This window comes from Rutidosis leptorrhynchoides, chromosome 4 (genome assembly GCF_046630445.1).
Source record: "Rutidosis leptorrhynchoides isolate AG116_Rl617_1_P2 chromosome 4, CSIRO_AGI_Rlap_v1, whole genome shotgun sequence".
Classification (NCBI taxonomy): domain Eukaryota; kingdom Viridiplantae; phylum Streptophyta; class Magnoliopsida; order Asterales; family Asteraceae; genus Rutidosis; species Rutidosis leptorrhynchoides.
In genome coordinates, this window is record NC_092336.1 from 366,650,839 (window position 1) to 366,722,927 (window position 72,089).

A 72,089-nucleotide genomic window follows, 5' to 3' on the forward strand; every position below is an offset into this window, starting at 1 on the left:
TTTATAATGTATATGAACGGGTCATTTCAGCTCTCACACACTTTTGCATTCAATAACTATTGAAACACATTTAGCTTTACGATCCACAGTAGCGGCCCAACAAATGAGCTACTGGACTATATTTGCAAATCGAAGGATTAAACTACGATGCTGTTAGCGCCTTACTTGATCCCTGTCCTAGTTAGATGTGCTGCTACTAAACCTCTTAGTGAAACCTCCACTCATCCATGTAGATTGTCAAAGGGCTGAAGAAGAGGGACTAAAATTATTGAGTAGAACAACACAGAAAATCCCAGCAACAAATCCAGAGCACATTAACCAACACCTCTCAGCCATATTATAAAAGGAGATACTACAGCTGCACCTCCTTGGTGCCAATTTACCAAGAACAATCCCAACATACCTCCAAGAAATATAAACACAAAATAAAAAACTCTTCAGGAACCATGACAAGCGATTCACCCCCTTAAACCTACGTTGGTATATACACCAAAATCTCCAAACTTAACCTACAGTTGGTGCTTTTTAGCACATTTAAAATCATAACCAATTTGTGAAATGATACACACCAGTTATATTTAACCGGAAACAAAGACCAACTCATCACCCCCTATTTTGCCCTACCCCACATGATTAAAACACTCTAGCCAAGGACAATGATTTGCAGGAAAATTATCAAAGACTCAAGACCAAGATCCTCTAAACATAGGGTAAGGGCCTCTCGTGTTCCAAGACACCACCCTCATTAGCGTTTTTTGTGTGGAGGTGTTGGTGGTTCACCATATTGGCGCATGCCACTAAAAAACTCGTTGTAATTTTTTAATTGAATGACATTTTTAGAAGGGTTAACAATCTTAGCAATGGGTTTAGAATGAACAGTTTGCTTACGAATAGCAATAGGGTCTGTGAACCGTCTTGCCCATCATCATCATCATACTCTGATTGTGTCACTAAATCGAATGGTTCTTTATCAAGGTTACCCGATTTAGCCTTCAATAAACTCTTTTTTTCACTTTTAGAGAGTTTTGTTTTTGAGAGGTTTAAAGAAGGAGTTTGTTCTTGAGCTTGAATTTCTTCAACTTTTTTGAAATTGTCGAGAAAGTTTGAGCCGGGAAGGTTACATTGTAAAGTTGAACAAGAATTGACAGTGGAGTTTTGATTGGCAAGTTGGTTAACATAATTTGAGGGATTAGAGTTGACATGGGGTACGTGAGAAGGAGTAGACGAATGGGACGTTTCATTAAACAGAGTATGTACTTTGGTACTTTTCGAAAAAGTAACCTCCACATTGTCTCCTATGGGGTTGGTTGATGGAACACTTTGGAGATTATTGAAAATTTGTAGTACGCTGTTATACATATTCTTAGAAAACTCCTCCTCATTAAATGAGGTAGGTAAAAAATCCTTTTTTTGTTTCCCCCTTTATCACAGTTACCCGGGTCAACCTGATGAGATTCAAAATTTGAATGTAAGTTACCGCCCTCCGGTAAGACTCTGCCGGATTCAAATCGGTCAGCAACTTCTGGAGAACTGATGGGAACAATGCTAGCAGCAGACAGTCTAATAACCTCAGCATTGAAACATTCTATGTCTAAATCTGAAAACATAGCATCGCAGACAGAATGTGCATTATCCTCTTTGACCCATACTTTATAAGTCTTTGAATTCTTAAAAATAGTAACTTGATACTCGTGAATGTGGTCTGGATCATTAATCTTTATGAAGACATATGAAAAACATGATTGTGTTTTCCTATGGGTTGATCGATCAACACATAACATGCTACCAAAGTTTTTGGCGATTGCAATGACATTATCAACCAATCCGCACTCATATGGAAGGCCCACTAATTTTAACCAAGTGAACCTTGAAAATGTTCCCTTTCTATCCTCCATTAATTGAACCGCCAAGAACTCGTCGTCACCCGAACCCGGACCCTGCATTTGTAGTGACCCGAACTTTTCCATGTTTATATATATTAATTGAGATTGATATTTACACGATTAAATGTTTCCAACATGTTAAGCAATCAAACTTGTTAAGACTTGATTAATTAAAATAGGTTTCATATAGACAATTGACCACCCAAGTTGACCGGTGATTCACGAACGTTAAAACTTGTAAAAAAACTATATGATGACATATATATGGTTATATATATAGTTAACATGATATTATGATAAGTAAACATATCATTAATTATATTAACAATGAACTACATATGTAAAAACAAGACTACTAACTTAATGATTTTGAAACGAGACATATATGTAACGTTTATCGTTGTAACGACATTTAATGTATATATATCATATTAAGAGATATTCGTACATCATAATATCATGATAATATAATAATTTAAAATCTCTTTTGATATTATAAACATTGGGTTAACAACATTTAACAAGATCGTTAACCTAAAGGTTTCAAAACAACACTTACATGTAACGACTAACGATGACTTAACGACTCAGTTAAAATGTATATACATGTAGTGTTTTAATATGTATTTATACACTTTTGAAAGACTTCAATACACTTATCAAAATACTTCTACTTAACAAAAATGCTTACAATTACATTCTCGTTCAGTTTCATCAACAATTCTACTCGTATGCACCCGTATTCGTACTCGTACAATACACAGCTTTTAGATGTATGTACTATTGGTATATACACTCCAATGATCAGCTCTTAGCAGCCCATGTGAGTCACCTAACACATGTGGGAACCATCATTTGGCAACTAGCATGAAATATCTCATAAGATTACAAAAATATGAGTAATCATTCATGACTTATTTACATGAAAACAAAATTACATATCCTTTATATCTAATCCATACACCAACGACCAAAAACACCTACAAACACTTTCATTCTTCAATTTTCTTCATCTAATTGAACTCTCTCAAGTTCTATCTTCAAGTTCTAAGTGTTCTTCATAAATTCCAAAAGTTCTAGTTTCATAAAATCAAGAATACTTTCAAGTTTGCTAGCTCACTTCCAATCTTGTAAGGTGATCATCCAACCTCAAGAAATCTTTGTTTCTTACAGTAGGTTATCATTCTAATACAAGGTAATAATCATATTCAAACTTTGGTTCAATTTCTATAACTATAACAATCTTATTTCAAGTGATGATCTTACTTGAACTTGTTTTCGTGTCATGATTTTGCTTCAAGAACTTTGAGCCATCCAAGGATCCATTGAAGCTAGATCCATTTTTCTCTTTTCCAGTAGGTTCATCCAAGGAACTTAAGGTAGTAATGATGTTCATAACATCATTCGATTCATACATATAAAGCTATCTTATTCGAAGGTTTAAACTTGTAATCACTAGAACATAGTTTAGTTAATTCTAAACTTGTTCGCAAACAAAAGTTAATCCTTCTAACTTGACTTTTAAAATCAACTAAACACATGTTCTATATCTATATGATATGCTAACTTAATGATTTAAAACCTGGAAACACGAAAAACACCGTAAAACCGGATTTACGCCGTCGTAGTAACACCGCGGGCTGTTTTGGGTTAGTTAATTAAAAACTATGATAAACTTTGATTTAAAAGTTGTTATTCTGAGAAAATGATTTTTATTATGAACATGAAACTATATCCAAAAATTATGGTTAAACTCAAAGTGGAAGTATGTTTTCTAAAATGGTCATCTAGACGTCGTTCTTTCGACTGAAATGACTACCTTTACAAAAACGACTTGTAACTTATTTTTCCGACTATAAACCTATACTTTTTCTATTTAGATTCATAAAATAGAGTTCAATATGAAACCATAGCAATTTGATTCACTCAAAACGGATTTAAAATGAAGAAGTTATGGGTAAAACAAGATTGGATAATTTTTCTCATTTTAGCTACGTGAAAATTGGTAACAAATCTATTCCAACCATAACTTAATCAACTTGTATTATATATTATGTAATCTTGAGATACCATAGACACGTATACAATGTTTCGACCTATCATGTCGACACATCTATATATATTTCGGAACAACCATAGACACTCTATATGTGAATGTTGGAGTTAGCTATACAGGGTTGAGGTTGATTCCAAAATATATATAGTTTGAGTTGTGATCAATACTGAGATACGTATACACTGGGTCGTGGATTGATTCAAGATAATATTTATCGATTTATTTCTGTACATCTAACTGTGGACAACTAGTTGTAGGTTACTAACGAGGACAGCTGACTTAATAAACTTAAAACATCAAAATATATTAAAAGTGTTGTAAATATATTTTGAACATACTTTGATATATATGTATATATTGTTATAGGTTCGTGAATCAACCAGTGGCCAAGTCTTACTTCCCGACGAAGTAAAAATCTGTGAAAGTGAGTTATAGTCCCACTTTTAAAATCTAATATTTTTGGGATGAGAATACATGCAGGTTTTATAAATGATTTACAAAATAGACGCAAGTACGTGAAATTACATTCTATGGTTGAATTATCAAAATCGAATATGCCCCTTTTTATTAAGTCTGGTAATCTAAGAATTAGGGAACAGACACCCTAATTGACGCGAATCCTAAAGATAGATCTATTGGGCCTAACAAACCCCATCCAAAGTACCGGATGCTTTAGTACTTCGAAATTTATATCATATCCGAAGGGTGTCCCGGAATGATGGGGATATTCTTATATATGCATCTTGTTATTGTCGGTTACCAGGTGTTCACCATATGAATGATTTTTATCTCTATGTATGGGATGTGTATTGAAATATGAAATCTTGTGGTCTATTGTTACGATTTGATATATATAGGTTAAACCTATAACTCACCAACATTTTTGTTGACGTTTTAAGCATGTTTATTCTCAGGTGATTATTAAGAGCTTCCGCTGTCGCATACTTAAATAAGGACAAGATTTGGAGTCCATGCTTGTATGATATTGTGTAAAAACTGCATTCAAGAAACTTATTTTGTTGTAACATATTTGTATTGTAAACCATTATGTAATGGTCGTGTGTAAACAGGATATTTTAGATTATCATTATTTGATAATCTACGTAAAGCTTTTTAAACCTTTATTGATGAAATAAAGGTTATGGTTTGTTTAAAAATGAATGCAGTCTTTGAAAAACGTCTCATATAGAGGTCAAAACCTCGCAACGAAATCAATTAATATGGAACGTTTTTAATCAATAAGAACGGGACATTTCAGTTGGTATCAGAGCGTTGGTCTTAGAGAACCAGAAAATTTGCATTAGTGTGTCTTATCGAGTTTGTTAGGATGCATTAGTGAGTCTGGACTTCGACCGTGTTTTCTTTAAAAATGATTACTTAACATTTTTGTTGGAAACTATATATTTTTAACATATGAATATTATGTGATATATTAATCTCTTAACGTGTTTGATATTATGTGATAGATGTCTACCTCTAGAACAAGTCCCATTGACTCACCTAATAATAATGAAGAGTCAAATGTAAATTGGAATGATTTGTGGACTGATTCATAAGTTCCCGAAGAGGAATCGGAAGAAGAGTCGGAACCGGAAGAAGAATCGGAACCGGATGAAGAAATAGAACCGGTGGGGGAAATAATAAAACGGTTAAGTAAAAGAAAATCCTCAACCAACCGACCAAAGTTAATTATGGTCAATGGTGTTTCCGCCAAGGAAGCAAAATATTGGGAGGATTACCAATTCTCCGATGAATCGGATTCCGACGAGAATTCCGATGATGTTATAGAAATTACCCCAACTGAATTTAAAAAGGCAAAAGAAAATAATAAGGGAAAGGGCATAAAAATAGAGAAATCTAATTCCAACCCCGATGAACTTTATATGTATCGTCAACCCCCGAAGTCCTTAAGTTGTAACAATGACCCGGGAACCTCTAAACCACCAGGTTTTTCTAAACCAATGTGGACAACGACGGTTCGTATTAGGGGAACATCATATATCCCTAGAAACTTGGCAAAACGAACCAAAACCGAAGAAGAAGAAACGAGCGAGTCGGAATAAGATAGTTGTATTCGTGTGGTGTAATATATGGAATATAGTGTTCTTATGCTTTATGATATATGTAAAAATTGCTTGTATTAATAAGTATTTTTTTTTTATGAATCTAACTCTTGTCTATTTTACAGTTTAAAAATACAAAATGGATAGACAACCCAATATTTTAAGAGACCTACCCGGAGACATGATTGATGAAATCTTGTCTAGAGTCGGCCAGAATTCTTCGGCACAACTATTTAAGGCGAGATCAGTTTGTAAGACATTCGAAGAACGTTCCAAGAATGTCTTGGTTTATAAGAGACTTTCGTTTGAAAGATGGGGGATATCACATTGGGAAACCCATAAGTTACGATGTGTTTACTTTGACGCATATATTGCGGGGAACCCAAATGCTATTTTACGCAACGGGTTAAGAAATTATTTTGACTCAATATATCCGAATATTGGACTTCGTGATTTAGAAAAAGCGGCTAACATGCAACATAAAGAAGCATGTTATGCTTACGGATTAGTAATGTTCGCTTCTCACCAAAGTGAGAACAAGAACATCGGGCTACAACTATTAAACAAAACGTTTCCACAAGTGACGGAGTCGGTAATTGGGGTAAGAAATGAGGTTTTTAGATTATTACGGGACTGTTGGACATTACGTAACCCTCGTCCCTTTGATGACGTTACAACACGCTGTCTTATCAACGGCCATAACGGTTATGTTGCACAAGACCAAGGATGGGAAGTAGTCCTAGTAAAACCAGAATGCATGACTTGTTTCTGGACGTATGAATTACGTGTATTTATTGCCTTTGCTGAACGACTTGTGTACTAGCTAGAATTGTCTTCACAACTATCTTGTATCAAAGTTATTGTGTGCTATATTTCATGCTTTATGTAAAATAAGCGGTATTGTAAGTTTGTAAAATATTGTATAAAAGTTTGAACGCGAAATATTATTATAATCAGTTTTTCATATAGAATTGTAGTAGTTGAATTGTATATTAGCTACTAAGTATGAACTTAACGGGTAGGTACTACCCGAATTTAAACTTATAAAACGCTAATATGAAGAAAAAGCTTTTATAAATGAGTTCATATTATGCTACGAAATACTATTAACTACTCTTAATATTCTGTATGATTAACTTGTTCCATTTAACTATTTTGAAGGAAATGGCACCGACTACTCGACACACCGTGAATATGAATGAAGAGGAATTCCGTACTTTTCTAGCTTCAAACATAGCCGCAGTACAGGCTGCGCTACATACCAACAATAACCTTGGATCTAGCAGTACAGGAAATCGTGTAGGATGCACCTACAAAGAATTCACTGCCTGCAAACCTTTGGAATTTGATGGAACCGAAGGACCGATCGGATTGAAACGGTGGACCGAGAAGGTCGAATCGGTGTTTGCCATAAGTAAGTGTACTGAAGAGGACAAAGTAAAGTACGCTACGCATACCTTCACAGGTTCTGCGTTAACATGGTGGAATACCTATCTAGAGCAAGTGGGACAAGACGATGCGTACGCACTACCGTGGTCAGCATTCAAGCACTTGATGAACGAGAAGTACCGTCCCAGAACCGAGGTCAATAAGCTCAAGACAGAACTTAGAGGGTTACGAACCCAAGGATTTGATATTACCACGTACGAAAGACGATTCACAGAATTGTGCCTATTGTGTCCGGGAGCATTCGAAGATGAGGAAGAGAAGATCGACGCGTTTGTGAAAGGATTACCGGAAAGAATCCAAGAAGATATAAGTTCACACGAGCCCGCCTCCATACAACAGGCATGTAGAATGGCTCACAAACTAGTGAACCAGATTGAAGAAAGAATTAAAGAACAGACTGCTGAAGAGGCCAATGTGAAGCAAGTCAAAAGAAAGTGGGAGGAAAACGGTGATAAGAATCACCAATACAACAACAACAGCAATTACAACAATAATCGCAGCAATTATCCCAATAATCGCAACATCAATCGCAACTACAACAAACGGCCCAACAACAACAACAACAACAACAACAACAACAGCAACTACAACAATCATCCCAACAACAATAATAACCGCAACAACAACAACAATCAGAAACAGCTATGCCAAAGGTGTGAAAAGAATCACTCGGGGTTCTGCACCAAATTTTGCAACAAGTGTAAAAGAAATGGTCATAGCGCGGCGAAGTGTGAGGTCTATGGACCAGGGGTTAATAGAACGAAAGGAACAAATGGTGTCGGAACGAGTAATGGCGGAGCAAGTAGTGTCGGAGCAAGTTATCCCAATGTAGTTTGTTATAAATGTGGAAAACCGGGCCACATTATTAGAAATTGCCCGAACCAGGAGAACACGAATGGACAAGGCCGTGGAAGAGTTTTCAATATTAATGCGGTAGAGGCACAGGAAGACCCGGAGCTTGTTACGGGTACGTTTCTTATTGACAATAAATCTGCTTACGTTTTATTTGATTCGGGTGCGGATAGAAGCTATATGAGTAGAGATTTTTGTGCTAAATTAAGTTGTCCATTGACGCCTTTGGATAGTAAATTTTTACTCGAATTAGCAAATGGTAAATTAATTTCAGCAGATAATATATGTCGGAATCGAGAAATTAAACTGGTTAGCGAAACATTTAAGATTGATTTGATACCAGTAGAGTTAGGGAGTTTTGATGTGATAATCGGTATGGACTGGTTGAAAGAAGTGAAAGCGGAGATCGTTTGTTACAAAAATGCAATTCGCATTATACGAGAAAAAGGAAAACCCTTAATGGTGTACGGAGAAAAGGGCAACACGAAGCTACATCTTATTAGTAATTTGAAGGCACAAAAACTAATAAGAAAAGGTTGCTATGCTGTTCTAGCACACGTTGAGAAAGTACAAACTGAAGAAAAGAGCATCAATGATGTTCCCATTGCAAAAGAATTTCCCGATGTATTTCCGAAAGAATTACCGGGATTACCCCCACATCGATCCGTTGAATTTCAAATAGATCTTGTACCAGGAGCTGCACCAATAGCTCGTGCTCCTTATAGACTCGCACCCAGCGAGATGAAAGAACTGCAAAGCCAATTACAAGAACTTTTAGAGCGTGGTTTCATTCGACCAAGCACATCACCGTGGGGAGCTCCTGTTTTGTTTGTCAAGAAGAAAGATGGTACATTCAGGTTGTGTATCGACTACCGAGAGTTGAACAAACTTACCATCAAGAACCGCTACCCACTACCGAGAATCGACGACTTATTTGATCAACTACAAGGCTCGTCTGTTTATTCAAAGATTGACTTACGTTCCGGGTATCATCAAATGCGGGTGAAAGAAGATGATATTCCAAAGACTGCTTTCAGAACACGTTACGGTCATTACGAGTTTATGGTCATGCCGTTTGGTTTAACTAATGCACCAGCTGTGTTCATGGACCTTATGAACCGAGTGTGTGGACCATACCTTGACAAGTTTGTCATTGTTTTCATTGATGACATACTTATTTACTCAAAGAATGACCAAGAACACGGTGAACATTTGAGAAAGGTGTTAGAAGTATTGAGGAAGGAAGAATTGTACGCTAAGTTTTCAAAGTGTGCATTTTGGTTGGAAGAAGTTCAATTCCTCGGTCACATAGTGAACAAAGAAGGTATTAAGGTGGATCCGGCAAAGATAGAAACTGTTGAAAAGTGGGAAACCCCGAAAACTCCGAAACACATACGCCAGTTTTTAGGACTAGCTGGTTACTACAGAAGGTTCATCCAAGACTTTTCCAGAATAGCAAAACCCTTGACTGCATTAACGCATAAAGGGAAGAAATTTGAATGGAATGATGAACAAGAGAAAGCGTTTCAGTTATTGAAGAAAAAGCTAACTACGGCACCTATATTGTCATTGCCTGAAGGGAATGATGATTTTGTGATTTATTGTGACGCATCAAAGCAAGGTCTCGGTTGTGTATTAATGCAACGAACGAAGGTGATTGCTTATGCGTCTAGACAATTGAAGATTCACGAACAAAATTATACGACGCATGATTTGGAATTAGGCGCGGTTGTTTTTGCATTAAAGACTTGGAGGCACTACTTATATGGGGTCAAAAGTATTATATATACCGACCACAAAAGTCTTCAACACATATTTAATCAGAAACAACTGAATATGAGGCAGCGTAGGTGGATTGAATTATTGAATGATTACGACTTTGAGATTCGTTACCACCCGGGGAAGGCAAATGTGGTAGCCGATGCCTTGAGCAGGAAGGACAGAGAACCCATTCGAGTAAAATCAATGAATATAATGATTCATAATAACATTACTACTCAAATAAAGGAGGCGCAACAAGGAGTTTTAAAAGAGGGAAAATTAAAGGATGAAATACCCAAAGGATCGGAGAAGCATCTTAATATTCGGGAAGACGGAACCCGGTATAGGGCTGAAAGGATTTGGGTACCAAAATTTGGAGATATGAGAGAAATGGTACTTAGAGAAGCTCATAAAACCAGATACTCAATACATCCTGGAACGGGGAAGATGTACAAGGATCTCAAGAAACATTTTTGGTGGCCGGGTATGAAAGCCGATGTTGCTAAATACGTAGGAGAATGTTTGACGTGTTCTAAGGTCAAAGCTGAGCATCAGAAACCATCAGGTCTACTTCAACAACCCGAAATCCCGGAGTGGAAATGGGAAAACATTACCATGGATTTCATCACTAAATTGCCAAGGACTGCAAGTGGTTTTGATACTATTTGGGTAATAGTTGATCGTCTCACCAAATCAGCACACTTCCTACCAATAAGAGAAGATGACAAGATGGAAAAGTTAGCACGACTGTATTTGAAGGAAGTCATCTCCAGACATGGAATACCAATCTCTATTATCTCTGATAGGGATGGCAGATTTATTTCAAGATTCTGGCAGACATTACAGCAAGCATTAGGAACTCGTCTAGACATGAGTACTGCCTATCATCCACAAACTGATGGGCAGAGCGAAAGGACGATACAAACGCTTGAAGACATGCTACGAGCATGTGTTATTGATTTCGGAAACAGTTGGGATCGACATCTACCGTTAGCAGAATTTTCCTACAACAACAGCTACCATTCAAGCATTGAGATGGCGCCGTTTGAAGCACTTTATGGTAGAAAGTGCAGGTCTCCGATTTGTTGGAGTGAAGTGGGGGATAGACAGATTACGGGTCCGGAGATTATACAAGAAACTACCGAGAAGATCATCCAAATTCAACAACGGTTGAAAACCGCCCAAAGTCGACAAAAGAGCTACGCTGACATTAAAAGAAAAGATATAGAATTTGAAATTGGAGAGATGGTCATGCTTAAAGTTGCACCTTGGAAAGGCGTTGTTCGATTTGGTAAACGAGGGAAATTAAATCCAAGGTATATTGGACCATTCAAGATTATTGATCGTGTCGGACCAGTAGCTTACCGACTTGAGTTACCTCAACAACTCGCGGCTGTACATAACACTTTCCACGTCTCGAATTTGAAGAAATGTTTTGCTAAAGAAGATCTCACTATTCCGTTAGATGAAATCCAAATCAACGAAAAACTTCAATTCATCGAAGAACCCGTCGAAATAATGGATCGTGAGGTTAAAAGACTTAAGCAAAACAAGATACCAATTGTTAAGGTTCGATGGAATGCTCGTAGAGGACCCGAGTTCACCTGGGAGCGTGAAGATCAGATGAAGAAGAAATACCCACATCTATTTCCAGAAGATTCGTCAACACCTTCAACAGCTTAAAATTTCGGGACGAAATTTATTTAACGGGTAGGTACTGTAGTGACCCGAACTTTTCCATGTTTATATATATTAATTGAGATTGATATTTACACGATTAAATGTTTCCAACATGTTAAGCAATCAAACTTGTTAAGACTTGATTAATTAAAATAGGTTTCATATAGACAATTGACCACCCAAGTTGACCGGTGATTCACGAACGTTAAAACTTGTAAAAAAACTATATGATGACATATATATGGTTATATATATAGTTAACATGATATTATGATAAGTAAACATATCATTAATTATATTAACAATGAACTACATATGTAAAAACAAGACTACTAACTTAATGATTTTGAAACGAGACATATATGTAACGTTTATCGTTGTAACGACATTTAATGTATATATATCATATTAAGAGATATTCGTACATCATAATATCATGATAATATAATAATTTAAAATCTCTTTTGATATTATAAACATTGGGTTAACAACATTTAACAAGATCGTTAACCTAAAGGTTTCAAAACAACACTTACATGTAACGACTAACGATGACTTAACGACTCAGTTAAAATGTATATACATGTAGTGTTTTAATATGTATTTATACACTTTTGAAAGACTTCAATACACTTATCAAAATACTTCTACTTAACAAAAATGCTTACAATTACATTCTCGTTCAGTTTCATCAACAATTCTACTCGTATGCACCCGTATTCGTACTCGTACAATACACAGCTTTTAGATGTATGTACTATTGGTATATACACTCCAATGATCAGCTCTTAGCAGCCCATGTGAGTCACCTAACACATGTGGGAACCATCATTTGGCAACTAGCATGAAATATCTCATAAGATTACAAAAATATGAGTAATCATTCATGACTTATTTACATGAAAACAAAATTACATATCCTTTATATCTAATCCATACACCAACGACCAAAAACACCTACAAACACTTTCATTCTTCAATTTTCTTCATCTAATTGAACTCTCTCAAGTTCTATCTTCAAGTTCTAAGTGTTCTTCATAAATTCCAAAAGTTCTAGTTTCATAAAATCAAGAATACTTTCAAGTTTGCTAGCTCACTTCCAATCTTGTAAGGTGATCATCCAACCTCAAGAAATCTTTGTTTCTTACAGTAGGTTATCATTCTAATACAAGGTAATAATCATATTCAAACTTTGGTTCAATTTCTATAACTATAACAATCTTATTTCAAGTGATGATCTTACTTGAACTTGTTTTCGTGTCATGATTTTGCTTCAAGAACTTTGAGCCATCCAAGGATCCATTGAAGCTAGATCCATTTTTCTCTTTTCCAGTAGGTTCATCCAAGGAACTTAAGGTAGTAATGATGTTCATAACATCATTCGATTCATACATATAAAGCTATCTTATTCGAAGGTTTAAACTTGTAATCACTAGAACATAGTTTAGTTAATTCTAAACTTGTTCGCAAACAAAAGTTAATCCTTCTAACTTGACTTTTAAAATCAACTAAACACATGTTCTATATCTATATGATATGCTAACTTAATGATTTAAAACCTGGAAACACGAAAAACACCGTAAAACCGGATTTACGCCGTCGTAGTAACACCGCGGGCTGTTTTGGGTTAGTTAATTAAAAACTATGATAAACTTTGATTTAAAAGTTGTTATTCTGAGAAAATGATTTTTATTATGAACATGAAACTATATCCAAAAATTATGGTTAAACTCAAAGTGGAAGTATGTTTTCTAAAATGGTCATCTAGACGTCGTTCTTTCGACTGAAATGACTACCTTTACAAAAACGACTTGTAACTTATTTTTCCGACTATAAACCTATACTTTTTCTATTTAGATTCATAAAATAGAGTTCAATATGAAACCATAGCAATTTGATTCACTCAAAACGGATTTAAAATGAAGAAGTTATGGGTAAAACAAGATTGGATAATTTTTCTCATTTTAGCTACGTGAAAATTGGTAACAAATCTATTCCAACCATAACTTAATCAACTTGTATTATATATTATGTAATCTTGAGATACCATAGACACGTATACAATGTTTCGACCTATCATGTCGACACATCTATATATATTTCGGAACAACCATAGACACTCTATATGTGAATGTTGGAGTTAGCTATACAGGGTTGAGGTTGATTCCAAAATATATATAGTTTGAGTTGTGATCAATACTGAGATACGTATACACTGGGTCGTGGATTGATTCAAGATAATATTTATCGATTTATTTCTGTACATCTAACTGTGGACAACTAGTTGTAGGTTACTAACGAGGACAGCTGACTTAATAAACTTAAAACATCAAAATATATTAAAAGTGTTGTAAATATATTTTGAACATACTTTGATATATATGTATATATTGTTATAGGTTCGTGAATCAACCAGTGGCCAAGTCTTACTTCCCGACGAAGTAAAAATCTGTGAAAGTGAGTTATAGTCCCACTTTTAAAATCTAATATTTTTGGGATGAGAATACATGCAGGTTTTATAAATGATTTACAAAATAGACGCAAGTACGTGAAATTACATTCTATGGTTGAATTATCAAAATCGAATATGCCCCTTTTTATTAAGTCTGGTAATCTAAGAATTAGGGAACAGACACCCTAATTGACGCGAATCCTAAAGATAGATCTATTGGGCCTAACAAACCCCATCCAAAGTACCGGATGCTTTAGTACTTCGAAATTTATATCATATCCGAAGGGTGTCCCGGAATGATGGGGATATTCTTATATATGCATCTTGTTATTGTCGGTTACCAGGTGTTCACCATATGAATGATTTTTATCTCTATGTATGGGATGTGTATTGAAATATGAAATCTTGTGGTCTATTGTTACGATTTGATATATATAGGTTAAACCTATAACTCACCAACATTTTTGTTGACGTTTTAAGCATGTTTATTCTCAGGTGATTATTAAGAGCTTCCGCTGTCGCATACTTAAATAAGGACAAGATTTGGAGTCCATGCTTGTATGATATTGTGTAAAAACTGCATTCAAGAAACTTATTTTGTTGTAACATATTTGTATTGTAAACCATTATGTAATGGTCGTGTGTAAACAGGATATTTTAGATTATCATTATTTGATAATCTACGTAAAGCTTTTTAAACCTTTATTGATGAAATAAAGGTTATGGTTTGTTTAAAAATGAATGCAGTCTTTGAAAAACGTCTCATATAGAGGTCAAAACCTCGCAACGAAATCAATTAATATGGAACGTTTTTAATCAATAAGAACGGGACATTTCAGCATTGCCCTTACAAAACCATTGGAATTGAGACATTGAGCAATACATCCATAAACGCCCCACATACTAATAGAGGTGATGAGGATGTTCCTATTCTTTAGCCAATGGAAAACCTTTTCTTTACATATGGGCTTTCGATCAATTAGCATTACAGAACACTTCAAATTTTGAACAAGTTCTTCATCAGGCTCAAAAACCCCAATCTGTTGTTGATTTGAAGCATTATCTTTCTTGTGCCTAAGACTAAAGCTATTTAACCTCATTTCAGTTTTTGCATACCCCACAACAATTCGATTACCGCAGAGTACACGACCGTGCATCTCTCTCTTAGCTTCAACTGCCTGAGACCGAAATCAGAACCTTATAAAAGTATAATTACGGTCCCTTAACCATGAAATACGTAGAATGGCCCCGAATTTGTGAAAAGACTTTGTCAACATAGAAGGGTTGAGTTGAGATGATAAACCGCCAACGTAAATAGTCACAATTTTAAAATTGAAATTAGGTTGAAAAAAAGGTAAGGGATTTGAAATTGGAGGGTCAGTCGATGCTGTGCGAGTGGGAATTGAGGAAAAAGGGGTAAGTGACGGTGGAGGAGGTGGTGGTGGTGGTGGTGGTGAAGGTAGTGGCGGTGGAGGAGGGGGAGGTGGAGAGGGATGAGGAATGTGAGGAGGGGTAGCGGAAAAGGTGGAGGGTTTATGGCAGGTCATCGGAGCCATCGGATCCGTAATTTATTTCATTCACTTATAAATACGCTTAATCACCTCTTTCTAACTTAATTAACCTATTTGGCAATGTATTAATGACTAATGATAACTGATAAGTACCCTTACCCATTTCCAAAAATTAAAGGGTATGTGGACATCCCACGTCATATTTTTCTCCAAAGAAAATTTAATAATACAAAAATTATGTTTGTGTTTACATTCAGATCTTACATGGCACTGCACTCTAGCAAATTTCAGGTTAACGTGGTGAAAAAGTTTGATTCGAAGACTAAGTTAAAGATGAAAGGTAAAAGTTAAGGATAAGAGCTTAAAAGGTGGAGGTTTTTGTTTGCATGATTCTAGCGACGAAGAGGATGTCAAGAAGAAAAAAGGCGATCATCCTTTCGTGAGTGTAAAAAGAACACGTATTGGTGTGGGTGTGGGTGAAGTGTCGGAGGGCATTGGGTTCTTTGACGAATTTAGGAATGAAGGTCTTAATTCGGACGAGATTGGATTCGAGTCTACATTCACTTTCAAGGCAAAAGAGGGCGGATCTTGATTTTTTTTAATGCTTGTTTTTGGTTTGGTTTAGTTTGTGTCATGCTTAGGTGGTGTTCTTTTCTTTGTTTTGGTTTTTCCCACGGTTACGCTCGATTTTAGTTAGTGTTTCGATTACGTTGTTTAATATCTTCGAGGCTTTCCTTGTGGCGTTCCCCTTTGTGTCTCGGTTTTCTTGTTTTCTTTTTGGAGACTAATTAAGTTGTTAATAAAGTTTTTGTTTTTTTGCCAAAAAGAAAGTGATAATCAGATCCATGTAGGTTGGAAACACTAAAAATTTGTAATAAATATAAATAGAGGTTTAAAATTAGACCACTCTTATCGGTACGTTCTTAGGGCTGTGGTTGGAACCGCCAACCATTGGCGCCGATATTAGCAATTGGTGGTTGATCCGCCGTTTAACCACCCACCAATGAAATTTTCGTTGTTCAGCAATTCTTATCACGCATGAAAGTAGCCGTTTGAATTTTAACGCTCGAAAAGTAGCCGTTTGAACAGCCACCTTTTTTTTCTCATCTTTAGTTTCTAATTCTATATATATATATATATATATATATATATATATATATATATATATATATATATACATACTCCACATCTAACAAATACACATTACACATTTATATTACAACATACTCCACATTATATTTACAACATACTCCACAATTCTTATTACACAAAATGAATAATATCGATTACGATTTCGAAGATATCGTACAAGTAGCTAGTGCGTACGATCCTAAACAACAACTCGAGCTTCTTGATTTTTTAGATGCCGAGGATGAAGAAAATCAATAACCTATTTCGAGAAATTAAAGAAGATTTTTCATAGAGATCGGGTTGGAAGGGCTACACTCTTGTTGTAACACTCTGATTTAAAAAAAAAAAATACAGCGAAAGTACATGTAATTACCACAATATCCTTAGTTAATATTTACATAACATTGTTTACAAACCAACTTTATACAACAATGGTGTTACGTGAAAACATCATTAAAATAGAAAACATCGTAGTAAGCTTATAGTCAAACATGTCTTATAACCCATCCACAACACCCGTCCTAAGCAGCAGTACCTAAACCTGCAATGGGTGGAAATGTTAGGGGAATTAGCACAACTGCTAAGTGAATTGACACTATCTAACAGACCAAGCATAAGCAACTGAACATGCAACGGTCACAGATATGCTAACGTCCTGAACTAGCATATAACAACAACTGACAATATGAGGATCGGCGGCTTTTACGAGCACACGACTTAGCTGATCAGGCTACAGTCTACTGATAGTTCGCTTTACTGAATCCAATGCATAACCGTCCAGATGCAACACATGCGTCCTTCTATGATATACTGAACAATTAGTAACATCGTGACTCGACCAGGCTACCACGGTCGACCTCACACAAACCCTACCTTGCCGCCTCGGTGGGTTCCCAACCTTGCCGTCTCGGTTGGTGTCCAACTAACAGTGCGCACATAAGATCACAGATAATCAGTCATGCAATCGTCCTAACTAGCATGGCAATATCTAACTACACATGGTATTCATACTGAGCATAAACATAATAGTAAAGAGTCTGAACAAGTAGCGTGTCAGCTACTTAATACTCTATTCGGAGATAGACCCACTCACCGAATACCATCAACTAGCTCTAAAAAACTATCACTGAGTTGCTTCCTTATCCTTATCACCTGAACATAAGTCAAATCAAGTTAGTTTCTGTCCGTCAGCGCAATACAGCAAATCAGTATCAAAAGCGCCACTAAAAGTCCACCTAACACTTATGCATTTTTAGAATTTACATTCTGATCATCATAAGTCACGCGGACAGCATGACGGCTAGAAAACATCCAAACTAAACAATATTGTAGTACTTATGTACATTCGTACGGTTGCACCTGCATCCGTATGGTTACAAGTACATCTGTACGATTACACCATGTATCCGTACGGTTGTACACTCACTGCCCGGTTGCACAACACCACTGCATTTGTGCGGTTACCCATGTACCTATACGGTTGCACAATGTACCTGTGCGGTTGCAGGCTGCAACCGTACGGTTGTGTTCTTCGTGCAGCAGCAGCAGAAACCGACGGGTTTTGAACCAAAATCACTCAATCTCGTTTCCAAACATTATTTTTTTTACCCAAAATCCATATACAACATGTTAGGAAAACATTTAGGGACTTAAACCCTATAGTTTTATGCATTAATAACACCAATTTAGCTAGATTTGACTCAAAATCCACTTTTGACAAAACCTAACTTAAAACCACCTAAATCCATCAATTTGGAACTGAAAATCACGAGTTGTTACCTTGAAATGATCACGAAATCAGTAGTAACAATCCTTATAACACAATCGTAAATCCAAAAATGAGATAAAGAAATAAGGGTTTTCAAGTGGTAAGATTTTAGGTACGGAGCAAATTAGAAGCTTCAAGAAAAATGAGAGAAAGAAGCTTGTATTTAGCTTATATACTAGTGTTAAACACAATACCCCATCAGACACGGGTATTTACCAGTTATTAGATATCTTTCGTACTTAATTTGACAACCCTAACGGAGTCCAAATTAAATAAACAAACCTGTTATGTGACCCTTGTCACAAACTGGTCTTAACCAAATAATAAAATAACACTAATCATTTAATTAAAATAAAGGCATAAATAATCACACAAATATGCCTAAGGGCAAAAAGGTCATCTTACATCTAAGCTTTATCTGAGGATGTTACACTTGTGGAATGATTACTTTTCCGACACACCAACCTTCCTCGAAGATAAATTTTGAAGAAAATTTTGAATGAGCAGTCGATTGTTTAACCGTATATCCGCAGGTATACTCAACTATTCTCAAGAACCTATTCCTTCATACTTTAAATATTTTCATCAAAGACGGGATGCAACCGGTTTACTCGGGTTTACTGTTTATCAAAAATCATATCCGCTATACGACAATTAGCATACGGATTTGCTTCCGATATTTTTTATGAGTATTTGCATGCTGGTGAAAGCACAACATATCGTTGTTTAGAAAATTATTGCAAAAGTGTTATACATTTATTTTTGAGCGAATATTTAAGAAAACCGAATGCCCATGAGGTTCAACGTTTAATTACACAACATGAGCAAATACATGGCTTTCCGGGCATGCTCGATAGTCTAGATTGTATGCAATGGGCTTGGAAAAAAATTTCAGTCACTTGGAAAGGTCAATACACACGAGGCGATCATGGTCACCCAACATTAATGTTGGAAGCGGTCGCCTCGTATGATTTGTGGATTTGACACGCTTACTTTGGACCAACTGGTTCAAATAATGATATCAATGTGTTAAACCAATCCGATTTATTTAAAGAGTTACTTGAAGATAGAGCTCCACCGTGTAACTATACGGTGAATGGGAAACATTTTACAAAAGGCTATTATTTAGCGAATGGAATTTATCCTGATTGGGCGACACTTGTGAAATCGTTCAAAAGTATGGTTGAACCAAAAACATCAAAATTCAAAAGGTACCAAGAGGCACCAAGAAAGGATATTGAGCGAGCTTTTGGTGTACTTCAAGGTCGTTTTGCAATCATTAAATGTCCTGCAAGGAAATTCTATATCAAGAAAATCTAAAGCATTATGTATACGTGTGTGATTTTACACAACATGCTAACTGAAGATAATGGTCGAGCTTTTTTATGGGTTAAAAGAGAATTATCAGCCAGTTCGACATGCATTAACAATACGAGAAAGATTTGATACGCATTTGTGAATGAACAAAGAATACGCGATTATACCATTCATCATTTTATATGAGACATGCTTATCGAACACATTTGGAGTTTACCACCTAATGCACGTATTAGATATAACCCACAAGCAGGACCTTCGGCAATTACCGAGCATGTCAATGACGATAACGATAACGAAGCAGGACCTTCGGCAATTCACCAAGATAAAGAGGAGGACGAAGACGAAGACGAGTGCGAGGAGTAGTTTATTTTTTTTATTTAATTATGTAATGTAATTTTAGATTTCGAATTTTTATTTGTATTTTTTAATTATGTAATTTTTAATCAATAAAAAATTTTAAGTTTTAATAAAATAATTTAATGAAGGTGCGTCATGGTGGTTAGCAGTTAGTGGTTGGTTAGTGATGAGAAAAAGATGCTGATGTGGCGGTGATGTGGCAATTAGTGATACAATGACATTATGTCATGGTTAAGAGTGGCCTTAGCCATGTTATAAAGTTTTGAGAGAGAGTGGTTCAGCCTAGGTTTCTACGAGACAAATGCTTTAGAGAACCAATTTGGTTTCATGCTCTTTAATTGAGGTGATTCACATTATTAGGAGTCTTATGGAGAATTATAGAGAATAACAAAAAACCTACATGTTTTTCTTAGAGTTGGAAAAGACTATGATTGTGTCGCTCAGAAGTTGATTTGGAAGACCCTTAATGTTAGAAATGTTTATAGTAAATATATTAAAGCTACTAGAGATACGTACGAAGAGCGAAGACATATGTACGAATGTCAATTGGTAACACAAAGTTTTTTCATGTAGAAGTAGGTTTACATCAGGGATGTGCTCTTTAGGACAATCCACTTCGCTTTGATCCTTGACGGGCTATCTAGAGGAATGCATGAGAACATACTATGGTGCTTGCTTATTAATCATAGCGTACTGGTTTTAAGTCCAAGGATAAGCCAAATAAAAAACTAAAGCAATTGAGGGGTGCCTTATAACAAAATGGTCTACAGGTTAGCAGATAAAAAACATAATAGCTGAAATGTCCCGTTCTTATTGATTAAAAACGTTCCATATTAATTGATTTCGTTGCGAGGTTTTGACCTCTATATGAGACATTTTTCAAAGACTGCATTCATTTTTAAAACAAACCATAACCTTTATTTCATAAATAAAGGTTTAAAAAGCTTTACGTAGATTATCAAATAATGATAATCTAAAATATCCTGTTTACACACGACCATTACATAATGGTTTACAATACAAATATGTTACATCGAAATCAGTTTCTTGAATGCAGTTTTTACACAATATCATACAAACATGGACTCCAAATCTTGTCCTTATTTTAGTATGCAACAGCGGAAGCTCTTAATATTCACCTGAGAATAAACATGCTTTAAACGTCAACAAAAATGTTGGTGAGTTATAGGTTTAACCTATATATATCAAATCGTAACAATAGACCACAAGATTTCATATTTCAATACACATCCCATACATAAAGATAAAAATCATTCATATGGTGAACACCTGGTAACCGACATTAACAAGATGCATATATAAGAATATCCCCATAATTTCGGGACACCCTTCGGATATGATATAAATTTTGAAGTACTAAAGCATCCGGTACTTTGGATGGGGTTTGTTAGGCCCAATAGATCTATGTTTAGGATTCGCGTCAATTAGGGTGTCTGTTCCCTAATTCTTAGATTACCAGACTTAATAAAAAGGGGCATATTCGATTTCGATAATTCAACCATAGAATGTAGTTTCACGTACTTGTGTCTATTTTGTAAATCATTTATAAAACCTGCATGTATTCTCATCCCAAAAATATTAGATTTTAAAAGTGGGACTATAACTCACTTTCACAGATTTTTACTTCGTCGGGAAGTAAGACTTGGCCACTGGTTGATTCACGAACCTATAACAATATATACATATATATCAAAGTATGTTCAAAATATATTTACAACACTTTTAATATATTTTGATGTTTTAAGTTTATTAAGTCAGCTGTCCTCGTTAGTAACCTACAACTAGTTGTCCACAGTTAGATGTACAGAAATAAATCGATAACTATTATCTTGAATCAATCCACGACCCAGTGTATACGTATCTCAGTATTGATCACAACTCAAACTATATATATTTTGGAATTAACCTCAACCCTGTATAGCTAACTCCAACATTCACATATAGAGTGTCTATGGTTGTTCCGAAATATATATAGATGTGTCGACATGATAGGTCGAAACATTGTATACGTGTCTATGGTATCTCAAGATTACATAATATACAATACAAGTTGATTAAGTTATGGTTGGAATAGATTTGTTACCAATTTTCACGTAGCTAAAATGAGAAAAATTATCCAATCTTGTTTTACCCATAACTTCTTCATTTTAAATCCGTTTTGAGTGAATCAAATTGCTATGGTTTCATATTGAACTCTATTTTATGAATCTAAACAGAAAAAGTATAGGTTTATAGTCAGAAAAATAAGTTACAAGTCATTTTTGTAAAGGTATTCATTTCAGTCGAAAGAACGACGTCTAGATGACCATTTTAGAAAACATACTTCCACTTTGAGTTTAACCATAATTTTTGGATATAGTTTCATGTTCATAATAAAAATCATTTTCTCAGAATAACAACTTTTAAATCAAAGTTTATCATAGTTTTTAATTAACTAACCCAAAACAGCCCGCGGTGTTACTACGACGGCGTAAATCCGGTTTTACGGTGTTTTTCGTGTTTCCAGGTTTTAAATCATTAAGTTAGCATATCATATAGATATAGAACATGTGTTTAGTTAATTTTAACAGTCAAGTTAGAAGGATTAACTTTTGTTTGCGAACAAGTTTAGAATTAACTAAACTATGTTCTAGTGATTACGAGTTTAAACCTTCGAATAAGATAGTTTTATATATATGAATCGAATGATGTTATGAACATCATTACTACCTCAAGTTTAGTAGGTAAACCTACTGGAAGTGACAAGAAATGATCTAGCTTCAAAGGATCTTGGATGGCTTGAAAGTTCTTGAAGTAGGATCATGACACAAAAACAAGTTCAAGTAAGATTTTTACTCGAATTAAGATAGTTTATAGTTATAGAAATTGAATCAAAGTTTGAATATGAATATTACCTTGAATAATAAAGATAACCTACTGTATATAACAAAGGTTTCTTGATCTTAGATGATTACTTGGAATGGATTAGAAAGCTTGGAAGTAAATTAGTAAACTTGAAGGGATTTTTGAAGTGTTCTTGAAGTGTTCTTCCTATGATAATTATAGCTTGATTCTTGAAGTGATTTTTGATGAAGATGATGATTAACTACTGGAAAAATACGTTTATAATAGTGTGTGTGTGTGTTGAGAGAGAATTAGAAAGAGAATTGAAGTGAAATGGAGTGAATGATGAGTGGTAATTGGTGAGTGGTGAGTGGGGTTAAAAGGAGTGCTAGTTAGTTGACTAGCTCATGGTAGAAGTTAAAATTAATTAGTCATACATGACATAATCAAGAGTGGAATCCCATGCTAGTTCCTATTGGTATATACCCATAGTAAGTACGTTTTGAAGCTGTGTATAATACGGGTAAGAATACGACTAGAATTCTTGATGAAAGAAAAGAATGGGAAAGTAACTGTAACCATTTTCGTTAAGTATGAGTGTTTTGATATATGTCTTGAAGTCTTCTAAAAGTATTTTAATACATCTAAATACACTACATGTATATACATTTTAACTGAGTCGTTAAGTCATCGTTAGTCGTTACATGTAAGTGTTGTTTTGAAACCTTTAAGTTAACGATCTCAATTAATGTTGTTAACCCATTGTTTATTATATCTAATGAGATGTTAAATTATTATATTATCATGATATTATGATATATTAATATATCTTAATATGATATATATACATTTAAATGTCGTTACAACGATAATCGTTACATATATGTCTCGTTTCGAAATCCTTAAGTTAGTAGTCTTGTTTATATGTATATAACTCATTGTTAATATACTTATGGAGATACTTACTTATCATAATCTCATGTTAACCATATGTATATCCATATATATATCGTCATGTCGTTTTTACAAGTTTTAACGTTCGTGAATCGCCGGTCAACTTGGGTGGTCAATTGTCTATATGAAACATATTTCAATTAATCAAGTCTTAAAAAGTTTGATTGCTTAACATGTTGGAAACATTTAATCATGTAAATATCAATCTCAATTAATATATATAAACATGGAAAAGTTCGGGTCACTACAGTACCTACCCGTTAAATAAATTTCGTCCCGAAATTTTAAGCTGTTGAAGGTGTTGACGAATCTTCTGGAAATAGATGCGGGTATTTCTTCTTCATCTGATCTTCATGCTCCCAGGTGAACTCGGGTCCTCTACGAGCATTCCATCGAACCTTAACAATTGGTATCTTATTTTGCTTAAGTCTTTTAACCTCACGATCCATTATTTCGACGGGTTCTTCGATGAATTGAAGTTTTTCGTTGATTTGGATTTCATTTAACAGAATAGTGAGATCTTCTTTAGCAAAACATTTCTTCAAATTCGAGACGTGGAAAGTGTTATGTACAGCCGCGAGTTGTTGAGGTAACTCAAGTCGGTAAGCTACTGGTCCGACACGATCAATAATCTTGAATGGTCCAATATACCTTGGATTTAATTTCCCTCGTTTACCAAATCGAACAACGCCTTTCTAAGGTGCAACTTTAAGCATGACCATCTCTCCAATTTCAAATTCTATATCTTTTCTTTTAATGTCAGCGTAGCTCTTTTGTCGACTTTGGGCGGTTTTCAACCGTTGTTGAATTTGGATGATCTTCTCGGTAGTTTCTTGTATAATCTCCGGACCCGTAATTTGTCTATCCCCCAATTCACTCCAACAAATCGGAGACCTGCACTTTCTACCATAAAGTGCTTCAAACGGCTCCATCTCAATGCTTGAATGGTAGCTGTTGTTGTAGGAAAATGCTGCTAACGGTAGATGTCGATCCCAACTGTTTCCGAAATCAATAACACATGCTCGTAGCATGTCTTCAAGCGTTTGTATCGTCCTTTCGCTCTGCCCATCAGTTTGTGGATGATAGGCAGTACTCATGTCTAGACGAGTTCCTAATGCTTGCTGTAATGTCTGCCAGAATCTTGAAATAAATCTACCATCCCTATCAGAGATAATAGAGATTGGTATTCCATGTCTGGAGACGACTTCCTTCAAATACAGTCGTGCTAACTTCTCCATCTTGTTATCTTCTCTTATTGGCAGGAAGTGTGCTGATTTGGTGAGACGATCAACTATTACCCAAATAGTATCAAAACCACTTGCAGTCCTTGGCAATTTAGTGATGAAATCCATGGTAATGTTTTCCCATTTCCATTCCGGGATTTCGGGTTGTTGAAGTAGACCTGATAGTTTCGGATGCTCAGCTTTGACCTTAGAACACGTCAAATATTCTCCTACATATTTAGCAACATCGGCTTTCATACCCGGCCACCAAAAATGTTTCTTGAGATCGTTGTACATCTTCCCCGTTCCAGGATGTATTGAGTATCTGGCTTTATGAGCTTTTCTAAGTACCATTTCTCTCATATCTCCAAATTTTGGTACCCAAATCCTTTCAGCCCTATACCGGGTTCCGTCTTCCCGAATATTAAGATGCTTCTCCGATCCCTTGGGTATTTCATCCTTTAAATTTCCCTCTTTTAAAACTCCTTGTTGCGCCTCCTTTATTTGAGTAGTAAGGTTATTATGAATCATTATATTCATAGATTTTACTCGAATGGGTTCTCTGTCCTTCCTGCTCAAGGCATCGGCTACCACATTTGCCTTTCCCGGGTGGTAACGAATCTCAAAGTCGTAATCATTCAACAATTCAATCCACCTACGCTGCCTCATATTCAGTTGTTTCTGATTAAATATGTGTTGAAGACTTTTGTGGTCGGTATATATAATACTTTTGACCCCATATAAGTAGTGCCTCCAAGTCTTTAATGCAAAAACAACCGCGCCTAATTCCAAATCATGCGTCGTATAATTTTGTTCGTGAATCTTCAATTGTCTAGACGCATAAGCAATCACCTTCGTTCGTTGCATTAATACACAACCGAGACCTTGCTTTGATGCGTCACAATAAATCACAAAATCATCATTCCCTTCAGGCAATGACAATATAGGTGCCGTAGTTAGCTTTTTCTTCAATAACTGAAACGCTTTCTCTTGTTCATCATTCCATTCAAATTTCTTCCCTTTATGCGTTAATGCAGTCAAGGGTTTTTCTATTCTGGAAAATTCTTGGATGAACCTTCTGTAGTAACCAGCTAGTCCTAAAAACTGGCATATGTGTTTCGGAGTTTTCGGGGTTTCCCACTTTTCAACAGTTTCTATCTTTGCCGGATCCACCTTAATACCTTCTTTGTTCACTATGTGACCGAGGAATTGAACTTCTTCCAACCAAAATGCACACTTTGAAAACTTAGCGTACAATTCTTCCTTCCTCAATACTTCTAACACCTTTCTCAAATGTTCACCGTGTTCTTGGTCATTCTTTGAGTAAATAAGTATGTCATCAATGAAAACAATGACAAACTTGTCAAGGTATGGTCCATACACTCGGTTCATGAGGTCCATGAACACAGCTGGTGCATTAGTTAAACCAAACGGCATGTCCATAAACTCGTAATGATCGTAACGTGTTCTGAAAGCAATCTTTGGAATATCATCTTCTTTCACCCGCATTTGATGATACCCGGAACGTAAGTCAATCTTTGAATAAACAGACGAGCCTTGTAGTTGATCAAATAAGTCGTCGATTCTCGGTAGTGGGTAGCGGTTCTTGATGGTAAGTTTGTTCAACTCTCGGTAGTCGATACACAACCTGAATGTACCATCTTTCTTCTTGACAAACAAAACAGGAGCTCCCCACGGTGATGTGCTTGGTTGAATGAAACCACGCTCTAAAAGTTCTTGTAATTGGCTTTGTAGTTCTTTCATCTCGCTGGGTGCGAGTCTGTAAGGAGCACGAGCTATTGGTGCAGCTCCTGGTACAAGATCTATTTGAAATTCAACGGATCGATGTGGGGGTAATCCCGGTAATTCTTTCGGAAATACATCGGGAAATTCTTTTGCAATGGGAACATCATTGACTCTCTTTTCTTCAGTTTGTACTTTCTCGACGTGTGCTAGAACAGCATAGCAACCTTTTCTTATTAGTTTTTGTGCCTTCAAATTACTAATAAGATGTAGCTTCGTGTTGCCCTTTTCTCCGTACACCATTAAGGGTTTTCCTTTTTCTCGTATAATGCGAATTGCATTTTTGTAACAAACGATCTCTGCTTTCACTTCTTTCAACCAGTCCATACCGATTATCACATCAAAACTCCCTAACTCTACTGGTATCAAATCAATCTTAAATGTTTCGCTAACCAGTTTAATTTCTCGATTCCGACATATATTATCTGCTGAAATTAATTTACCATTTGCTAATTCGAGTAAAAATTTACTATCCAAAGGCGTCAATGGACAACTTAATTTAGCACAAAAATCTCTACTCATATAGCTTCTATCCGCACCCGAATCAAATAAAACGTAAGCAGATTTATTGTCAATAAGAAACGTACCCGTAACAAGCTCCGGGTCTTCTTGTGCCTCTGCCGCATTAATATTGAAAACTCTTCCGCGGCCTTGTCCATTCGTGTTCTCCTGGTTCGGGCAATTTCTAATAATGTGGTCCGGTTTTCCACATTTATAATAAACTACATTGGCATAACTTGCTCCGACACTACTTGCTCCGCCATTACTCGTTCCGACACCATTTGTTCCTTTCGTTCTATTAACCCCTGGTCCGTAGACCTCACACTTCGCTGCGCTATGACCATTTCTTTTACACTTATTGCAAAATTTGGTGCAGAACCCCGAGTGATACTTTTCACACCTTTGGCATAGCTGCTTCTGATTGTTGTTGTTGTTGTGGTTATTATTGTTGTTGGGATGATTGTTGTAGTTGCTGTTGTTGTTGTTGTTGTTGTTGTTGTTGTTGGGCCGTTTGTTGTAGTTGCGATTGATGTTGCGATTGTTGGGATAATTGTTGCGATTATTGTTGTAATTGTTGTTGTTGTTGTATTGGTGATTCTTATCACCGTTTTCCTCCCACTTTCTTTTGACTTACTTCACATTGGCCTCTTCAGCAGTCTGTTCTTTAATTCTTTCTTCAATCTGGTTCACTAGTTTGTGAGCCATTCTACATGCCTGTTGTATGGAGGCGGGCTCGTGTGAACTTATATCTTCTTGGATTCTTTCCGGTAATCCTTTCACAAACGCGTCGATCTTCTCTTCCTCATCTTCAAATGCTCCCAGACACAATAGGCACAATTCTGTGAATCGTCTTTCGTACGTGGTAATATCAAATCCTTGGGTTCGTAACCCTCTAAGTTCTGTCTTGAGCTTATTGACCTCGGTTCTGGGACGGTACTTCTCGTTCATCAAGTGCTTGAATGCTGACCACGGTAGTGCGTACGCATCGTCTTGTCCCACTTGCTCTAGATAGGTATTCCACCATGTTAACGCAGAACCTGTGAAGGTATGCGTAGCGTACTTTACTTTGTCCTCTTCAGTACACTTACTTATGGCAAACACCGATTCGACCTTCTCGGTCCACCATTTTAATCCGATCGGTCCTTCAGTTTCATCAAATTCCAAAGGTTTGCAGGCAGTGAATTCTTTGTAGGTGCATCTTACACGATTTCCTGTACTGCTAGATCCAAGGTTATTGTTGGTATGTAGCGCAGCCTGTACTGCGGCTATGTTTGAAGCTAGAAAAGTACGGAATTCCTCTTCATTCATATTCACGGTGTGTCGAGTAGTCGGTGCCATTTCCTTCAAAATAGTCAAATGGGACAAGTTAATCATACAGAATATTAAGAGTAGTTAATAGTATTTCATAGCATAATATGAACTCATTTATAAAAGCTTTTTCTTCATATTAGCGTTTTATAAGTTTAAATTCGGGTAGTACCTACCCGTTAAGTTCATACTTAGTAGCTAATATACAATTCAACTACTACAATTCTATATGAAAAACTGATTATAATAATATTTCGCGTTCAAACTTTTATACAATATTTTACAAACTTACAATACCGCTTATTTTACATAAAGCATGAAATATAGCACACAATAACTTTGATACAAGATAGTTGTGAAGATAATTCTAGCTAGTACACAAGTCGTTCAGCAAAGGCAATAAAGAAACGTAATTCATACGTCCAGAAACAAGTCATGCATTCTGGTTTTACTAGGATTACTTCCCATCTTTGGTCTTGTGGAACATAACCGTTATGGCCGTTGATAAGACAGCGTGTTGTAACGTCGTCAAAGGGACGAGGGTTACGTAATGTCCAACAGTCCCGTAACAATCTAAAAACCTCATTTCTTACCCCAATTACCGACTCCGTCACTTGTGAGAACGTTTTGTTTAATAGTTGTAGGCCGATATTCTTGTTCTCACTTTGGTGAGAAGCGAACATTACTAATCCGTAAGCATAACATGCTTCTTTATGTTGCATGTTAGACGCTTTTTCTAAATCACGAAGTCCAATATTCGGATATATTGAGTCAAAATAATTTCTTAACCCATTGCGTAAAATAGCATTTGGGTTCCCCGCAATATATGCGTCAAAGTAAACACATCGTAACTTATGGATTTCCCAATGTGATATCCCCCATCTTTCGAACGAAAGCCTTTTATAAACCAAGGCATTCTTGGAACGTTCTTCGAATGTCTTACAAACTGATCTCGCCTTAAATAGTTGTGCCGAAGAATTCTGACCGACTCTAGACAAGATTTCATCAATCATGTCTCCGGGTAGGTCTCTTAAAATATTGGGTTGTCTATCCATTTTGTGTTTTTATACTGTAAAATAGACAAGAGTTAGATTCATAAAAAAAAATACTTATTAATACAAGCAATTTTTACTTATATCATAAAGCATAAGCACACTATATTACATATATTACACCACACGAATACAACTATCTTATTCCGACTCGCTTGTTTCTTCTTCTTCGGTTTTGGTTCGTTTTGCCAAGTTTCTAGGGATATATGATGTTCCCCTAATACGAGCCGTCGTTTTCCACATTGGTTTAGAAAAACCTGGTGGTTTAGAGGTTCCCGGGTCATTGTTACAACTTAAGGACTTCGGGGGTTGACGATACATATAAAGTTCATCGGTGTTGGAATTAGATTTCTCTATTTTTATGCCCTTTCCCTTATTATTTTCTTTTGCCTTTTTAAATTCAGTTGGGGTAATTTCTATAACATCATCGGAATTCTCGTCGGAATCCGATTCATCGGAGAATTGGTAATCCTCCCAATATTTTGCTTCCTTGGCGGAAACACCATTGACCATAATTAACCTTGGTCGGTTGGTTGAGGATTTTCTTTTACTTAACCGTTTTATTATTTCCCCCACCGGTTCTATTTCTTCATCCAGTTCCGATTCTTCTTCCGGTTCCGATTCTTCTTCCGGTTCCGATTCTTCTTCCGGTTCCGACTCTTCTTCCGGTTCCTCTTCGGGAACTTGTGAGTCCATGAATCATTCCAATTTATATTTGACTCTTCATTATTATTAGGTGAGTCAATGGGACTTGTTCTAGAGGTAGACATCTATCACATAATATCAAACGCGTTAAGAGATTAATATATCACATAATATTTACATGTTAAAAATATATAGTTTCCAACAAAATTTGTTAAGCAATCATTTTTCAAGTAAACACGGTCGAAGTCCAGACTCACTAATGCATCCTAACAAACTCGATAAGACACACTAATGCAAAATTCTGGTTCTCTAAGACCAACGCTCGGATACCAACTGAAATGTCCCGTTCTTATTGATTAAAAACGTTCCATATTAATTGATTTCGTTGCGAGGTTTTGACCTCTATATGAGACGTTTTTCAAAGACTGCATTCATTTTTAAAACAAACCATAACCTTTATTTCATAAATAAAGGTTTAAAAAGCTTTACGTAGATTATCAAATAATGATAATCTAAAATATCCTGTTTACACACGACCATTACATAATGGTTTACAATACAAATATGTTACATCGAAATCAGTTTCTTGAATGCAGTTTTTACACAATATCATACAAACATGGACTCCAAATCTTGTCCTTATTTTAGTATGCAACAGCGGAAGCTCTTAATATTCACCTGAGAATAAACATGCTTTAAACGTCAACAAAAATGTTGGTGAGTTATAGGTTTAACCTATATATATCAAATCGTAACAATAGACCACAAGATTTCATATTTCAATACACATCCCATACATAGAGATAAAAATCATTCATATGGTGAACACCTGGTAACCGACATTAACAAGATGCATATATAAGAATATCCCCATCATTCCGGACACCCTTCGGATATGATATAAATTTCGAAGTACTAAAGCATCCGGTACTTTGGATGGGGTTTGTTAGGCCCAATAGATCTATGTTTAGGATTCGTGTCAATTAGGGTGTCTGTTCCCTAATTCTTAGATTACCAGACTTAATAAAAAGGGGCATATTCGATTTCGATAATTCAACCATAGAATGTAGTTTCACGTACTTGTGTCTATTTTGTAAATCATTTATAAAACTGCATGTATTCTCATCCCAAAAATATTAGATTTTAAAAGTGGGACTATAACTCACTTTCACAGATTTTTACTTCGTCGGGAAGTAAGACTTGGCCACTGGTTGATTCACGAACCTATAACAATATATACATATATATCAAAGTATGTTCAAAATATATTTACAACACTTTTAATATATTTTGATGTTTTAAGTTTATTAAGTCAGCTGTCCTCGTTAGTAACCTATAACTAGTTGTCCACAGTTAGATGTACAGAAATAAATCGATAACTATTATCTTGAATCAATCCGTGACCCAGTGTATACGTATCTCAGTATTGATCACAACTCAAACTATATATATTTTGGAATCAACCTCAACCCTGTATAGCTAACTCCAACATTCACATATAGAGTGTCTATGGTTGTTCCGAAATATATATAGATGTGTCGACATGATAGGTCGAAACATTGTATACGTGTCTATGGTATCTCAAGATTACATAATATACAATACAAGTTGATTAAGTTATGGTTGGAATAGATTTGTTACCAATTTTCACGTAGCTAAAATGAGAAAAATTATCCAATCTTGTTTTACCCATAACTTCTTCATTTTAAATCCGTTTTGAGTGAATCAAATTGCTATGGTTTCATATTGAACTCTATTTTATGAATCTAAACAGAAAAAGTATAGGTTTATAGTCAGAAAAATAAGTTACAAGTCGTTTTTGTAAAGTTAGTCATTTCAGTCGAAAGAACGACGTCTAGATGACCATTTTAGAAAACATACTTCCACTTTGAGTTTAACCATAATTTTTGGATATAGTTTCATGTTCATAATAAAAATCATTTTCTCAGAATAACAACTTTTAAATCAAAGTTTATCATAGTTTTTAATTAACTAACCCAAAACAGCCCGCGGTGTTACTACGACGGCGTAAATCCGGTTTTACGGTGTTTTTCGTGATTCTAGGTTTTAAATCATTAAGTTAGCATATCATATAGATATAGAACATGTGTTTAGTTAATTTTAACAGTCAAGTTAGAAGGATTAACTTTTGTTTGCGAACAAGTTTAGAATTAACTAAACTATGTTCTAGTGATTACGAGTTTAAACCTTCGAATAAGATAGTTTTATATATATGAATCGAATGATGTTATGAACATCATTACTACCTCAAGTTTAGTAGGTAAACCTACTGGAAGTGACAAGAAATGATCTAGCTTCAAAGGATCTTGGATGGCTTGAAAGTTCTTGAAGTAGGATCATGACACAAAAACAAGTTCAAGTAAGATTTTTACTCGAATTAAGATAGTTTATAGTTATAGAAATTGAATCAAAGTTTGAATATGAATATTACCTTGAATAAGAAAGATAACCTACTGTATATAACAAAGGTTTCTTGATCTTAGATGATTACTTGGAATGGATTAGAAAGCTTGGAAGTAAATTAGTAAACTTGAAGGGATTTTTGAAGTGTTCTTGAAGTGTTCTTCCTATGATGATTATAGCTTGATTCTTGAAGTGATTTTTGATGAAGATGATGATTAAATACTGGAAAAATACGTTCATAATAGTGCGTGTGTGTTGAGAGAGAATTAGAAAGAGAATTGGAAGTGAAATGGAGTGAATGATGAGTGGTAATTGGTGAGTGGTGAGTGGGGTTAAAAGGAGTTCTAGTTAGTTGACTAGCTCATGGTAGAAGTTAAAATTGATTAGTCATACATGACATAATCAAGAGTGGAATCCCATGCTAGTTCCTATTGGTATATACCCATAGTAAGTACGTTTTGAAGCTGTGTATAATACAGGTAAAAATACGACTAGAATTCTTGATGAAAGAAAAGAATGGAAAAGTAACTGTAACCATTTTCGTTAAGTATGAGTGTTTTGATATATGTCTTGAAGTCTTCCAAAAGTATTTTAATACATCTAAATACACTACATGTATATACATTTTAACTGAGTCGTTAAGTCATCGTTAGTCGTTACATGTAAGTGTTGTTTTGAAACCTTTAAGTTAACGATCTCAATTAATGTTGTTAACCCATTGTTTATTATATCTAATGAGATGTTAAATTATTATATTATCATGATATTATGATATATTAATATATCTTAATATGATATATATACATTTAAATGTCGTTACAACGATAATCGTTACATATATGTCTCGTTTCGAAATCCTTAAGTTAGTAGTCTTGTTTATATGTATATAACTCATTGTTAATATACTTATGGAGATACTTACTTATCATAATCTCATGTTAACCATATGTATATCCATATATATATCGTCATGTCGTTTTTACAAGTTTTAACGTTCGTGATTCGCCGGTCAACTTGGGTGGTCAATTGTCTATATGAAACATATTTCAATTAATCAAGTCTTAAAAAGTTTGATTGCTTAACATGTTGGAAACATTTAATCATGTAAATATCAATCTCAATTAATATATATAAACATGGAAAAGTTCGGGTCACTACAATAGCATTGGTGTGATTTTGGTAAAAACGAAGGCGAACACAATGATGCGGTGAATTTATGTTTTGGGGACCACATATTACAACCTCAAGATTCTTTTCGATATCTAGGCTCGGTGCTCCACAAATAAAGAAGGGTAGATGAGGTTGTGACTCACCGTAAAGAAGTAAGATGATTGAAATAGAGAGCTGCAATTGGGTCATGTGCGACAAAAAAGTGTCGTTTACATTGAAACAGAAATTCTCCAAGGTGAAAATTAGACCATAAATATTGTACGGATAAGAGTGCTGGTCAATGATGAATGCACATGAGAGGAGGATGTATGAAGATAAGAGTATGTTTAGTTGCACGTGTGGTAAAATCGTGTTAGCTATGATACCAAATGAAGTTTTTAAAGAAAACCTGAAAGCTGGGGGCTTCACCAACAAACTAAGAGAACGATGACATAAATGGTATGGGCATGTAATAAGGCGAACACTTGTAGCACCCGTTAGGAGAGTAGAAAGATTCACGGTTGATGTCCTATGAAAAAGGGTAGACCTTGACGTAAGTTGGAGGGTAAAGTGAATATTGACATGAGCAAGTTTTTTTGACCGAAAACACAACTTTCGATAGGTCACTACAAATCAGAGATCAATTGGAATAATAGATTAAATCTATCAAATTCAAACATAATTTGTTTAATCCTCGATAAATCCTTAATTAGTCTTTGCAAAGATTACTTATTAAATACTAAGCAAGTTAACCAAATTTTCGAGGACTATTTGTCAATATTACATTGGTTAATATTTTTCACTTTATTTCTCTCTTTTAAATATTCACGATTACAATTACAACTCATTGTGTAAATAAAATTGGGTAAAATCATCTATCTTTTTTAAATATAAAACCTCAAACCCTCACCTGTCCTTATTGGCGGGAAACTCAGTACCAAATTGGCGGGAAATCAAATTAATAAAATCATCATTTCATTATAATCTGAGCTATTCAACTCCCTCAAAATCACATTCAATCTCATCCTCTCTTCTGCATCAATTAAACGGTTACGATCATCATGATGTTTTCTGAAAGTCAATTCGACGGAAGTTCTCAAATCGCCAGTTCTCCGGCGACCGCTGGGGTAAATAAACCCTAATTTTTTTTCAATCAAATTCGTCTTCGCTTTATTTTTTATATTATTATTATATTATTATATTATTATTATTTATCAATTATTAATGAATGTATTTGTTGTTTATTATTTTGTAGAATCGAGATACGTTTGGACTAGTACCGCTGACCGTTAAGCAAATCAGCGAAGCTCTACACTCCGGTGACGATAAATCTAATTTCAGCATCTCCGGTGCAGATGTTGTTAATGTACGCCTTCAAATCTTCATTCAAAATTACACATGTATCTGGATGTGTGTGTGTGTGTGTGTGTGTGTGTGTGTGTGTGTGTGTGTGTCTATTGGTGACTGTGATTTTACAATTTTAACATAATTATTGGTAATATAATGAGTGTTATTTTTATAGATTAATTTAATTTATTTTTTTAATTGTTTAATATAATTAATTTTATTCAGGTTACTGTGGTGGGAATGGTGTCAAACATAGTGGAAAGAAATAGTTATGTTACATTTACTATTGATGATGGAACTGGAAATTTGGAATGCAAAAGATGGTAAAAGCTATAACAAACAATTGTGTTTTTATTGATAGATTATGAATTGTATGTATTACTTAAGAATTTGATCTTCATGGGTTTGAACTATTTTTATATTTTTATGTATAGGCTTAATCAACCATTTGATAAAATGCAAATTGAGGCAATTAGGTGAGTTACTTTGCTGGACTCATTTGTTGATTTTGTTATTATGGAATTATTAGTATTATGGTTATTGAATTATTTTGATGTTATTATGTATGTATGTATGTATATGTATGGCAGTGAAGGGATTTATGTCCATGTTGATGGACATCTGAAAAGTTTTAAAGGTGAAAGGCATGTTGATGTTTTCTCTGTTAGGTATGTTTTGCATACTGATCTTGTAAGTAAGAATGATTTTTATGCAATTTTCATTTTAATTGATGTTCAAAATTTCATGTGATCTATTCATATAACTTTCATGTAGAGTTTTATTCAAGACAACTGTTTTTATGTGTTTGTTGTCATTAATGTATTTGGTTGTGCCTGCATGCTCATGGACTTGAGTAAAAATTGTTGCTTTAAAGGTAATAAGTTTTAATTTTAATTAAAAAGGTATTTTTATTTTTGTTTCAATGTTCTTGAACTTTTAGGCCTGTGACGAATTTTGATGAGATCACCTTCCATTTCATTGCGTGCATACACAACCATCTGCGTACTACTAAAGATCAGGTATGTCTACATGGACACTAGAACTTGCATATAGATATGGTTGATTTGATTATAATACTAATATGAACAATCAACTACATGGCTTGTAGAAGACACAAGGGAATGGTACAAACTTTACTGGGAATCAAAGTTCAACCCCAAACACACCCATCCAAAATGGTACTAATGGCTCTAAGTCCACCCTTTCAAGTCAGGTATGTCAGCTTACATTTACTTGCATGATTAAATTAACAATTTTTTCACTTTTTTGATAGACATGATAAATTGTTCTTATTTTCAGTCATCTGTACCGTTCAATGTTGATGGACTAAAAGGCTTTGATCAAATGGTTCTTGCTTATCTCCAGTTTCCTGCTAACTAGTAAGTTTTGTTAGAGTAGTTATAATAATGGTTGTTTTAGGCATATAGGATGAGATGGTTAATGTTACAAATTTACTTTTATGGATTCTTTCTAGTTGTTAGAACAAAACCTTCATCCATATGCAATAAAATTTTGTACACATAGTCAAGCTAAAACTTTCGAAGTCTGATATTGTTCATTTCCAGGAGTAGTTATAAGTACTATCAAGTTGTCGTCTTTTGACTCACAATGGTGTGTACTTATCAGCTACCAAGCTACTAAAATATTTTTTTTTAACATTATGGCTCTAATTGGTGCATGTACCATATTGGTTTCTTGAGTTTTTTGAGACTGTATGGAAAATATGAAAGTATGTTTCTTGAGTTCATAATTTTGCGTTGCATTATACAAATTTACATATATTTTTGATTATTTTGTAGTGAAAAGGAGAAGGGCATCCATACAGATGAACTTGCACAGAAGCTCAAACTTCCTCATAACAAGATCATGTACGACTCTGTCTCCCTCTGTGTGTTTATGCACTCTCGTATATGCGTGTGTGATTGTCTCGTGCTCTGTCTCTCTCTCACACACTAACGTTGAAAGTTTTGTATTGTTGGTTGACAGGGAAACTATAAGAACGTTAGAAGAGGAAGGCATGATATACTCAACAATTGATGAAAGTCACTACAAAGCAACATGTAGCAGTTGATGCAGACCAACACTACTATTTTGCGATGATCCAGCTCTCTAAATCCATAACTCTAAGCTTAAATGGTTTCTTTTTGGTTGTAGGATTACGTTAATGTTATATAATGCATTATTATCAAAAACCTTACTTTATTAGCTATTAAGCGCCGTTCGTTATCAAATTTTTGTTTTAAAAAAAGTTTTGGGAGCCGAGTTGAGATATTTTTACTCGTAAGGAATGTGAGCGCTTTATTGGTGGTGTTTATCTTTCGGTTTGTGGTTGGTTTATTGATAAAAATATTTTGGTCATTGCTTTATGCTATGTTTTGCTATAGTTGTGGTCTTGCATATGTTTGAGTTGGTGTGTCGTTTGGCTTCTTTCTATTTGAAGCGGTGCCTTTTGTTTTTTTGTTCTTTCGGCGAATAAAAAAAATATATCAAGTCTTTGTTTTAGGATTAAACCATTGAGTGAGCAACAATCAATCAATATCAAGATAATATTGATTCACAAATGAAAATTTCATATAAGTCGTTTGCATTTAATACATACATCTCCCAATGGAAGACCGATTTCAACAATGAGAATCAGAAACAACAGGCGTGTAGATTCGAACCCGTTCTTCACATTGTGGATTTCTGGGGTTGGAAATTTAAAGGCACGTGTCCTTTTCGGGATGGGACTGGTGGTTCCCAAAGGCAAACACAGTTAAGGTATCCGTGCCAAATCACACGTATTGCGTCTGAAGATTTCAACAATGGGCAACCTAACTGTACGTACTAAATTAGTAAACGATAAAAAATTATTGAAGGTCAACCCTACTGTCACAATACGATCACAAAAGATGATACTTCAGCTGATTGATAAGATAATTATGCTAAAGAAAACAGTAGTGCATATCCAAAAGAATAGGTAATAGTTAAAATAAAATCTTGAAGCATAGATTTTTTTGGGAGCCATCTAACTTGATGGATTCACTTTAGAACAGTGTACGGTCGATAGTATTAGGATGACTGGATGAATATATAGTTTTTATAACATCTACTAATCTCATCTCTCTCTTGAGATCCTTTCATTCGCCACTAGGGGAGAATTGCAAGACCTGCTATCATGGCTTGGTACAAAATCACAACGAATACCACTTTGTAGCTTCCTGAATTTAAAATCTGTTAACATGGAAGTATGAAAATGTCAATGAATGTGAATTTTGAAGTGCAAACATAATCTTCATTTTTTCTCAAACACACGAATACACGATAGCTATATTTTTTAAGTTTTCAAAACAGCTATGCAATTTTCTTTGAACGTATTTAAAAACTCATGCACACGTCAAATTGTTTTTAAATATTATTATCAAGTCCAATTTGATTTTCAATTCAGCCGAGTTTTAAAGTTGAAAATCGAAAACCAAATATTGAATTCAGTTTAGTTGTAATCAATCTGGAAGCCATTTTTCATTTTCAGCTTAGTTTTAACTGAGTTCAGTATTCAGAACAACGGTTTCACACGAAATAGTTCACACCCCTAACCGAGTGGCTTGACTGGATGATCTAGGTTTGCCTTTTCGATCTTGCTACTTATATAGACTACACTGCTATACGCTAGCTTCCTCATATGTTGCAATACATACATAACATGATGTTTTGTCAATGACACAAAACTGCAACAATGCATCCCTTTTGATGTTCGTAAAATTTGCCCACAATTCTAAAATACATATAATTACATGTCCCGTTTCATCCAAAACAAACAATAATACTATAATACGCTGATTGAAAAGATTACAAAAGAATGACGACAACTGAACTTCTGAAAGGGGCACAAGATGTTCAAATTTTACAGACTAGTGGAAACAGGAAAGCAACAATGACGGTTTCTCCAAAATTGATGGAGACATTTGGCTTTATGAGCCAGGTATTGACTTTAAATGTATGGTTGAATTATTGTTGCTCCGAATATGTATGTATATATGTTTCATGTTTTAAACAGGAAGTAGCTTCTAATAATCTATAGACTTTATTGAGCCTGTAAAGTAGATCATGCAAGTAATAGTCAATACTTACGAACACAAAAGCGAACGACAAAAAAGGTAAATATCACATCAGTCAAAAAATTAATCAATATTTGAGTTTTAGCATCAAATGGTTGCTTTTCAACATCAAACATTACAAAAGGAGTATCTTTGACTCTACTACTTAGTAACAAGTACTACTATATAGTAAGGTGTAACATTATTCTTACATAAATTTAAATATGCAACTACACAGAAAATGAGTGAATGCACTACGTATATGGTCAAGGGTATTGTCTACTACATCAACAATCAACAATGATATTAAAAGATACTGCATATAAACAAATAAAGGACAACCGTCACAAGATAGCCGGGTCGTTGCATATAATCAACAATGACATCAAATAAAGGACCCTAACCATTAGGCTATCTTGGGATGGTTTAGGAATATTTATGCATTATAAATAGCGTTCTCCTTTTAGCTAATACTATTCTAACCCATTTGAGTGGTCTACATATAGGGTATGTTTGGCGCGAAGCTTTTTAGCTTTTATGAAAAAACAACTATTTAATAAAAAGACCCGTTTGGTTAAACGAGCTTAAAGCTTTTAGACAGAGGGAAAAAGCTAAAAGCTACTATAACTAGCATTTAACTTTTAGCTTCTAGCTTTTTGTCATTTTTCTCTTTATTTAACAGATTCAACTACTCTACCAAACACCAAAATATATCATAACAGCTACCCGCTATCATCTAAAAGCTACTAGGCTACTAGCCATCAGCTAAAAGCAGTACAAGCTAAAAACTACCAGCGAGTTTTGCCAAACATACCCATATAACAAAACCCAAATCAACCCATTCATAAGTAGATGGACCGCAATTACCACATTTAGAGCTACCATCAACACTACTACAACACATTCCCATGCAGCACTAGACACAAGAATGAAAATTTGGGAAGTCTGCAAATAAAATTATGAAAGGACTTAGATGTACTTACCAGCTATTGAGGAATGTGAACAACCATGAATGCAATGAGGTATAAACACCCAAAAATTGCTGCCCCAGCAAGAAAATTGTACAGCAGCTGACGATCATTTTTTGTGGGTATAAAAACTGATTTCAGTGTGTTTGTCAGTTCAAATAGCCTGCATGATATCTGCAGAACCGAGGAAAATAAATTCCAAAAGACAAAATTAGTAAACTTAAGAATTCACCGATTAGAAAGGTGGAAGGATATGTTACTCACCAAGACATATACTGCAGTTGTAAGCATGAAATTGAGCATTGGGTAATTTGGGATAAACGACAGAAGCCACTTTGGCTGCCCATTGGGAATATCCGATCTGTACCATTCATGCTGGTTAGTACTATGACGTTGTATCTTAACTGGCTTCAGATGTAATTTTTCAGAGGACATTAAGATATGGTAAACATAAAACAGATCATTGGGGAACTAATAATAAATTTATTGAAAAGATGAGGTTTGGGTTCACCTAAGCCAGATATGGAACTGAGAAATGTATGTCTCCAAAGTGATCTTGCCAAGCCACCTATAAGAATATTAAAATGAGTATACTTGAATAAGGAATTGTATCCTCATGGGCTTATATCTTTGAATGGAGAAGTTATAGAAAGCTTACGCAAAGAGAGTTAGCGAGTAATTCCGAAGATGTTGAGTGAAATTCCTCAAGCAAATGTAGACACTGAAAAAGAAATTTGTGTTCTAAATACAACACACATGTATACCAAAAAATCCATAGGTAATGGAGTTGAGATAAATAAAAGATAAACTAATTACATACGTTATAGGTATCCATGATGTGTAGGGGTGGTATCTGTTGTATGTAACCTTGTCCAGCTTGTATATGTACTCATACCACATGTAACCAGCCTGAAATGAATTTAAGATATGCCAACAAAAGCTTGAATATAGAAACCACGATAATGGGTTGAAACAAATCATTTTTAGTATTGAACTAGGGTGGGACCAGGTTGTGTTGACAACTTGCAAATACAGGTATCTTTTTCTAGGATTTAGGAACTCTATAAATAACGCTTTCTACATTTTCAAACATACATGAATGTACAAGTTTTATGCATTAAAAATTTGACTTCGGGTGAATATCAACCTGTTTCCCTTATAGCTCAATATTTTAAATAGACCCATTTGAGATATGACACAGAACCCATATCAACCAATTCATAAGTAAATCGGTCGAAACTGCCACTTATACATCCGAAAGAAAATAATGAAAACTAACCAGCACAGATACTGAAACTATGGACGCCTTTACGGTGCGTCTCCGTTTACTATCTGACTCTTCAAGTTTTTCCATCCATTTTTCAACCTGAGATATCATCATCAAACATAGTTTTAAAGATATCATATCTCATAAATACAGAAAAAAGTACTTCATAGACCTTACATTAGGATGAAGATATGCATAAATCATTCCAATAATCCATATATAACGATCAAGCCCAGATCTGAAATGCCACTCATGCAACCGGAGGAGATCTGGTTTAGCAGGATCACTGTAACCTGCAAGTAATATTTGTCAACACAATATGAAGCCATGGTCTTCTGATTACTCAAATTACGTTTAGTGCATTACATAAAATATAATATATAAAATGTACCTAACAGGAATGTAAGAGGGCTCCAAATTAGATCAAAAACTCCTGGAATTTCCCAGACCAAGATAACCACCAGAAAGCATGCAATGAGCTTCATAATCATCACTGACTTTATCTCATTATATTTGCTCCCGATAGCAAGGACACCGTATACCATTAGAGTAAAAAGAGTGTGCATAGGACAAATATAATAGAGCATATAGTCGTTGTTAAGAACTATACAACAAAACGCCACGAAAAAATTCAGCCTCCACATCATCTGCAGAAAGAAGATATAATATTAGGTGCATCCACATTTGATCACCAATTGTAAAATAAGTAACCCAAAACAGATTAGAAAGTTACATCTTTCTAAATACAGAACGTGCCTAACATTTGCATGTTTAATGTCTATAAAACAATAAACATTGCATGTGTCATCAGCAAGATCAACAATAAGAATTAAGATAACATATTAAAATACCTGAGAAAATCGAGCAATACTGAAATCTTTTCGGATGTAGTAGTAGGAGAAGTTACCAAAACCAGTCATCCAGACATACGCAGCAATAAAAACACGTATAGCGTTGTATATCTCAGTGGCAGCAAAGTAATGATACATCAAAAAGAGAACCTAACAACATACAGAGAAAATAAAAGAATTTTAAGCATATACGCCTTTGCACTCGTAGAAAATGATGTATCAACTTTCAAATAACATAGACATGTGAATATTAAATGTAGAACTGAACACAGAAATATATGAACAATCTGAGTTTATAAAGATGAAATCAATAGCAGATAAATGATAATGACAAAACTCTTGCCTGCATCCAGCCTTTCCACTCCTCAGTTTGATGCCGATTCAGGTAAAGTATCGATTTTCCTGAGAATGCTGACTTGTCAGTATGTTTCTTCAGAGAAGTCATTGCTGAAACAATGATGAGAAGAGCGTACAGAAAAAGGAAAAGATCACGATTGTAGTTCTGCACAAGGGAAAAATACAGTTACTACCATGATAAGAAAAACTTAAGGCTCGGATAAAAGAAAATGTTAATTATGAGGCATGAACCTTTGTTGATTCTGGAATTATGCTGGTGCGGTCACATAAGTAGAAATAGAATAATATTCCCCCAAACTCTGACCTACATAGGGTAGTAAAGTCAAATGTGATTGTTGAATCAGCTTAAAACAAAACAGACCCATCAAAATGATATTAATATAAAAAAAACATGACTCACATTCCTCTCAGAGTTGCTCGGTTTTCAAGTAAAAATGATTCCTCCATTGTCACAAATCTACAAATCAAGAGTTGTAGAATGTACTTAGTAGTTTCACTATGAAAATGACACAAAGAAATAAATAAAAAAAGGATATAAATATGAAGAAATTTAGTCAGATGTTAAGCCAACCTAATTAAGTTGGCTTTAATAGCAGCAGCAGGCTGCCTGACTGATGCTGACTTTGTGAGGCCTCCTTCAAGCAAAACAGCACGGTCGTCTTCCTTTACTGCCTCCATTTCCAATTCAACCAAACTATTATCTGAATGGCTGCTTCCGAAAGACAGATAAATCAACATTAGAAGATGCTGTGAGATTAAATGTATGCATATACCCATACAATGCTGAATGCAACAAATCAAATGATAATCTGACGTATGAACTGGTAATATAAGATTAAAAATATGCATGGCGATTGTTTAAACCGCATAGCATATGTAACTTATTCACTGATGACCAATGACCATAGAAAATTTAAGACAGAATATTCTAATAGGACAGAGCTGATTATGGTGCATAATAGAACTTACAGTTTGGATAGGGATGCATTTTTCTTGTATTCAAGCCATTCTGAATAAATCCAAGAAACAAATATAGGGATGATTCCAAGCAAAAAGGACACCTGCGAGATGATCAATGATGGAGTATAACATTTGTGATCACAAAGCTATGCAAGGAAAAGCAGAATGGCAATACTAGATAGAATACATGGCAGGTAAAATCTACCACCGGAATACATTTGGTCGTACCATTACCCGGTAAAAAATTATCATCAACCCTTTAAGTTCCAGGTTTTTACCTTTTGGTTGGTCTATTTGCATCAATTTACATAGTAAATGGACACAATTTCACATTTAAAAGAATCATTGAAGGATCTATTCAACTTCATTTTTGTTCTTTTTAGTTGTTCTCACACAGATATGTGCATAAAATTTACCTAACTCAAGTTCGACGTAGAAAAAACAGTACGCATAAACATGATATTTAAGTGAAGACGCATATTGTGTAAACGATAAACATTTACTTATTCGGAGAATGTCATTAAGCAATAACCATTATGGATGGATTACCAATTTACCAGAACTTTGTATTGAACTTATGCCTAAATAGAATGTGATCTAAAGCAAGTATAACCTATTATATGTATATTGTTTATCCCTCCACCAAAGATATTATTAAAATCTTGACAAATTAATGGAATAAGATCACATAATAATGTCCACATCTTGTAGGCATGGCATAATCTTACATTTTAAATACTTCAATGTGAACACAATGCGTACAAGATTTAAAAACTTTATACAGAATACTGAGATCTACAAATCAGCATTTACAAATCAACTAATAAACAGATCAGTAATCAAATTGACCTAATTAAGCAATTTAAAGTAAGGTTTAGTAGTTAATTTCTTTACCTGGCCAGGTGTTAGAGGTACAGAAACCACCATTGAGATCGAAAACAATCCAATTTCGCAATCGAAGCCGGTTATCAACCAATGCGAAGTTAAATCTATCGAATAGGTGATTTGATTTTGATATATTGAAACACAGAAGTAGGAAATATGTGTTTGAAGTGTGTAAATGTATAGATGCAGAGATAATGAAACCCTAAGTAGTAGAGATATAGAGATCTGACGCAATAACAACAACTGGTGGTTGACGACGTCGTTTGCTTCAAGATATGAAGATAGATCGGAGGAGATGTCGTTATCGTGTTGTATGTGGTGATTCAACTAACCGTTAAAATGGTGTTTTTTTTTTTTTTCCTTTCTAAAACAATTATGTACCAATGATGTATATAAGGGTGTGTATGTATATGTGTGAGTGTGTATGTAGAGGTAATCAGCTGCTGAACTATCATGAAAACAAAAATACACAAACAACCTTCTTCAACCGACAGTATTCGATCAAATCGGGTCGGATCGGGTCTAAAAAGATTTCGAAGCTTAATTTGGGAAATGTTGGATTAAAACAATTCTTCAACCGATCGTGTTCGATCAAAACTGGTCGGGTCTAAAAAGAATTCGAAGGTTAATTTGGAATTGTTTCTAAAAATTAATTATTGATTCACTTAAATTTTAGGGTTAACGCTACACTCTTATATTTTTATTTTTGTTTTAGTGTAACTTATATAATAGACAGAAAAATATCATCAGCATAGGTCATATATTTTAAAAAAATGTTCTAATGTAAGTTATTGGTAATCGGTTACTCGCGTGTGCAGTTCTTAAAGCTAACAGACGTTAACATTTAGTCATTTTTTAGGATACAATTTCTTAATAAAAGTTGATCTAATTTCATCACCTAACGCTCGTGAACTAAAATCAAGACCTGAAAAATCGAGAAACGGTCCAACTGAATTGTTGACCAAAATTTCATAAATTGTGACTTTTCGATCTGCTGTTCAGAGATGAATTTTAACACGATCTGATGCGACACGAAGCTTGAAGGAGTAATCAGCTTCCTGAAACTCTAATCATTTCAATCTATGAATGCTTCTTGTTAATGTCGGTTAGCCCTAGGGACTGCACACGCAGGTAAACGGTCACCAATAGCTACATTAGAACACTTTTTAAAAATATGTAACGTACACCGGTATATTGCTAGGTATATAACATACAATGGAACAAAAATCAAAGTATAAAGCTATTTTGTAGCCTTAACCCTAAATTTTATTGACGAAAGAATGATTCTTCTTATTTTTTTTTTTTTGCCAAAAAACTTAAAACTTACTCATATATAATTAAAGGAAAGTTTCATTAAAGATGAAATCTCTAGAAACATACAAATCAAATACAACAAATGAGCTTGAGAAAGCAACAAACGAACCAAGAGCTTACAACAAGGACCAAGGCAACTACTAACACAACATGAAAACAAGACGGCAAACTCACAACACCTAAAACAACCCTACACAACCAAAAGAGGTTGGTCAATCTAACCAAGTAAAACCTATGAGAAAAAATTAAAACCATTTAAACATAACAATACAACTACACACAACCAACTAAAACTAAATATCTTTAGAATTTTTCTAATAGCAACACTAGAGTTGTCAATGAAGAATTATATCAATGCAAAAAAGTGTAGTACATGGGGTAGTTATTTTCATAAAAAAAATTGACTGTTGTTAATGTAGAAGTATATATAGCATGTTCAAATCTCTTAATGACAATTCTAAGGGTTGTCATTAGAAAAATTCATATCTTTAATAAAAATGGAGAAGCTCTCCATTTCTTCATCATGAGTCGGTCATCTTTTCTTTTGCTTCTTGCCTTTAAACGGAGCTTTAGAAGGCGCGTTCGAACCAACACGGGTACCCTCAGCCTTCTTGGCCCCATTTTGCTCCACCGTCTCAACACAAGATGCGAAACGACTAGTCTAGATCGAAGAGGAACCTAAATTACTTTTGTCATTGGAATTTGTTTGCTCAAGACCAGAGCATTAGAATGTTTTTATTGAAATTTATTTGTTCGATTCAATTAATTGTGTATTTAAGATTGATTCTTAATGAAATTTGATTGTTCCATTCAGTTGATTGTGTATTTGTTATATAAGGCGAGCGTCAATTAATTTAATACGTTAGTATAAAACTGTTAATCTAGGTTAATAATTGTTTGACTGGAGACGGTAAGAACTGAATTCAACCTGCTAGTTAATATAGGGGTAAATCATGCGCAACGATAGCTGATATGATTGTTGATAGGGGTAAATCTAAAATACATTAACATCCTTAAGTTTGTGAATTGTCTAGTCATAATCGAGAGGTTTTCGGTGGAATACTTGTGTCTTTCAATTAGGAGTTTGCATAGGAAATTTCAGGTGAACCTTCTAAGTAATTCACGTACGCTGGCAATCAATTCAGTCTTGATTTAAATATGTCCAACACTAAAATCAATCTAGGTGAACATATTTTCTCATTTCTGATATTAGTACTATCTTAATTGTGTTATTTGTCTTCACATAGTTTAACTAAATCTAAAATACATTAACATCATTACTTTGATGGTTGGTCCGTAAACGAAAAAATCTAAATCTATTTGTTTGTTTTATTTCATTATCAGTTAATTACAAGACATTTTAGTTTTACATTTTTGAGTTGCATTCATCTGTCATGTGGTGATCCCGAACTTTATCATTTATATGCTACTACGTGACTAGGTAGACTTGCCTATTTAGAAGTACATATAGTTGTAATATATATTTGAAATAATTAAAAGAAAGGAAAAAGTTATATTTTTTTGTTGCTAAAATGTGCCCCTTGGCACATGGTAATAAGATTTTTTTTACAAAAATAACAAAAACTCATATAGTAACGAGACCTTTTCAAAAGGAAAACGAACTCAACCAAAGAATACAACAATTGATCAAAGATGCTAGAACTTAGAAAGCGATAACACGCTTTAACTATCTAACACTGAGTTTCAACTACACCAAAAAATAAACAGCGGAACGAACTAAATACAAACTAAAAAACCAAACATACACCCCTTCAATAGAAATCAAAACGCGAAAAACTAAACTTAATAAAAAAATCGAACTAAAACAATAAACCAATGATACAAATGACCATCCGCCCTACGAAACGGGCTTCTTCAATTTCTCGTCAATCGTCTTGCGATCAATTCTTTTCCCGACCCGATTGACTATCTTCTATGTCAAAAGTTAGAGCAGCTGTCACCAACCAAAATTTCCTCATAGGAAGCAATAATAAGCATTTATGAGAGTGAATATATCCATACAACAACATCAACAACAATAAAACTCAATCCAACATGAGTATGGTATGAGGGAGGTAAGATGTACACAATCATTCCTCTATCCTAGAATAAAGAGAAATAATTTCTTCACCTAGAGTAAAACACCTCAAGAGTAGAGAAAATTCTCCCTCTCAATGTTCTATGGATAGAGAAATTACTTCCGAATGGACCTCCGGCCAATAAGTATGTTAAAAAAGTGCGAGACGCCATGAAAATGGTAGAATTAAATTTTCATGGATTTTAGTTCAATCTAGGCTCTAAGCGACAGTCAACTCGTCAATAAATCGACGCTTACTGTTGACTCGATTAATAGAGCCAATGAATAAAATTGAAAGTTTCTAAGTTAAATAAGGTAACTAATGTAATTACCCCTTTATCTAAGGGTTATGATTAGTAACTGATGTTTCGCGAGGTGTATATAAAATAGCTTATATTTTTACAGGAAATACTATTAAATACGATACAATTTTACACAAGATATTTATTTATTTATTGAATGGATATACTTACACCTTGCTACAACACTTATAGGCAGTGTACCTAATCGTACAGTAGTGTAGTTTTTAGTAAGTCCGGTTCGTTCCACAGGGAGACGGTTACACTATATTTTTATATAATTACATTTGTTATATATATATATATATATATATATATATATATATATATATATATATATATATATATATATATATATATATATATATATATATATATATATATATATATATAATATAATAATATATAAAAGGGGGGTTTTTACCGTTTAATGACCGGTTTGTCGATTTTATATTTTAAGTCACAATTAAAACCTAATGAACAATATAAATGACGATAATTTAAGTGCGATAATTAAAAGTGCAATAAATAAAATGATAGTAAATAAAAATGTGAAAATTAAAAGTGCAATTAAATATGAAATAAAGGAATTATGCTTATTTAAACTTCCATAATCATGATGTTTAACGTGTTGATTTTAGTTTTTTCCCATGGGTTAATTGTCCTTTGTCCTGAATTATTTAATATGTCCGTCTGGTTTTTGTCCATAACAGTCCATCAGTCATAAATATAAAGTGCGAGTATCCTCGTCAAATTATCCTTATACCCGAAGTCAAATATTTCAACTAATTAGGGACTTAAACTGTAACAAGATTTTAATACTTTGTTTAATGATTACACCAGGTTATCGACTGCGTGTAACCCAAGGTTTTAATACTTTGTTATCAATTATGCCAAGTGTCCTTGTACATAATTTCACCCCTGTTTTAATAATTCTAGTGACTATTAATCCATTCCCGTGTCCGGTTAAATGAACGATTATTCGTACGTATAAATATCCCGCCCATCGTGTCCGATCGAGTGTATATGGTTATTTATAGGGACGTCTAATTGTAAATCTTTATATTAAAATTAACAAACTATCATTTAGTTAAACAAATATAAAGCCCATTAATAGCCCATAGTCTAATTTCCACAAGTGTCGTTTTTTGTCCAAACTCCAATTATGGTACAAAGCCCAATTACCCAATTTTAGTATTTTAACCCAACATCTTGATTACTTCATCTTAAATAAGCATAATAATAACTTAAGTACGAGACATTAATTTAAAAAGGAGAACATAGCTTACATTGATTATTTATCGCGTAGTGTTACACGGACAGAGCTTCGACTTTAAAACCCGTAAAATAACCTTTGCATAACCCAAAACTAATCTAATATAAAACTACACTATACTATTTATATAATATATATATATATATATATATATATATATATATATATATATATATATTATTACAGAGGAGTATTATTATTATTATTATATTTATGGCCAAAACTCGTTGCCTTTTATAGATGTGGTCTGATCCTGAGGCCCATGCGATCGCATGGGTTCTCAGTGTTAATCTCATGCGATCGCATGGCCAGTCTGGCCATGCCCAATTGCTTTGTTTTCTAGATTGTCGACGTTATATTTAATTATATAATATAATATATATAATTTTATATAATTATATATATATTATATTATATTCTTGTGCATAGTAGACTCATAATTTTTGGTCCGTTGCGTCGGGCGTTGATAGTTGGCTCAGGTCCCGGTTTCGGATTTTTGAACGTCCTTTCGTATAATTTAATATCTTGTACTTTGCGTTCCGCAACTTGTACTTTTGTCATTTTTAGACGTTTCTCATCAATAAATTGAACCACTTGGATTGTATCTTGTACATTTGAGCTTTTTGATCATTTGCGTCTTCAAATCGTCGTTTTCGCCTTTTGTCTTCGTACTTATTTAATATAAACGATTACAACTTAAAATAGGACAATTACAACTAAATAATTTACATATTGGGAGGATATTTCTACTAAATATATGTTCATTTGGAGCACTATCAAATATCCCCACACTTGAATGTTGCTTGTCCTCAAGCAATACATAACTTGAAATAATATAATACATCACACGAATCACTTCTTTATTCTTCACACTTTATACATCAGTGATTTTGAGATGGCGGTATAAACAATGATAGTAACGATAGAACCATGGTTAAAGGTGGGTGTGTCATCCACAGTTGCCTCGGGTTTAGGTCAACGACACTTGCAATCAAATAGCCGATTTACTTTCGGTTTCCAAAGCAAAGTGCACATTTGAAAGGCGGTTTACAGTCCCACATGACTATGAAAATGTAGATCCATTAAGGAAATTGGATCTTTATGAAAACATTTGATCTTTTGAAAATTAAATCTAGCTTTTACCCTAGATAAGTTTTCCGGAATAACCCTTCACTGGTGTTTGCAAAATATTTTTGTGGGTTGTGTGGGTTTCAGATTTGAAAATTTTAGCTTAACACTTGTGGTTTTGTGTTACCCACTTGCTAACCTTGTATTAGGAAAGCAACACGTCCAGTTCACTTGTCCCGTATATTACCTTTCGATAAACTACCGTCCGGTTGTAAAGGAAAGCGATGAACAAGCAACTGTTAAGGCAATGTCTCGTGACTTGCTTTTGATTATGGTCTATAAACGTGTCGGATGCTAGTACTATCCTTTGTAGGAGCAATAGTAAAGATCATCCTATGATTTTTCGGTCTGGCACAAGGTCCTATCTTCGACCATGCTATGCAACCACCGTTCTTACGGTTGACACCCGATTTGGTTCAGGTGACCTAATGAATTCCAGGTGAATTCCTAGGATTTTACGTTCAATGGTAATGAACGCATTAAAAATGAGTTTTTAGAAAACAAATCGGTTTTAATTTGATCAAAATATTTTCTCGTTCAAGCTCGAGTTTAGATATCATCGAATTCCATGAGTTTGTAATTCTCAATCTTTAAGGTCAATCTCTAGGATTGAGTAATATCAGTCTTAAAAGCTGATTTTTAATCTTTAAGGAGATTATCCTTTCTGGGGATCTGATTCATTAGTCTTATCAAGCTAATTTGCATGGCGCCCTCCCCATTTTACGAGACAGATCCTCTCATGGTTAGGATAAGTCTGACCACTTGGCGACCCTGTTTGATGCTGAGGTCCGTGGATTTCCTGCTGATTTTAGAGATGACTTTTCTAGATTTTTCGTCAACCTACAGCTGGTCTGGACGACAACTTCTTGACCTAAATCAAGAAGCGCGTGTTTTTTTCGGAAGACTTTACTTCCTTTTAATGATGGAATTGATTTATCGTGTAGATCCATCTTTTCTTTCAAATGTATTACAATAAACGGGTAAAACAATTAATTTAGTCCAAAATAGAAGTACCTGCAATAACTTTACAGAAACATGTGATAGATAGTTTTTTTTTTTTTTTTTTAATTATTGAATAACTTGGTACATTCTCCCCACACTTAATTTCTTTCTTTGCCTTTTTATTCTCCTTTATTCCATTTTAAATGAATTCAAGTGTTTTAGGGTGTTTCTCAATTTATGTCCTTTTCGAGGTAACGATAATTTCGGTATTAACACCTAGTTTTCATAGTTCATAAATATGTATAAACATGATTTTGAATTCATTTAGTTGAAAAATTTTTAAAATTTTCACAATATTTAGAAAATAAGCCAAGTATAAATCCGAGAGAATTTATAACCCTTCCCCACACTTTAGATCATGCAATGCCCTCATTTGCATGAAATCAGACTCTAATTATAAATTCATGAGGGTGATTAGTGTAGAAAAGTGATTGAAAATACCCAGTTTGTAATTACAAAACTCGTAGAATGATAGATGGCGCGCCTCATCGTTCATTCCTTCTTGTTTTATCACACATGTTTTTCTTCAAAAACGGTTGCTTTTCTGAACTGTTTGCTAATTTTTGAAAATGCGTCTTTTACCCTAATCGTACATTTTTATTAACAAGTTATGCACTAACCCGAACCCCGAATTTAACGTTAAGTGGGGTTAGACTTCCCCACACTTAGCTGACGACATGTGAATTCGGTAGAATAAGTTCCACGAATTAAAATAGTGAGCCAGTTATTTACATCTCGGGTGGTGTATAATATATCAATGGGTTTAAAGTTTAGACTCACCCGATCGTCACTACTTAATTCTTTTTTAAGTTTAGCTTTTAGTAAATAGATATGTATCTTTTTTGCTTCTTGGTCAAATGGATCGATATACACCGACATACATATTATAGGGTGGACAATTCCTAACATTTCCTTCCTTTTATTCTCGGGATTAAAGGTTTCACCTCTATTACCCAATTGGGTAAAATTCGAGGTGTCAATATCTATTACAGCTTGTAGTTCATCTTTGGTAGATGACTCGTCTATTGAGAATATTGGGTTGGAAGGTTGTGGAATGGTGAATTTCGGGATCAAAGCAAATTCTTCTTCATTAATCGGTCCCACCATTTTGGTCTTGGGGGTAAAATTTTCAACGTTATCGTTTTTCCAAGAGTACCAATTTGTCACCTTACTTTTTCTTCTTCATCCATTGATGGATCGTTGATTTCGTCGGTAGAGGCTAATGTGTCGATATGTTGTGAAATTGGTAAAGCTGAATAAAAAGTATCATCGGGATAATTGGTGATTTCGGAGCTCTCGAATTCATTAAAATTTGATGATATGAGATTTTCTTGCACAATACTCCTCAGATTAACAGGTTTGTAATCTGATAGAGTTTCAGCTTGCCGATTTACAAACTCTCTCATTTGTTCATTTTGAGCATCGAGTTCTTCGAGTTTGATTTTCATATTGTCTAAAAGATTTTCAGACACATAATTCTCCTCGTCTTCTGATTGTTGAGTTTGGATATATTCTTGGGAATAATCCCAATTTGAATTGTATTCTTCATAATCATTCCATTCAGGTTCCATGGGTGCATAATTTTGAAATGTCCCGTTCTTATTGATTAAAAACGTTCCATATTAGTTGATTTCGTTGCGAGGTTTTGACCTCTATATGAGACGTTTTTCAAAGACTGCATTCATTTTTAAACAAACCATAACCTTCATTTCATCAATAAAGGTTTAAAAAGCTTTACGTAGATTATCAAATAATGATAATCTAAAATATCCTGTTTACACGCGACCATTACATAATGGTTTACAATACAAATATGTTACAACAAAATAAGTTTCTTGAATGCAGTTTTTACACAATATCATACAAGCATGGACTCCAAATCTTGTCCTTATTTAAGTATGCGACAGCGGAAGCTCTTAATAATCACCTGAGAATAAACATGCTTAAAACGTCAACAAAAATGTTGGTGAGTTATAGGTTTAACCTATATATATCAAATCGTAACAATAGACCACAAGATTTCATATTTCAATACACATCCCATACATAGAGATAAAAATCATTCATATGGTGAACACCTGGTAACCGACAATAACAAGATGCATATATAAGAATATCTCCATCATTCCGGGACACCCTTCGGATATGATATAAATTTCGAAGTACTAAAGCATCCGGTACTTTGGATGGGGTTTGTTAGGCCCAATAGATCTATCTTTAGGATTCGCGTCAATTAGGGTGTCTGTTCCCTAATTCTTAGATTACCAGACTTAATAAAAAGGGGCATATTCGATTTCGATAATTCAACCATAGAATGTAGTTTCACGTACTTGTGTCTATTTTGTAAATCATTTATAAAACCTGCATGTATTCTCATCCCAAAAATATTAGATTTTAAAAGTGGGACTATAACTCACTTTCACAGATTTTTACTTCGTCGGGAAGTAAGACTTGGCCACTGGTTGATTCACGAACCTATAACAATATATACATATATATCAAAGTATGTTCAAAATATATTTACAACACTTTTAATATATTTTGATGTTTTAAGTTTATTAAGTCAGCTGTCCTCGTTAGTAACCTACAACTAGTTGTCCACAGTTAGATGTACAGAAATAAATCGATAAATATTATCTTGAATCAATCCACGACCCAGTGTATACGTATCTCAGTATTGATCACAACTCAAACTATATATATTTTGGAATCAACCTCAACCCTGTATAGCTAACTCCAACATTCACATATAGAGTGTCTATGGTTGTTCCGAAATATATATAGATGTGTCGACATGATAGGTCGAAACATTGTATACGTGTCTATGGTATCTCAAGATTACATAATATATAATACAAGTTGATTAAGTTATGGTTGGAATAGATTTGTTACCAATTTTCACGTAGCTAAAATGAGAAAAATTATCCAATCTTGTTTTACCCATAACTTCTTCATTTTAAATCCGTTTTGAGTGAATCAAATTGCTATGGTTTCATATTGAACTCTATTTTATGAATCTAAACAAAAAAAGTATAGGTTTCTAGTCGGAAAAATAAGTTACAAGTCGTTTTTGTAAAGGTAGTCATTTCAGTCGAAAGAACGACGTCTAGATGACCATTTTAGAAAACATACTTCCACTTTGAGTTTAACCATAATTTTTGGATATAGTTTCATGTTCATAATAAAAATCATTTTCTCAGAATAACAACTTTTAAATCAAAGTTTATCATAGTTTTTAATTAACTAACCCAAAACAGCCCGCGGTGTTACTACGACGGCGTAAATCCGGTTTTACGGTGTTTTTCGTGTTTCCAGGTTTTAAATCATTAAGTTAGCATATCATATAGATATAGAACATGTGTTTAGTTGATTTTAAAAGTCAAGTTAGAAGGATTAACTTTTGTTTGCGAACAAGTTTAGAATTAACTAAACTATGTTCTAGTGATTACAAGTTTAAACCTTCGAATAAGATAGCTTTATATGTATGAATTGAATGATGTTATGAACATCATTACTACCTTAAGTTCCTTGGATGAACCTACTGGAAAAGAGAAAAATGGATCTAGCTTCAATGGATCCTTGGATGGCTCAAAGTTCTTGAAGCAAAATCATGACACGAAAACAAGTTCAAGTAAGATCATCACTTGAAATAAGATTGTTATAGTTATAGAAATTGAACCAAAGTTTGAATATGATTATTACCTTGTATTAGAATGATAACCTACTGTAAGAAACAAAGATTTCTTGAGGTTGGATGATCACCTTACAAGATTGGAAGTGAGCTAGCAAACTTGAAAGTATTCTTGATTTTATGAAACTAGAACTTTTGGAATTTATGAAGAACACTTAGAACTTGAAGATAGAACTTGAGAGAGTTCAATTAGATGAAGAAAATTGAAGAATGAAAGTGTTTGTAGGTGTTTTTGGTCGTTGGTGTATGGATTAGATATAAAGGATATGTAATTTTGTTTTCATGTAAATAAGTCATGAATGATTACTCATATTTTTGTAATCTTATGAGATATTTCTTGCTAGTTGCCAAATGATGGTTCCCACATGTGTTAGGTGACTCACATGGGCTGCTAAGAGCTGATCATTGGAGTGTATATACCAATAGTACATACATCTAAAAGCTGTGTATTGTACGAGTACGAATACGGGTGCATACGAGTAGAATTGTTGATGAAACTGAACGAGAATGTAATTGTAAGCATTTTTGTTAAGTAGAAGTATTTTGATAAGTGTATTGAAGTCTTTCAAAAGTGTATAAATACATATTAAAACACTACATGTATATACATTTTAACTGAGTCGTTAAGTCATCGTTAGTCGTTACATGTAAGTGTTGTTTTGAAACCTTTAGGTTAACGATCTTGTTAAATGTTGTTAACCCAATGTTTATAATAACAAAAGAGATTTTAAATTATTATATTATCATGATATTATGATGTACGAATATCTCTTAATATGATATATATACATTAAATGTCGTTACAACGATAAACGTTACATATATGTCTCGTTTCAAAATCATTAAGTTAGTAGTCTTGTTTTTACATATGTAGTTCATTGTTAATATAATTAATGATATGTTTACTTATCATAATATCATGTTAACTATATATATAACCATATATATGTCATCATATAGTTTTTTACAAGTTTTAACGTTCGTGAATCACCGGTCAACTTGGGTAGTCAATTGTCTATATGAAACCTATTTCAATTAATCAAGTCTTAACAAGTTTGATTGCTTAACATGTTGGAAACATTTAATCATGTAAACATCAATCTCAATTAATATATATAAACATGGAAAAGTTCGGGTCACTACAGTACCTACCCGTTAAATAAATTTCGTCCCGAAATTTTAAGCTGTTGAAGGTGTTGACGAATCTTCTGGAAATAGATGCGGGTATTTCTTATTCATCTGATCTTCACGCTCCCAGGTGAACTCGGGTCCTCTACGAGCATTCCATCGAACCTTAACAATTGGTATCTTGTTTTGCTTAAGTCTTTTAACTTCACGATCCATTATTTCGACGGGTTCTTCGATGAATTGGAGTTTTTCGTTGATTTGGATTTCATCTAACGGAATAGTGAGATCTTCTTTAGCAAAACATTTCTTCAAATTCGAGACGTGGAAAGTGTTATGTACAGCCGCGAGTTGTTGAGGTAACTCAAGTCGGTAAGCTACTGGTCCGACACGATCAATAATCTTGAATGGTCCAATATACCTTGGATTTAATTTCCCTCGTTTACCAAATCGAACAACGCCTTTCCAAGGTGAAACTTTAAGCATGACCATCTCTCCAATTTCAAATTCTATATCTTTTCTTTTAATGTCAGCGTAGCTCTTTTGTCGACTTTGGGCGGTTTTCAACCGTTGTTGAATTTGGATGATCTTCTCGGTAGTTTCTTGTATAATCTCCGGACCCGTAATCTGTCTATCCCCCACCTCACTCCAACAAATCGGAGACCTGCACTTTCTACCATAAAGTGCTTCAAACGGCGCCATCTCAATGCTTGAATGATAGCTGTTGTTGTAGGAAAATTCTGCTAACGGTAGATGTCGATCCCAACTGTTTCCGAAATCAATAACACATGCTCGTAGCATGTCTTCAAGCGTTTGTATCGTCCTTTCGCTCTGCCCATCAGTTTGTGGATGATAGGCAGTACTCATGTCTAGTCGAGTTCCTAATGCTTGCTGTAATGTCTGCCAGAATCTTGAAATAAATCTGCCATCCCTATCAGAGATAATAGAGATTGGTATTCCATGTCTGGAGACGACTTCCTTCAAATACAGTCGTGCTAACTTCTCCATCTTGTCATCTTCTCTTATTGGTAGGAAGTGTGCTGATTTGGTGAGACGATCAACTATTACCCAAATAGTATCAAAACCACTTGCAGTCCTTGGCAATTTAGTGATGAAATCCATGGTAATGTTTTCCCATTTCCATTCCGGGATTTCGGGTTGTTGAAGTAGACCTGATGGTTTCTGATGCTCAGCTTTGACCTTAGAACACGTCAAACATTCTCCTACGTATTTAGCAACATCGGCTTTCATACCCGGCCACCAAAAATGTTTCTTGAGATCCTTGTACATCTTCCCCGTTCCAGGATGTATTGAGTATCTGGTTTTATGAGCTTCTCTAAGTACCATTTCTCTCATATCTCCAAATTTTGGTACCCAAATCCTTTCAGCCCTATACCGGGTTCCGTCTTCCCGAATATTAAGATGCTTCTCCGATCCTTTGGGTATTTCATCCTTTAAATTTCCCTCTTTTAAAACTCCTTGTTGCGCCTCCTTTATTTGAGTAGTAATGTTATTATGAATCATTATATTCATAGATTTTACTCGAATGGGTTCTCTATCCTTCCTGCTCAAGGCATCGGCTACCACATTTGCCTTCCCCGGGTGGTAACGAATCTCAAAATCGTAATCATTCAATAATTCAATCCACCTACGCTGCCTCATATTCAGTTGTTTCTGATTAAATATGTGTTGAAGACTTTTGTGGTCGGTATATATAATACTTTTGACCCCATATAAGTAGTGCCTCCAAGTCTTTAATGCAAAAACAACCGCGCCTAATTCCAAATCATGCGTCGTATAATTTTGTTCGTGAATCTTCAATTGTCTAGACGCATAAGCAATCACCTTCGTTCGTTGCATTAATACACAACCGAGACCTTGCTTTGATGCGTCACAATAAATCACAAAATCATCATTCCCTTCAGGCAATGACAATATAGGTGCCGTAGTTAGCTTTTTCTTCAATAACTGAAACGCTTTCTCTTGTTCATCATTCCATTCAAATTTCTTCCCTTTATGCGTTAATGCAGTCAAGGGTTTTGCTATTCTGGAAAAGTCTTGGATGAACCTTCTGTAGTAACCAGCTAGTCCTAAAAACTGGCGTATGTGTTTCGGAGTTTTCGGGGTTTCCCACTTTTCAACAGTTTCTATCTTTGCCGGATCCACCTTAATACCTTCTTTGTTCACTATGTGACCGAGGAATTGAACTTCTTCCAACCAAAATGCACACTTTGAAAACTTAGCGTACAATTCTTCCTTCCTCAATACTTCTAACACCTTTCTCAAATGTTCACCGTGTTCTTGGTCATTCTTTGAGTAAATAAGTATGTCATCAATGAAAACAATGACAAACTTGTCAAGGTATGGTCCACACACTCGGTTCATAAGGTCCATGAACACAGCTGGTGCATTAGTTAAACCAAACGGCATGACCATAAACTCGTAATGACCGTAACGTGTTCTGAAAGCAGTCTTTGGAATATCATCTTCTTTCACCCGCATTTGATGATACCCGGAACGTAAGTCAATCTTTGAATAAACAGACGAGCCTTGTAGTTGATCAAATAAGTCGTCGATTCTCGGTAGTGGGTAGCGGTTCTTGATGGTAAGTTTGTTCAACTCTCGGTAGTCGATACACAACCTGAATGTACCATCTTTCTTCTTGACAAACAAAACAGGAGCTCCCCACGGTGATGTGCTTGGTCGAATGAAACCACGCTCTAAAAGTTCTTGTAATTGGCTTTGCAATTCTTTCATCTCGCTGGGTGCGAGTCTGTAAGGAGCACGAGCTATTGGTGCAGCTCCTGGTACAAGATCTATTTGAAATTCAACGGATCGATGTGGGGGTAATCCCGGTAATTCTTTCGGAAATACATCGGGAAATTCTTTTGCAATGGGAACATCATTGATGCTCTTTTCTTCAGTTTGTACTTTCTCGACGTGTGCTAGAACAGCATAGCAACCTTTTCTTATTAGTTTTTGTGCCTTCAAATTACTAATAAGATGTAGCTTCGTGTTGCCCTTTTCTCCGTACACCATTAAGGGTTTTCCTTTTTCTCGTATAATGCGAATTGCATTTTTGTAACAAACGATCTCCGCTTTCACTTCTTTCAACCAGTCCATACCGATTATCACATCAAAACTCCCTAACTCTACTGGTATCAAATCAATCTTAAATGTTTCGCTAACCAGTTTAATTTCTCGATTCCGACATATATTATCTGCTGAAATTAATTTACCATTTGCTAATTCGAGTAAAAATTTACTATCCAAAGGCGTCAATGGACAACTTAATTTAGCACAAAAATCTCTACTCATATAGCTTCTATCCGCACCCGAATCAAATAAAACGTAAGCAGATTTATTGTCAATAAGAAACGTACCCGTAACAAGCTCCGGGTCTTCCTGTGCCTCTACCGCATTAATATTGAAAACTCTTCCACGGCCTTGTCCATTCGTGTTCTCCTGGTTCGGGCAATTTCTAATAATGTGGCCTGGTTTTCCACATTTATAACAAACTACATTGGCATAACTTGCTCCGACACTACTTGCTCCGCCATTACTCGTTCCGACACCATTTGTTCCTTTCGTTCTATTAACCCCTGGTCCGTAGACCTCACACTTCGCCGCGCTATGACCATTTCTTTTACACTTGTTGCAAAATTTGGTGCAGAACCCCGAGTGATTCTTTTCACACCTTTGGCATAGTTGCTTCTGATTGTTGTTGTTGTTGCGGTTATTATTGTTGTTGGGATGATTGTTGTAGTTGCTGTTGTTGTTGTTGTTGTTGTTGTTGTTGTTGTTGTTGGGCCGTTTGTTGTAGTTGCGATTGATGTTGCGATTGTTGGGATAATTGTTACGATTATTGTTGTAATTGCTGTTGTTGTTGTATTGGTGATTCTTATCACCGTTTTCCTCCCACTTTCTTTTGACTTGCTTCACATTGGCCTCTTCAGCAGTCTGTTCTTTAATTCTTTCTTCAATCTGGTTCACTAGTTTGTGAGCCATTCTACATGCCTGTTGTATTGAGGCGGGCTCGTGTGAACTTATATCTTCTTGGATTCTTTCCGGTAATCCTTTCACAAACGCGTCGATCTTCTCTTCCTCATCTTCGAATGCTCCCGGACACAATAGGCACAATTCTGTGAATCGTCTTTCGTACGTGGTAATATCAAATCCTTGGGTTCGTAACCCTCTAAGTTCTGTCTTGAGCTTATTGACCTCGGTTCTGGGACGGTACTTCTCGTTCATCAAGTGCTTGAATGCTGACCACGGTAGTGCGTACGCATCATCTTGTCCCACTTGCTCTAGATAGGTATTCCACCATGTTAACGCAGAACCTGTGAAGGTATGCGTAGCGTACTTCACTTTGTCCTCTTCAGTACACTTACTTATGGCAAACACCGATTCAACCTTCTCGGTCCACCGTTTCAATCCGATCGGTCCTTCGGTTCCATCAAATTCCAAAGGTTTGCAGGCAGTGAATTCTTTGTAGGTGCATCCTACACGATTTCCTGTACTGCTAGATCCAAGGTTATTGTTGGTATGTAGCGCAGCCTGTACTGCGGCTATGTTTGAAGCTAGAAAAGTACGGAATTCCTCTTCATTCATATTCACGGTGTGTCGAGTAGTCGGTGCCATTTCCTTCAAAATAGTTAAATGGAACAAGTTAATCATACAGAATATTAAGAGTAGTTAATAGTATTTCGTAGCATAATATGAACTCATTTATAAAAGCTTTTTCTTCATATTAGCGTTTTATAAGTTTAAATTCGGGTAGTACCTACCCGTTAAGTTCATACTTAGTAGCTAATATACAATTCAACTACTACAATTCTATATGAAAAACTGATTATAATAATATTTCGCGTTCAAAATTTTATACAATATTTTACAAACTTACAATACCGCTTATTTTACATAAAGCATGAAATATAGCACACAATAACTTTGATACAAGATAGTTGTGAAGACAATTCTAGCTAGTACACAAGTCGTTCAGCAAAGGCAATAAAGACACGTAATTCATACGTCCAGAAACAAGTCATGCATTCTGGTTTTACTAGGACTACTTCCCATCCTTGGTCTTGTGCAACATAACCGTTATGGCCGTTGATAAGACAGCGTGTTGTAACGTCATCAAAGGGACGAGGGTTACGTAATGTCCAACAGTCCCGTAATAATCTAAAAACCTCATTTCTTACCCCAATTACCGACTCCGTCACTTGTGGAAACGTTTTGTTTAATAATTGTAGCCCGATGTTCTTGTTCTCACTTTGGTGAGAAGCGAACATTACTAATCCGTAAGCATAACATGCTTCTTTATGTTGCATGTTAGCCGCTTTTTCTAAATCACGAAGTCCAATATTCGGATATATTGAGTCAAAATAATTTCTTAACCCGTTGCGTAAAATAGCATTTGGGTTCCCCGCAATATATGCGTCAAAGTAAACACATCGTAACTTATGGGTTTCCCAATGTGATATCCCCCATCTTTCAAACGAAAGTCTCTTATAAACCAAGACATTCTTGGAACGTTCTTCGAATGTCTTACAAACTGATCTCGCCTTAAATAGTTGTGCCGAAGAATTCTGGCCGACTCTAGACAAGATTTCATCAATCATGTCTCCGGGTAGGTCTCTTAAAATATTGGGTTGTCTATCCATTTTGTGTTTTTAAACTGTAAAATAGACAAGAGTTAGATTCATAAAAAAAATACTTATTAATACAAGCAATTTTTACATATATCATAAAGCATAAGAACACTATATTCCATATATTACACCACACGAATACAACTATCTTATTCCGACTCGCTCGTTTCTTCTTCTTCGGTTTTGGTTCGTTTTGCCAAGTTTCTAGGGATATATGATGTTCCCCTAATACAAGCCGTCGTTGTCCACATTGGTTTAGAAAAACATGGTGGTTTAGAGGTTCCCGGGTCATTGTTACAACTTAAGGACTTCGGGGGTTGACGATACATATAAAGTTCATCGGGGTTGGAATTAGATTTCTCTATTTTTATGCCCTTTCCCTTATTATTTTCTTTTGCCTTTTTAAATTCAGTTGGGGTAATTTCTATAACATCATCGGAATTCTCGTCGGAATCCGATTCATCGGAGAATTGGTAATCCTCCCAATATTTTGCTTCCTTGGCGGAAACACCATTGACCATAATTAACTTTGGTCGGTTGGTTGAGGATTTTCTTTTACTTAACCGTTTTATTATTTCCCCCACCGGTTCTATTTCTTCATCCGGTTCCGATTCTTCTTCCGGTTCCGACTCTTCTTCCGGTTCCGACTCTTCTTCCGGTTCCTCTTCGGGAACTTGTGAATCAGTCCACAAATCATTCCAATTTACATTTGACTCTTCATTATTATTAGGTGAGTCAATGGGACTTGTTCTAGAGGTAGACATCTATCACATAATATCAAACACGTTAAGAGATTAATATATCACATAATATTCATATGTTAAAAATATATAATTTCCAACAAAAATGTTAAGCAATCATTTTTAAAGAAAACACGGTCGAAGTCCAGACTCACTAATGCATCCTAACAAACTCGATAAGACACACTAATGCAAATTTTCTGGTTCTCTAAGACCAACGCTCTGATACCAACTGAAATGTCCCGTTCTTATTGATTAAAAACGTTCCATATTAGTTGATTTCGTTGCGAGGTTTTGACCTCTATATGAGACGTTTTTCAAAGACTGCATTCATTTTTAAACAAACCATAACCTTCATTTCATCAATAAAGGTTTAAAAAGCTTTACGTAGATTATCAAATAATGATAATCTAAAATATCCTGTTTACACGCGACCATTACATAATGGTTTACAATACAAATATGTTACAACAAAATAAGTTTCTTGAATGCAGTTTTTACACAATATCATACAAGCATGGACTCCAAATCTTGTCCTTATTTAAGTATGCGACAGCGGAAGCTCTTAATAATCACCTGAGAATAAACATGCTTAAAACGTCAACAAAAATGTTGGTGAGTTATAGGTTTAACCTATATATATCAAATCGTAACAATAGACCACAAGATTTCATATTTCAATACACATCCCATACATAGAGATAAAAATCATTCATATGGTGAACACCTGGTAACCGACAATAACAAGATGCATATATAAGAATATCCCCATCATTCCGGGACACCCTTCGGATATGATATAAATTTCGAAGTACTAAAGCATCCGGTACTTTGGATGGGGTTTGTTAGGCCCAATAGATCTATCTTTAGGATTCGCGTCAATTAGGGTGTCTGTTCCCTAATTCTTAGATTACCAGACTTAATAAAAAGGGGCATATTCGATTTCGATAATTCAACCATAGAATGTAGTTTCACGTACTTGTGTCTATTTTGTAAATCATTTATAAAACCTGCATGTATTCTCATCCCAAAAATATTAGATTTTAAAAGTGGGACTATAACTCACTTTCACAGATTTTTACTTCGTCGGGAAGTAAGACTTGGCCACTGGTTGATTCACGAACCTATAACAATATATACATATATATCAAAGTATGTTCAAAATATATTTACAACACTTTTAATATATTTTGATGTTTTAAGTTTATTAAGTCAGCTGTCCTCGTTAGTAACCTACAACTAGTTGTCCACAGTTAGATGTACAGAAATAAATCGATAAATATTATCTTGAATCAATCCACGACCCAGTGTATACGTATCTCAGTATTGATCACAACTCAAACTATATATATTTTGGAATCAACCTCAACCCTGTATAGCTAACTCCAACATTCACATATAGAGTGTCTATGGTTGTTCCGAAATATATATAGATGTGTCGACATGATAGGTCGAAACATTGTATACGTGTCTATGGTATCTCAAGATTACATAATATATAATACAAGTTGATTAAGTTATGGTTGGAATAGATTTGTTACCAATTTTCACGTAGCTAAAATGAGAAAAATTATCCAATCTTGTTTTACCCATAACTTCTTCATTTTAAATCCGTTTTGAGTGAATCAAATTGCTATGGTTTCATATTGAACTCTATTTTATGAATCTAAACAAAAAAAGTATAGGTTTCTAGTCGGAAAAATAAGTTACAAGTCGTTTTTGTAAAGGTAGTCATTTCAGTCGAAAGAACGACGTCTAGATGACCATTTTAGAAAACATACTTCCACTTTGAGTTTAACCATAATTTTTGGATATAGTTTCATGTTCATAATAAAAATCATTTTCTCAGAATAACAACTTTTAAATCAAAGTTTATCATAGTTTTTAATTAACTAACCCAAAACAGCCCGCGGTGTTACTACGACGGCGTAAATCCGGTTTTACGGTGTTTTTCGTGTTTCCAGGTTTTAAATCATTAAGTTAGCATATCATATAGATATAGAACATGTGTTTAGTTGATTTTAAAAGTCAAGTTAGAAGGATTAACTTTTGTTTGCGAACAAGTTTAGAATTAACTAAACTATGTTCTAGTGATTACAAGTTTAAACCTTCGAATAAGATAGCTTTATATGTATGAATTGAATGATGTTATGAACATCATTACTACCTTAAGTTCCTTGGATGAACCTACTGGAAAAGAGAAAAATGGATCTAGCTTCAATGGATCCTTGGATGGCTCAAAGTTCTTGAAGCAAAATCATGACACGAAAACAAGTTCAAGTAAGATCATCACTTGAAATAAGATTGTTATAGTTATAGAAATTGAACCAAAGTTTGAATATGATTATTACCTTGTATTAGAATGATAACCTACTGTAAGAAACAAAGATTTCTTGAGGTTGGATGATCACCTTACAAGATTGGAAGTGAGCTAGCAAACTTGAAAGTATTCTTGATTTTATGAAACTAGAACTTTTGGAATTTATGAAGAACACTTAGAACTTGAAGATAGAACTTGAGAGAGTTCAATTAGATGAAGAAAATTGAAGAATGAAAGTGTTTGTAGGTGTTTTTGGTCGTTGGTGTATGGATTAGATATAAAGGATATGTAATTTTGTTTTCATGTAAATAAGTCATGAATGATTACTCATATTTTTGTAATCTTATGAGATATTTCTTGCTAGTTGCCAAATGATGGTTCCCACATGTGTTAGGTGACTCACATGGGCTGCTAAGAGCTGATCATTGGAGTGTATATACCAATAGTACATACATCTAAAAGCTGTGTATTGTACGAGTACGAATACGGGTGCATACGAGTAGAATTGTTGATGAAACTGAACGAGAATGTAATTGTAAGCATTTTTGTTAAGTAGAAGTATTTTGATAAGTGTATTGAAGTCTTTCAAAAGTGTATAAATACATATTAAAACACTACATGTATATACATTTTAACTGAGTCGTTAAGTCATCGTTAGTCGTTACATGTAAGTGTTGTTTTGAAACCTTTAGGTTAACGATCTTGTTAAATGTTGTTAACCCAATGTTTATAATAACAAAAGAGATTTTAAATTATTATATTATCATGATATTATGACGTACGAATATCTCTTAATATGATATATATACATTAAATGTCGTTACAACGATAAACGTTACATATATGTCTCGTTTCAAAATCATTAAGTTAGTAGTCTTGTTTTTACATATGTAGTTCATTGTTAATATAATTAATGATATGTTTACTTATCATAATATCATGTTAACTATATATATATAACCATATATATGTCATCATATAGTTTTTTACAAGTTTTAACGTTCGTGAATCACCGGTCAACTTGGGTAGTCAATTGTCTATATGAAACCTATTTCAATTAATCAAGTCTTAACAAGTTTGATTGCTTAACATGTTGGAAACATTTAATCATGTAAACATCAATCTCAATTAATATATATAAACATGGAAAAGTTCGGGTCACTACAAATTTTTCATAGGAACGTAATAATAACATTCCCATGTTGAGTGATAATCTCCACAAATTTCACAACCAGTTATTGTTTCGTCATTCATGATCCAAGATTGACCGAACGAATTGTCATCAACACCCGTTTGAGAGTATTGATTAAATTGATTTTGGATGTCATAAAGAGTTTCCAAGGCCTTGTTTTCAAAATTTTCCATTTTATTGCGATGGCCAAATTTTAGCTACAATGTGGTGCATTCACTAATTATCCTATTAGTTATAAAAAGATAAAAATTATTTAAAGTTATCAAATTAATAGACTTTCTGCTTTTGCCCACATTTCGAATAGCCAAAAGATGTAGCAGGGAGCCAGAACCCTTTAAATCGGAAGCTCACAACTCAGCCACTAACAAATCCAACTATTACTACGAAGCAGAAAATTTGGATGTCTATCAATTTAACCGCTTAAAATAATTTTTCGTAATTTAAAGAAATTTAGATAAGAAGTAGAAAAAATTCTATGTCCTAAAACTAGAATGTCGAGAAATAAGAAAGAAAAAGAGCGCGTCGAAAAACGTCGAAAAATAAAAATAAAAAAAATAGCGCGTCGAAAAATAAAAATAAGAAAGTAGCGCGTCTAAACTTAAAAAGGCACTAAAAACTAAAAATTAAAAGTTGCGTCTAAAAATTTTAAAGCTTAATAGAAAAACTATATCCCAAATGGCAATATCTTAAAAAGGAACTAAAAACTTAGAACAGCGTCGCAAAATTCTAAAGCACCTAAATCTTAGTCTAAAGAAAAAGCACTTAAGGGATTTTACAGCAAAGCCTAAAAATCTAGAAGTAAAAATAACTATGGCAAAAACTATGACTTAAAACTAAATACGAACGAAAAATACAAATATTACGCTAAAACGAATAAAAAGGGTACAAAATATAAAAATATACTAAAAGTTGTAAAAAGTACAATTTTTATAGAAATATTATTTTTATATTATTTATTTTATAAAACTATTAATTTTATAATTTAATTAAACTAATTAAACTAAATAATACAAATTAATAATTAATAATAAAAACTAAATTAATAATTAAAAATTAAACCCTAATTAGGGTTATAATAATAATAATTATATATTAATTAAAACCCTAAACAGGCGGCTGAGGTTACCAGGCCTGTCAAATCACCTCATGCGATCGCATGAGGTGTTAGTTGATTTTCCATGCGATCGCATGGCTTGCGAAATTGGGCCAGGCTCTGGGCTGCAACAGTGATCGGGCAGAGTATGTTTTTTATATTTTTTTTTCTGTTTTGCTGTTTTGATTTTTCTATTTTAAATAAATACAAAATATTTAAATAAAATTTATATTTTTACAAACTTAAAAATAAAAATAAAGAAACTTTATAAAACTTATATATTTAACAAACTCTTAAAAATATTTATATTTTTGTTTTTCTAAAATGATATATAAATATATTTATACAAAAATAAATTAAAAATATAGCATTTCGCCGAGTTCCCCGGCAGCGGCGCCAAAAATACTTGATGTTTCGCGAGGTGTATATAAAATAGCTTATATTTTTACAGGAAATACTATTAAATACGATACAATTTTACACAAGATATTTATTTATTTATTGAATGGATATACTTAAACCTTGCTACAACACTTATAGGCAGTGTACCTAATCGTACAGTAGTGTAGTTTTTAGTAAGTCCGGTTCGTTCCACAGGGAGACGGTTACACTATATTTTTATATAATTACATTTATACAAAAATATATAAATATATATATATATATAATAATATATAAAATGGGGGTTTTTACCGTTTAATGACCGGTTTGTCGATTTTATATTTTAAGTCACAATTAAAACCTAATGAAAAATATAAATGACGATAATTTAAGTGCGATAATTAAAAGTGCAATAAATAAAATGATAGTAAATAAAAATGTGATAATTAAAAGTGCAATTAAATATGAAATAAAGGAATTATGCTTATTTAAACTTCTATAATCATGATGTTTAACGTGTTGATTTTAGTTTTTTCCCATGGGTTAATTGTCCTTTGTCCTGAATTATTTAATATGTCTGTCTGGTTTTTGTCCATAACAGTCCATCAGTCATAAATATAAAGTGCGAGTATCCTCGTCAAATTATCCTTATACCCGAAGTCAAATATTTCAACTAATTAGGGACTTAAACTGTAACAAGATTTTAATACTTTGTTTAATGATTACACCAGGTTATTGACTGCGTGTAACCCAAGGTTTTAATACTTTGTTATCAATTATGCCAAGTGTCCTTGTACATAATTTCACCCCTGTTTTAATAATTCTAGTGACTATTAATCCATTCCCGTGTCCGGTTAAATGAACGATTATTCGTACGTATAAATATCCCGCCCATCGTGTCCGATCGAGTGTATATGGTTATTTATAGGGACGTCTAATTGTAAATCTTTATATTAAAATTAACAAACTATCATTTAGTTAAACAAATATAAAGCCCATTAATAGCCCATAGTCTAATTTCCACAAGTGTCGTTTTTTGTCCAAACCCCAATTATGGTACAAAGCCCAATTACCCAATTTTAGTATTTTAACCCAACATCTTGATTACTTCATCTTAAATAAGCATAATAATAACTTAAGTACGAGACATTAATTTAAAAAGGAGAACATAGCTTACATTGATTATTTATCGCGTAGTGTTACACGGACAGAGCTTCGACTTTAAAACCCGTAAAATAACCTTTGCATAACCCAAAACTAATCTAATATAAAACTACACTATACTATTTATATATAGTATATATATATATATATATATATATATATATATATATATATATATATATATATTTATTATTATAAAACTACACTATACTATTTATATATAGTATATATATATATATATATATATATATATATATATATATATATATATATATATATATATTGTGACGACCCCGTCAAAACACTTAACGGATCCGTCAGTTGGTCCCATAGCTTGATCGGACTTAAATGAATTAAATAAACAAAGTTGCATTCTTTTATTTCAAAATGTTCCCCAAAAAGGAAACAAACCAAATTAAGTAGTTTGAAAACCAACCAACCATAATATGAAACCAAAAGTTGACACAAAACATTGCCAACAATCCCACAATTTAAATTATCCAAAATAGAATGCAAACTTAAGTTTCATAAATTGTTTCATAAAATCTGCCCAAATGCATGCAGACTCTTCTAACGACAGCGGAAGCATCAAATAACTCAAGTACCTGTGAAAACATGCAAGTAAACTGTCAACACAAAGGTTGAGTGAATTATAGGTTTAAATAAATAAGTAAACTTTAGACCACAAGATTTAAAAATGTTAGAAAACATTAAACATTATTCCATTATCAATGAGCCACCTGGTAACCACTTAACCCTTTATTTACCCTTGCCAAACACAATAAAAATATACACTTGGACAGTGTATCTACAACAAATTACGAAGTACTAAACATTCCGATTATAAATTGCTAGCGCGACTAGCTCGAAATGGGGTTGTCAAACCCGATAGATCTATCCGTAGGATTCGCGTTCACCGGTAGAAACCAATGATTACAGTTACCAGACTAGGGAATATTTTTGTCCAACTCACAATGAATAATTAAATTTAACTGTTACTTGTGTCTAAACGTAAATAAAAATCTGCATGTAATCACATCCCAAAAATATACTTTGAAAAGTATGTAAAAACGGGACTATAACTCACCTTAAATAGCAACTGAAGAAATCTCACAAACACGCGAACAGCAAGTAAAGTAAAGTGATCAAGAAAGATCACAACGCCGACCTATAAATAAAGCAGGTCGAAATAAATAACTAACTTAGGCCAAGACTTAGTATGATAGCTATTGTACATGTTGCAAGTAGGCATAGAACATTACTCAGCAAGCATCGGTTTGATTGGAACAGCATAAGGACACACACTTTCTATTTTTAGAAAGTTTCTATTTTTAGCAGGTTTCCATTTTTGGAAAGTTTCTATTTTAGGAAAGTTTCTATTTTTGGAAAGTTTCTATTTTTGGAAAGTTTCTATTTTTGGAAAGTTTCCAAATTTAGAAAGTTCTATTTTTAGAAAGTTTTGAAGTTAGGAAAGTTTCCTTATTTAGAAAGTCAACATAAGTCAACTGAAAGTCAAAGTCAACCGAAAGTCAACTCAAAAGTCAACCTTGGTCAAACCTAGTCAACATTAATTTTAAAAGTGTAAGTTATAATAATAACATAGGTTATAATGTTATTTAAAGTCAAAAGTGTATAATAATGTCTTAACATAAGTTTAATTAAATAAAATGAATTATTAAAGTTAATATAAGTTGAAATGTTATAATTAGTACAACATAAGTATTTAATTAATTAATTAAATATCAATCATAATATAAATATTATTAATTTATAATAAATTTTAAATCATATCATAAGTATTATTAATTAATAATGAATTATTAATCATATCATAAGTTTCTAATTAAAATTATTAAATCATAAGTATTTAATAATTAAGTCATAATTAAATAATAATTAAGTCTTATAATAATTAAATAATTATTTAATATTTATTATAAGTCTTTTAATAATTTCTCAAAAACAAATTTAATACTTATCATAAGTATTTTCCTTTAATAATAAAAGTATTACTAATCATAAGTTTAATTAAAATGTTAATTAAATTATAATTAATAATTAAATGATATAATAAATATTTATATCATATGTTTTAAATAATAATAATTACTTCTTTTATCATAAGTAATTAATTAATAATGAATTCCATAAATTTTATCATAAGTTTAATCATTAACCATAAGTTTTAAGTTTAAAAGTTCGCCGGGTCGTATCTTGAGCCCCGGGTGTCGGTTTCGGGCAAGCCACATATGTAACTTCACCTACTCAAACCACCCGACACATTTATGAACTCAAGAACACTCCAAGAACAGTCCCTAGGTCGTGGATATCAGCCATGACATCAATTGGGAAAATCATTTTACTCAAACAGTAATTCGGGCAAAACGGGTGAACCGTGGCTCGGATTTAGGTGACCCGAACATGAATATTCGTCTCACCATCAGTCCTAACCAAATGAGGCACCCTAAAGACACCAAGGATGGTCACAAAGTCGGACCCAACCTTGTTCATGCCAAGAACACCTTTCAATCTTTAACAAAAACCAAATTAAGCATATCTAGGGCTCCGGGAATCGAAACGACATGAATCCGGAGTCTAAAATTAATGTCTTGATGAGAGGAACTCATTTATGTACTTTATTTTAACATTCATAACAGTTACAAAGTCAGAAAACACGAATCAAACTGCTGTCCAAAATTTACAAACCGAAATCATACGCAAACGAGTAATTCTACG

The 72,089-nt window shown here is 34.1% G+C and overlaps 2 protein-coding genes across 3 annotated transcripts; one reads left to right on the forward strand and one right to left on the reverse strand.

The window, feature by feature from the left end:
• The first annotated feature begins 35,196 nt into the window (after positions 1-35,196).
• LOC139903967 (replication protein A 32 kDa subunit A-like) lies at positions 35,197-37,632 on the forward strand. Its single transcript, XM_071885895.1, has 10 exons — positions 35,197-35,313; positions 35,442-35,552; positions 35,759-35,856; positions 35,968-36,009; positions 36,124-36,201; positions 36,474-36,552; positions 36,642-36,746; positions 36,833-36,912; positions 37,333-37,401; positions 37,520-37,632. Exons 1-10 carry the CDS (start codon positions 35,248-35,250, stop codon positions 37,602-37,604), a joined length of 813 nt encoding a protein of 270 aa, XP_071741996.1. The 5' UTR covers positions 35,197-35,247; the 3' UTR covers positions 37,605-37,632.
• A 910-nt stretch (positions 37,633-38,542) lies between these two features.
• LOC139843846 (protein REDUCED WALL ACETYLATION 4-like) lies at positions 38,543-44,110 on the reverse strand. Of its 2 annotated transcripts, none has more exons than XM_071834008.1 (15): positions 44,022-44,110; positions 43,624-43,761; positions 43,453-43,509; positions 43,284-43,356; positions 43,039-43,197; positions 42,696-42,845; positions 42,236-42,491; positions 42,022-42,137; positions 41,857-41,943; positions 41,398-41,486; positions 41,236-41,298; positions 41,089-41,145; positions 40,842-40,938; positions 40,593-40,751; positions 38,543-38,746 (listed from the first exon to the last, which is right to left on the reverse strand). In XM_071834008.1, exons 2-14 carry the CDS (start codon positions 43,728-43,730, stop codon positions 40,596-40,598), a joined length of 1,467 nt encoding a protein of 488 aa, XP_071690109.1. In that variant the 5' UTR covers positions 43,731-43,761; positions 44,022-44,110; the 3' UTR covers positions 38,543-38,746; positions 40,593-40,595. The 2 variants fall into 2 exon arrangements, with proteins under 2 accessions (XP_071690109.1, XP_071690108.1); XM_071834007.1 differs by lacking the exon at positions 38,543-38,746 and adding an exon at positions 39,163-39,605.
• Positions 44,111-72,089: the final 27,979 nt, after the last annotated feature.

Bases quoted from the DNA above. Each gene is read 5' to 3' on its own strand.
- LOC139843846 (XM_071834008.1), bottom strand. From the start codon at position 43,730: ATGGAGGCAGTAAAGGAAGACGACCGTGCTGTTTTGCTTGAAGGAGGC. The intron at 41,487-41,856 runs GTTAGTTTTCAT...AATTCATTTCAG, and splicing joins TAGTTTCAGTATCTGTGCTG to GCTGGTTACATGTGGTATGA. The intron at 40,752-40,841 runs GTGAGTAACATA...TCGGTTCTGCAG, and splicing joins CAACTGCAGTATATGTCTTG to ATATCATGCAGGCTATTTGA.
- LOC139903967 (XM_071885895.1), top strand. From the start codon at position 35,248: ATGATGTTTTCTGAAAGTCAATTCGACGGAAGTTCTCAAATCGCCAGT. The intron at 36,202-36,473 runs GTATGTTTTGCA...TTGAACTTTTAG, and splicing joins GTTGATGTTTTCTCTGTTAG to GCCTGTGACGAATTTTGATG. The intron at 36,913-37,332 runs GTAAGTTTTGTT...ATTATTTTGTAG, and splicing joins CTCCAGTTTCCTGCTAACTA to TGAAAAGGAGAAGGGCATCC.